This window comes from Narcine bancroftii, chromosome 5 (genome assembly GCF_036971445.1).
Source record: "Narcine bancroftii isolate sNarBan1 chromosome 5, sNarBan1.hap1, whole genome shotgun sequence".
In the NCBI taxonomy this organism is placed as follows: Eukaryota; Metazoa; Chordata; class Chondrichthyes; order Torpediniformes; family Narcinidae; genus Narcine; species Narcine bancroftii.
In genome coordinates, this window is record NC_091473.1 from 216,913,505 (window position 1) to 216,985,593 (window position 72,089).

The following is a 72,089-nucleotide window of genomic DNA, read 5'->3' on the forward strand; positions in this document are numbered from 1 at the left end:
CCTTATCAAGATCATATACATTCCATGGAGCGCCTGGGGTCTGTAATAAAGGAATAAATCATGAATCATTCATGTAAACTTGGTGTAATCACGTAAAGTTGATTTTGGGTTTTTTAAATGAGTCAATAATTTTGTTCATTTTTTTGAGTACTTTTCAAGAATATGTGCAGGAGAGGATGAGGGTAGAAAGGGAGGGAAAGAGAATGGGTTGGGTTAGGTGAGTAAAGTGCCAAAATGGGGTTAAGGGAACATAGAAGCATGAATCAGAAGCGGGACAAGTTACCTGAATTTGGAAAATCAAAATTTATAGTCTCTGGAAAAATATCACCCAGGTAGAATAAAAAGTGTTATTTCTCTAGTTTACGGTGGAAATCACCCTGCCAGTAAAGAAGGCCAAGGGTGGATAGGTCGGTCTGGGAATTGAAATTGCATGCTACTGTGACCTCCCTACTGACTAATGTGGACCGAGCCCAAGGGGTCTTCAAGACGACCTCAAGTCTTCTCCTAGTCTATCTGATGTAGAGGAAGTTACATATTGAGTATCTATTATAGTGGAGGAGGGATACGCGAAACTTTTCCGAACCTAAAAGGGTTGTTTCGTCCCCTGATTGATAGTGAGGGAAGAGGTGTAAGATCAAGCGTTGCTCATTCTGCTGTTGCAAAACAAAGGTCATGGAGAGGCGAGTAGAGATGAGAAGGGGTGTGTAATGTTTGGCTTGTATTGCACCTGGCGGAAAATACGAAGAATGATAAGCTGAACCGGAGGCTGGTGGAATGAAAAATTAGGGTATCCTTATCGCTGTTCTGTTTCGAGCGAGGGATTGAGTGCAGATCTCTGAGAAATGGAGAAAACGTGGGACCTCTGTTTCCTTGAAGTAGGAAGACCTTTCAGATGTCCTGGAATGGAAGCCATCATCTTGAGACTAGATGCGCAGGAGTTAGGGAACATGAGAGAAAGGGGTGGCAAGCTTACAGGAGTCAGGTTGGGACGATGTGCAGCGGAGGTAGCGATGGGAGTAACTTAGTTTGTCGTATCAGCGCAGATGGAGGCAGAGATCACTAGCAAGGATGGAGAACTATCAGAAATTCTGCAAATAAATTTAAGAACGTGTTGAGGTTCATGGCTAGGCTTACAGAATTGAGGAGTTTGCAGGAGTTCAGGAATATTTCGCGACCTTAAAATGACAGTTTTCGTGATAACAGTTGGATAAAGTCGATTCCTGGCATTGCATTATACCGCTATCCTCTGATGGGGAAAGACCGAGAGACAAAATACCAAACCTGTGTGGGCGCAGTGGATAATGAGAGAGAGAGAGAGAGAGAGAGAGAGAGAGAGAAGCATTTAAGACTGGTGAAAGATGAGGCGAATAGGGACAAGAAGTGATTAACTTATTAATATATTAATGTTATAATTAATATATTTCACGGACTTCAAATTAACACAAATCAGAGGGCACAAAGCTCGGTAACAGGGCAGCTGGATATTGGAAACAGGCAGCAGAGTGTGCATGCAATTACTCTTCCTGGAGAATTGTAAGAGTACTGCCCAACGAGGGGTTAGAGACATAGTGGCGCCACAAAGATCGCCACTGACACGCCAAACCAATCCAATGGACCGTTAGGCGGCTTTTTATCAGGGACTTTCGGAATGGTTGGAACGGAGAGAAGCGTGAACGAGATTCGTATTAGAGTTCGGATGTGAAATATTTGGTGATTGGAACTGAAGGGGAAGATTAAGAATTTGAGATTGAAGGCGGCCTCCTGTCTTCCTGGCATTTACCTGGCAATAATGTTAAATGAATAAAGACCATACAATAAATAAAATGGAGGCTCCTCCATCAACCGCGAGAGAGAGAGTACGTGACAAGAACCGTAAAACGGTTAGCAACTGTTCTCAATCACTGTTTGGAGTTCCGAACGTGCTAAAAACAAACATTTGGAAAGGAGGGTAAAGTTAGTAGCAATTGAGTAAATGGATTGCAAATATCACTGTCAGACAAAGAGACTCACCAGGAACGGCGACAAGAGCGAGGATGGGATAATAAATCAGTTTAAAGGTCCGCAGCGCATACAAGATCCGAAGATTAAATGTCAGCCAATCGTCAGCGGCAAAAATGTGTTGGGCCATCCAGAAGACATTCTTTCTCTTGCCACTGACATTCCACTCGACTGTTCGCAGATTCAGATCCGTTACAGGCTCCTCTACCATCTTCAGGTTCCTTTCCCTGCTCTCCCCTTCGAATACAGCTCGGATCTCCAGCGATTACATGGGCGCTCCGCGAATTTAATTGATTAACCATTATTAATAGATTAGAGAATGTCCCTGGTGATGAAATGCAACGCCGTGGAGATTCACATTAATTACACCCAATAACGAAGCTGCTGCCGTTAACCCCTTTATCTCCGAAAAAGAACATGATACATCTGTCGAAGTTTGCCAAATGTCATACCGATCCCAGGAATTTAAATTTGCCTACCCTGTCCACCTCCGATCCCCCCCAATTAATCACTGTTTCGTCTACCTCTGCTTTTCCCTTCCTAAAGTCTACAATTGGCTCCTTGATTTTTTTTTGCATCATTGAGAGTGAGATTGTCGGTGCGCCATCCCGCCAGGTTTTCAATCGCCCTCCTGTACGCTGACTCGTCGCCCCTTCTTTCTACAGCTCACTTCTGCCAAGGGGTCTGATTGATGTTGGTTTATCATCCATTTGTGCTTTTTGCGGAGGGCAGGACAGGGTACCTGGAGGGACATGGCGTCGACAGTGAAATTCTCTTAGATTGACTCCTATTGCTGCGTTCTGCATTGTCTCCCGCCTTATGCGTCCTCTTCATCGTGTGATAAATCACACGCACTAATGTGACCATGTCCTTCCAAGTACATGGCTCGTGTTTATATTCAAGATTTATCTCCACTGTTTTGCCTAAGTTTCATGCTTCTTGCCGCCGTCGTCATTCTAATATTCATAAAGTTGGCCCCGCTTTTGGCCTTTTCTTTCCGTTTCACGTTCATTTTTTTTGGTGTGTGTGGTCATTGTAGTCTTGACTCAGCAAATCACGATCAACATCGAATCTGTGAATTGATTCCTGCAGGCTCATTGGGCGGCACATGCTGAACTCTGGGGTAAAAACAGGCGGCTAATGGATCCAGCATCCTCGGTGTCGGGCTGAGATAAATGAGGATAGATCGCCAGAGTAAAGAGGCAACAGGATAGGGGTGAGACAGACAGCGGCTGGTAGGTATCGGGCAAAACCGGGTGAGGTTTGGGATGGTGGACAGAGGATGACAGTTGAAAGAGAAGATGAGAGTATTCATGGAATCAATTAAGAGAGTGATAATGAGGACGGGGGGCACGGTTGGCGTAGAGGTTAGAGCAAAGCGCCAGCGATCGGGACTCGAGTTTGAATCCCGCGCTGTCTGTAAGGAGTCTGTACGTTCTCCCCTTGCCTGCGTGGGTTTTCCACGGGGGCTCCGGTCTCCTCTCGCCGTTCGAAACGTACCGGGGCTGTAGGTCATTTGGGTGTAAATTGGGCGGCAAGGACTAATGAGCGGAAATGGCCTGTTAGTTACCGTGCTGTAAGTCTAAATTGGCGGTGGGAGGAGGGAGGGCAATGACAGAGGGTGGTCGGTAATCGATGGGAACAGATAAGGGAAAATGATGTAGATGAAAGCGGATTAGAGCAGAGGGAACATGAATCAAATGAGAAACGAAATAGCAAGAAGAGAGGCATATTGGGGAAATCGAACAAGGTAGGGGTGGGTTTCAAACGTTTTCTTTCCACTCACATCTCACTTTGATTCCTGTGCCACCGGTGCTCCGTGATTAGTAAGGGATTGCTTAAGGTGGTATGTGAGAGGGAAGGGAAGGTTGAGAATCCCTGCTCGATACTCGATTGTTGCGGAAATATTTTCCTTGAGACTTACCACTAACACTGATAGGAAGGATAAACTGTATTAATATGAACATCTTCCCAAGGATACAATACCTATTTCAATCATTACCAATTCACCTAACAGAGAAATTCTTCAAGGAGCTAAAGAAAATAATAAGGAAATTCTTATGGAAAGGGGGGGAAACCGAGGATAGCACTAGATAAATTAACAGAATGGTACAAACAAGGAGGTTTACAACTACCAAACTTTAAGAATTATTATAGAGCAGCACAATTAAGACACCTATCAGACTTTTATCAAACAAGGGAAAAACCAGATTAGAACTAGATAAAATAGGGGAGAAGATACATGGACATATACTATACAAGTGGGATGATAAATTGGTGCAACGTAGGAATTCACCAGAATTGCACCATCTCCTCAACATTTGGAAGAAGATTCACGTATAAAGGAATAAAATAAATTATCAACTACCAAAATTAATATTGACACAAAATCAACTAATCCCTTTCACAATAAATAACCTTTCCTTCAGAGAATGGGAGAGAAAAGGGATCGAAAGAATAGAAAATTGTTTTTCGGGAAATAAATTATTATCTTTTGAACAAATGAAGGACAAATATAATATAACTCACGATACAATGTTTGCATACCACCAACTAAAAACCTACTTGAAGGACAAATTGGGAAACAGTCTGAGGTTACCAGAAGGAAGCAATTTTGAATATGTGATTACAGACACAATGATAATTTAAAAATTTATAACAAACATGTACATCAAACTGCAAGAAAAGGAGAACGAGGAAACTAACTGTAAACCTAAACAAAAATGGGAATAAGATCTAAACATAAAGATAAAGAATGAAACATGGGAAAAGCTATGCTCCGGAACTATGAGAAATACAATAAACACGAGTTTACGCATGATACAATATATTTGGTTACTCAGGCTATACATCACACCCCAAAAGTTAAATAAATGGGACCTAACGGTATCAGACAGATGTTTTCGCTGTAAAAAAGGAAGCGGGAACAACAATTCATGCAATTTGGACATGTGAGAAAGTGGAAAAAGTTTGGGAAGATCTAAACCAGATATTAAATAAAATCACAAAAAGCAATATACCAAAAAACCCAGAGATTTTCCTTCTAAGTAATATAAGAAATAAAGAATTTGGACTTGATTTAGATGGAGCACAAAAAAGATTTATTATGATAGCCTTAGCTGTAGCAAAAAAATGTATTATGTCAACCTGGAAATTAGAAGACAACTTGAGAATACAACAATGGTACATAGAAATAAATAAATGTATTCCATTAGAAAAAAATAACATATAATTTAAGAAATAACATCACAATATTCGAACAAATATGGGAACCATACATGAAACACAATAGAGAAATCCTACCATAGACCTCCACCACCTAAAATGACAGAAGGAGAAGACAACAAAATGAACTGACCCAGTATGTAAAAGTAAAAGACAATAATTTCTGTTTATTTTTATTAAGTGACAACATTGTTTAACAGGTTTAATGTATCTTATAGATTGAACTTTAAATAAATGGGAAGGGGGGATGAGGGAGGGAGGGAAGGGAGGAGGGAAAAGGGGGAGAAAATGACACTGTATATATTCAAGAGAAAAAATGTCTGTATGTATTTTGGTCAGTATGGTTTTTAGTGTGAAAAATTAAAAAAAATAATAAAAAAAAAGAAAAAGTGTCATTGGCCCATTTCCTTTGGAGTTATGAAACTGTGCACATAACGAGTCAATGAGGTATGATTAAAGCAGTGGTTTTCAAACTTTTTTTCTTTCCACCCACATATTACCTTAAGCAATCCCTTACTAATCACAGAACACCTATGGTATAGGGAATACTTAAGATGGTAAGTGAGTGGAAAGAAATATTTGGAAACACTAACCTTTCACGAGACAGTGCCACAATAGTCTGCGTTCACTAGCCAAAGGATCAGATACAATTTTCCCCAAATCTCTTTCCCTATCCTTTCATCTAGCTCTCCAGCCACTTCCCTTCTTTCTCCTATCCAAGAACTTACCTCTGCCTTCACCCCGTCACTTCTCAGCTTTTATTTTACCCTCCCACCTTTATCTATTTATTACCTCTTAGCTGGTAGCTTGTGCTCCTCTCTGCCCCTTCCTCCTTTTACCCCACTCCTCCCACCTTTTTATTCAGGCATTTTTTATGTGTTCCTGACCAAGAGACCAGATCCAAAATGTTTGTTACCCTTTACTTCCCGTGGAGGCTGCGTGACCATTGAACACTACAGCCCAGCATCAGGTCCTTTCAGGCCTTCTAGTCTGTGCCCAACCATTTTTATTTTGCCTAGTCCCACTGACCTGCACCCAGTCTACAGCCCTCCATACCACTCCCATCCAAATTCTTAAATGTTAAAATTGAGCTCGCATTCACCACCTCAGCTGGAGCTCATTCCACACTCCCACCAAGCTGAGTGAAAAGGTTTCTCCTCACGTCTCCCCCCACCCCTCAACCCCCAAACTTCTCCCTTTTCACTCTTATCTCAAGTTCTCTGGTTTTTTTTTAATTTCACATATCCTCAGTGCAAAAAAAAAACCATTTATATTTACTCTGCTTTCTCCCTTATAATGTTAAATACCTCTATCAAATCTCCCCTCATTCTTCTACACACCAAGGAATAAAGTCCTAACCTATTTAACCTTTCCCCGTAACTCAGTTTCTGAAGTCCAGGAAAGGTGAAAAGTTAGTGTTTTCAAACGTTTCTTTCCACTCACATACTGACTTAAGTATTTCCTATGCCATAGGTGTTCTGTGATTAGTAAGGGATTGCTTAAGGTAATATGTGTGTGGAAAGAAAAAAAGTTTGAAAACCATTGTTTTAACTGTACCTAATTGACACGATATGTGCACGGTTTCTTAACTCCAAAGGAAATGGGCCAATTACACTTTTTCTCAAGGAAAATCCAAGTACATTTTTTCTGTGCACTTTAAATCTTATTGATAGCTTTCCTGTAGTTAGGTGACCAAAAAATGGCATACAATACTCCAAATTTGGTCTCACTAATGTTTTATACAACTTTACCATAATATGCCAGCTCCTCTATTCAGTACTTTGATTTATGAAAACCAATATGCCAACAGCTTTCTTTACAACCTTATCCATCTGTGATGCCACTTTCAAGGAATTATTCTCAGGTCTCTGTTCTACTGCACTCCTCAGTGCCCTGCCATTTACCATCTACATCCTTTCTTGGTTTGTCCTTTCAAAATGGAACACCCAACACTTGTCTGCATTAAATTCCATGTGCCATTTTCCAGCCCATTTTCCCCAGGTGATCCGGATCCTTCTGCAAGCTTTGAAAACCCTCACTGTCCACAACACCTCCAATCTTAGTGTCATCTGGAAACTTGCTGATCCAATTTACCACATTATCATCCAGATCATTGAAATAGATGACAGACATCAATGGCCCCAACACCAATCCCTGAGGCACACCACTAGTAGACAAGCCCTCTAGTCTATCCTACCTGAGTACAGCAGTGATATTTTTCCTGATGAGCAATGCCACTCCCCCCCCTTTCATCACCCCCCCACCCCCGAATTCTATTGCATTTTAAGCAACAATGAGCTGCCAGTACTGCACCTCCCATAACCAAGTGTCACTAATGGCCACAGAGTCATAATTCCACGTGCCAATCCACACTCTAAGCTTGTCTGCCTTTCCCACAATACTCCTTACATTGAAATAGATGCACCTGAGAACATTTCCACCATATACAACCCGTTGACTTCTAACAATGCATGGAATTTTCACATACTTTTTCTTCCTCTTCCACTCTATCTACTCTGGCTCTTTGGTTCCCATCCCCCTGCAAATCTAGTTTAAATCCACCAAAACAGCACTAGCAACCCTTCCCATAAGGATATTAATGCCCCCATGCAAACCATCCTGTTGGAACAGGTCCCACTTTCCCTAGAAGAGAGACCAATGATGTAGAATCCTGAAGCTCTCTCTCTCTTGCACCATGTCTTCAGCCATGTGCATTAAGCTGTATGGTCCTCCTATTTCTAAACTCACTAGCACGTGGCACAGGTAGCAATCTTGAGATCACAATCTGGAGGACCTATCCTTCAATCTAGTGTGTAACCTCCAAACTTTCCTTCCAGGACCTCTTCATCTTTCCTATAAACGTCATTGGACCCCATCTTGCTGCTCACCCTACCTCCTGAGAATGCTGTGAACTCAATCTGAGAGATCATGGACCCTAGCACCAGGGAGCCAATATACTATTCAGCATACTTGATCTCATCCACAGAACCTCTTATCCATCACCTTAACTGTAGAATCCCCTATCACTACAGCTCATCTCTTCATCCTTCTCTTCTTCTTAGCTACAGAAACATGATCACAATTGCTTGTGCCTGTATTCATAATGGTATACTGTTTATTGAGGGGAACAATCACAGAGTTGCCCTGCACTGCCTGCCTGTTCCCTTTACCTCTTCCTCTCCTGGCTGTCACCTATCTACCATCCACCTGCCTCCTAGATGTGATAGTGTCCCCATAACTCCTGTCCATCTCCCCCTCCAGAATGATCCAGAGTTCATCCAACTCTAGCTCCAATCTCTTTGGTTGTCAGGAACTGCAGCTGGATGCATTTCTGACAGATGAAGTCATCAGCAATACTGCTGGCCTCCCTGACAACCCACATTCTGCCAGAGGGAGCACTTGCCTGCCTTGGCTGCCATTCCCACTGTTTATGTCTAGAGGAACAAAATATATGATACCTAAACCCTGCCCTTACCTTTGCCTACCTGCCAAATCTTACTGCAGCCACTATTTCTCACCTCTTATCTGTTCTCATCAAAGCCTGCTGAGCTAAAGTCTCTGACTCAATCCACTGGACAATGACCTTCTTCCTCCAATCAGCTTCCAGCTGATGCCAAGCCCCTTTTTAAATTCTGCTGAATTTCGGTCGCACATTTGTCATTGCAGTGGAAATTACCATTCACCTTGGCAATCCAGTGAATGGAAATGATCATGGCATATGAGGCGACAAACAGTTTGCACTGCTCCCGCCAGATGTCACTGTTGAGCTGGAAGGCCAGATCACTGCTGGTGCATCTGGCTTGGTTTCCATCCTGAAGATGTTCGCGTTACTCTGAATTATCAGAGCAGATTGTACTCTTTATTGCAGCCCAGGGGCCACTTATCGTTGTGGAGGATTCAGCCTACGTCCTGCCTCTTTTGATTTAAAGATTCCAAGATTTCGAGATTCCTTTATTGTCTTGTAATTATGCATAAAGTATAATATTACATGAAATTTCCTTTTGCCTGCTGTAAGGCAGTGTCACCATTAGTATTTCCCAGTAAGAGAGAAAAAGTAGCAAAAGAAAGTCCTTTCAGAAACACTAAGTTTGTGAATTCGCCTCAAGTGCCTCTGAATCCTGCACAGACCCCCTGCTTGATCCATTGGCAGCCCAAGCTCCAGACCCAAACCTCCGACATGATCAGGAAGCCCGAGGCCCCTTGGGAGCCCTTCCTGTCTTCAGCCCCCTCATGAATCCCGGTTCCGATACCGATATCTGGTTCACATGAGCGATTCTCCAGCAGCCTGCAGCCCGAGTGAATCCATTGACCGCGTTGCTGACTGTTTGGGTCTTTCAACTGCTGAGCCCCTTTGCCGGTCTGCTGCCGTGGTCACCGTCCTATCGGATCGTCTCCTCTGCTTCTCCTTCTCAATGTAAGGGTGCATTTTCCACTACTGGTGCTCTGCACTGGTCCGCTGCTTCCCTGGAATCTGCAACCCCTCGTGTCTGCTGCAATCCTGGCCACAGACCCTGCTGTTGCAGGAATTTAATCAAAACTACCATTGACCCTTAAACAGGCCATTTACATCCTATACTCATCAGAAACTGTAAACAAACTGACTGTGAAAATCCAGTTGTTTAAGTATTCAGCAATAAATAGCGAGCTATGAGTCGTTAAATGGATGTCTGAATGAGTCTATTGTTCAAGTGTCCGATAGTTGAGGGGTAGCAACCATTCCTGAACGTGGTGGTATGAGTCCTGTACCTCCTTCCTGATGGCAGCAGTGAGGACAGACCATGCCCTGGGTGATGCAGATCCTTGATGCTACTCTTTGCTGGCAGCTTTCCATAGAGATATGATGGGGATAGTTTTGCCTGTGATGTGCTGGGCTGAGTCCAGCAGCTTTTGCAAAATATTTCGCTCAGAGGTATTAATGCAGCTGGTCAGTGTACTTTCCACCACAGATCTGTAAACGTTTGCTAAGATTTCCCACAATATATTGGACCTTTGCAGACTTCTAAGGAAGTAGAGATGTTGTTGTGCTATATACAATATGACATTCAGTGCATTCAGATCCTCCGAGATAGTGACACCCAGGAATTTAAAGTTGCTAACCCTCTCCACCTCTGAACCTCTAATGCTTACTGGATCGTAGACCTCTGGTTTTCCATCCCAAAGGCTGTTGTTACTACACCATTTATCCATGTTTTCAATCTCTCTCCTCTAAGCTGACTTGTTACCTCTTTTATACAGGCCACTACTGTGGTGTCATCAGCAAACTTGCTGTTGTTCTTAGCCTCACAATCACAGGTATAAAGTGAGTAGAGCAGGCGGCTAAGTACGTTTTTGCCACTTCACACCGACTGGTTTTTAGAGGTGAGGAAATCTAAGATCCAATAGCACAATGGGGTATTGAGCCCCAGGTCTTACAGATTATAGATTAGTTTTGAGAGGATGGTGATATTCAATGTTGAGCTGTAATCAATAAAGAACATCCTGTTGCATGCTTTTTTACTCTACAGATGCTATGGGGTTCTGTGAAAAACCAATGAGATGCAGCTGCCGTAGACCTGTTACTATGGCATGGAAATCAGAAGCGAGCCATGTCATCATTCAGGCAGGAGATGATATGCATCAACACGAGCCTCTCAAGAGACTTCATCATTGTGCATGTAAGTGACATTGGTATGTGGTCATTTAGACCGGTTACCACACTCTTCTTGGGCGTCGGTATAATTGATGCCTGTGTGAAACAGGTGGGCATCATGCCCTGTTAGTGTGAGGTTGAAGATCTCTGAGAATACACCAGCCAAATGGCCTGCACAGTGCCAGGCCAGGAAATCCATCTGGACCAGATGCTTTCTTGCGTTCATTCTCCTGAAGGCCACCCACCCACCCATTGAAGCCTAATAGCCTGAATATGCATGACATTGTCTGAGCTTGGAAACTAAGCACGCACAGGCCTGGTCAATACTTGGAGGGGAGGTTTCTGTGAAGGGTGCTGGACAAAAGTGGCGACTCTGCCTGCTTTATGGTAGACAAAAGTCAAAGAATATCATGTATGTGAGATATATGTGAGCATGTATAAATGTAGTATTACCTGATATTAATGGAACCTTTACATCTTTTTCAAAAACTGAAAGTAAAGACTCATCAGGAAACATAGTCCACCTACTCTGTGCTGCTCACAGCCTCCAAGACTTTGAGGCTGCAATTTTACTTAATTCTCCAGCTTCGGATTAACCAGGAAATCACATGGATGCACCATCGCCTGATGACTTCTGCACCTCACATCCTGCACTCCTGTTCTACATTCAAAGAATATGATGCCACATTATTCTGCAGTGTTTTGTGTTCAGTAGGCTGGTATGCTCCAATCCATCAACAGCTTCAAGGAAGGAAGGGTTAGATTGATATGAAATTAGTTTACAAAGGCTGGCACAGCATCATGACCAAAGGTCCCATAATATGTTGTACTGTTCTATGTTATATTCATTTGTAACCTAGTAACTGAAACCACTGCCCTCGTGCTGGATTTATTTTTTTTTGTGGTCAGGCTCCTCGCATACTCCCCATGAACCTGTGGCTGGAACTGCACTTTATTCTCCAGCCTTGCACTAACCTCACTAGATAATATGGATATAACCTTGCACTAGATAATATGGATGCACTGTAACCTCCCTGCAGTTATATCCACCTCTTCAACATGACCACTGATCATTACATCCTTTAATACACTCAGCTATTTAATGTGATGTATCACCTTCAATGGATGAAGTGCCATATTGTGGTGAAGTGCTTTGTGTTCAGTTATTTTACTCTGTGACATGACAATTCTACTGTTTAAGGAAGTGTTCCCTTGACAGAGCTATATAATCCTGGGGTATATGAGGAATTTTGTTATTTATTATTCTGTGAGATATCTAGGTCCCATTTGTGGTCTTATACTTTTATGAGATTTACAGATCCAGTTTGCAATATTCTTTTCAAAGTTTACATGAAACTGAGATGCCATGGCATTAGGTGCTGCGACTTGGTTAGATGAGTAAAGAGGTCGAAGGTCACTGCCCAAATGAAATTGAATGTCAGACCCACACACAGCCAACATCATCTTATGGTTGGTTGCCTTAAGTTACCTTAGGATTGGTCAATGGAAGTCCCATCAATCTGACCGTATTCTCCAGCCACTCTCTTTCTCCTTTTTCCTCTTACTGAGGTAACTTCCTGAGCCACCCCTGACTAGGCATGACCAACAGTGCTGGAGAATTAATTGTGAGGTGGGTAGATGGGTCAAGGCTGTTCACATGCATGTCAAAGGGAACTATCCTGGGTTGTCTGATCTAATTTTTAAATAGCTTCTGCAAGTTGAAAACTGTCCTGTTTGGTGGGGGAGGGGCGGAAGATATTGTGTGTTGTAACCATCTGTAATTGTGGATGTGTGTAGTTCACTTGTATTATAGCATAATTAATGTGCATGTGGGTGTGCGTAGAACCACAGGACAATTACAACACAAACACAGGCCACGCCGGCCCCTTTAGTCTAAGCTGAACCATTTTTTACTAATCCCACTAACCTGCACCCTGCTCATACCCTTCCATACCTCTCCCATCCTCCTTTGAAGGACCTCCACTTACCTCACACATCCTTGCCAGAAAACAACCTATCCGAATCTACTCATTGTAGGTCCTTTCTAATTTCCTTGAAATTGGCCTTTCTCTAATTGAGGATCTCAACCTGAGGCCCAGACCTATCTTTTTTTTTTCCATAATTAACTTGAAACTAATGACATTATGATCACTGGACCTAAAATGTTCCCCTACGCATACTTCTGTCACTTGACCTGTCTAGTTCCCTAATAGGAGATCCAGAATTGCACTCTCACTAGTTGGTACCTCTATATATTGATTTAGAAAATGATCCTGAACATATTTGATAAACTCCATGTCCTTCAGTCTTTTTTACAATATGGAAGTCCCAGTCAATATGTGTGAAACTAAAACCTTATGTTTCCTGCAGCTATCTCCATCTCTCTACAGATTTGCTTCTCCAATTCCCGCTGACTATTGGCCCGTCTATAATACAACTCCATGAGTGTGGTCATACTTGTCCCGCTCCTCAGCTCCACCCATACAGCCTCAGTAGACGAGCCCTCTCGTCTGTCCTGCCTGAGCACAGGTGAGATATTTTCTATGTCTAGCAATCCTACTCCTCCCCCTTTCATCCCCCTCCAAGCCACCCGTGTCTAAAGCAACGGACGCGTGTCTTCTGTTTGGTATTTGTCCCCTTTGAAAGTGAAGTTCGCGGTTTAAAACCAGGACGTGTCCTTTGAACCTTGATCTCCACCACATCACTTTGTTCATCTCTCCTCCTCTGTCAGTTGCAACTGCCTTTGAGTCCAGAGAATTAGAATTAGATTGAAGCATTCGCTGTGTCTGAGCCCTTGACTGCAAGACATGCTACATGAGACCGAGGAACGAAATTATGTGCAAATCCACTATAATTATCAGTGCGATCACGAGGCTGAAATGCGATATTTTGAGGTTGAATTGCTATATTAGATTTAGTACTCTGTAAACTGTTATTACAAAGGTCTTTATTTACTTCAGATGCATTACTAAATAGAAATTAGATGAGACCGAAGAGAAGAACATAATTGATGAGTTTCTTTGCTAGATAGCATTGTGATAAGTTTGAACTAACCATTCAAACAGTAACTGCTTGTCTTGAAAGCATCAGGTGTGCGCCCCGATTACGCACAGAAACCGATTGGGTCAGAGTGTACCCAAGCAGTTCGGGAAGTCGACTGTGCCGTGGTGTCCTAGAAGCGTTTTAGAATAAGTGCGAGGGGAGATTTCACCACGTCCTTGAACTGGTCCCGGAACTTGGTCTGGGTGACGGCGTAGAGAGCAGTGTTGGTGCAACAGCTCAGGAGCTGCAGTAGAAAGCACAACTCGCGAATGGATTCGGGTGGAAACACGGACACGTGCACCAAAAACCGCACCCGGTTCCAAATGTAATAGACAGTAAACAACCCCCACAAAAGGATAAAATTCCAGGAGATGACCAGTAATAAAATGAGCGACTTCCTACGACTCGCCATTTCTGGATCGTGGGCACCTTCCCCACTGCTGGGAGCTCGGAGTCTCCTGCGGGCTCGACTCGCCACTAACACGTGTCTGATAGTTAAAGCATTGAGCAGGAGAACCAGGATGAACGGGATTACAGGGGTGAGGATGTAATGGAGAAGCTCAAGCAATCCGCAGACTCGCGATTCCAGAAGTCTGGCTCTCGGCATGCAAAGCCAGCGGGCGTAAGCGAGGGAATATTCCGAGGTGAGCATGAAACACCAAAAAATGTTCTTTAAGCAGCTGAGAGCGGTCACTGTCCCCAGAACCACCAGCGCCGTTCTCTCGGTACAATACCTAGTTTTCAGTTTCTGACAACAAATGGCGACGAATCGATCGAAGGTGAAGGTGACGGTGAACCAGACAGAACAGTCGGTGGCGGTGTACAGCAGGAAGGCGTGGACATCACACACGCGGATGGACCGCACGAAACCAAAGTAATCCCGATATGCAATTGGAATCTTCATCAATATCAGGTCGAGGAAAACGACTATTAGATCTGTCGTGGCCATGGCAACCAGGTAGCGAGTGACACCTTTGGACAGACCGCATTTTCCTCGCGACAGGATCACAATTGTCACGATGTTCACTTTTTAGTTTGCAGGGAATATAAACGAAGACATTACTGATTAGGCTGGGAAAACAGATAACATTCTCCAAATACTGCGTGAAAGTTTACGTTCCTCTATCCGGATACCTCTATTTGGAATTTAACCTCTGTAAACAGGAAATCTAACAATAATTGTGTTAGAGGCGCCAGTGGTCATGTAGAGAACTAATACTCGGGTCATAGGGCTTGTGTGAGTAAACGAGGCCCAAGTTACTATGCCCACTCTTTACCCAGGGACCCCATGCAATGAGGGATGGAATAATGGAATGGAATGGAATAAAGGATGGAATCATGGTTTGCCCCAACTATCAACCCATGTTCATGGGTTAGTGTGGCCGAATAATTTCAGGTTACTACTCCAGATCATACGCCAAAGACACTGACTTGATGTAGAGGAGCAGGTAAGGCTCCTTCTCCTGGCCATGATCTGTTTTTTTTTTCCCCCTGTAACATTCTAATGACCTCAAGACTTATTGAGAAATGGAATGTATGCAGTCAGCGAGCGCACGAACAACTCCTTCGCCCCGCTATGAACATACCGACCATAAAGAACTCGTTTTTCCTAATCCAAACACAAATTTGCTGGAGGAACTCTGGCCAGACTGCAAATGTTGTCGAAATTTGACAGGAAGGGCGTATTATCTAGTAATCCAAATTGCTCTGTAGTATTCTATGCGTGGATAATTAAATTCCCCGTCTTTACATTTCTCAAATGTTATGACGATACATTCCTACCAAGTTTTGGGATGAAATTTCGTCCATAAATCCCTAAACATTGCCTCGAAGTTTTCCCACCTCAGCTGAAATTGTCTTCCATCTTCACTTACCAATATCCGCCATCATTTGTCAACCTTTCCTGATCCCCTGAAACCTCTCCGGTGTGAATGAAAGGTATTCAGTCTCTCATGCGTGAGATGTTCCATTCCGGATAGAATCCTGATTAATCTCGCGTGCATTCTCTCGCTGCGATCACGCCTTTCTTGTAGTGGGCGACCAGAAATGTTGTAAAACACGATAGGGGTGCAGTCGCTGTGATTGTAGAAAATACTCCAAAATGCTGGAGGAAATCAGCTGGTCTTTTCAGGCTAGAACTCCATTCAGTTTTCCAGTCGTAGCTCGATTTATGTTTTACTACTTTGCTCTCATATTAGTAGCCTCGACAAGTGAAGGCAAGCATGCAGCCCCGATGCATTCCTTAACTACCCATGCTTCCATTTTCAGGGTCTCTCCATTGCAAAGTGTTTCCGAGGACAGATCAATACGACATGTTGGTCATCCTTTTAACATCCTCCAAAATTGCACCACATATCCTTTGTAGGGATTAAATTCTAACTGTTGCTCTCCATTGATCAATATTAGCTTGATGCCTCTCAATAAAGCTCTCACTATTTATACCACCACATATTTTGCGTAGTCTGTACTCTTACGAAATATATTTACTTCATTCGTATCCAAATCTGTAATGCATGCACCAAATTGTAAGGGTGCCAGCATCATCCCCAGTGACGTAGCATAACAGAAGCCCTTATAATCAGGAATCATTTTGCCATCAAACATCATCCTCAGAGATATGTAACCAAGTTTACTTATCTTGGTTTCTAACCTTGAGGACCAGCTTACCAATTGGGGTATTATTCAGTTCATGCTGAAGTTCATGAAGGTGCTTGCAAATGTACGGCACTCATCAATACATTTGCTGCCCTCTTTAAACAGTGCAATCGACTTGGTCAGTGGCCTCTTTTAAACTGCATCATCTGGGTAGCCCTCCTGGGACGCGGGTGCAATTATTGGGGGATCTACCCATTAAATCGCCAACCCTGCGATTTCAGGGGGAATCCCGCTCTTGCAATGATGCACTCACCAGAAGTACTGCTGAATGTTTGGATGCTGGCTGCCTGTTGGCGCACGTACACAAGTGCTGACATCACCGGATAAACGGGTTGGCCATTTTCATTTTCAAATCACCTGTGGACACAATCTAGGTAGGTTTAACTGGGATCCCTGACTACCTCTGAAGTAGGTCAGGGACCCGGTTGGATTCCGACGGGGTTGACCATTTCTAACTGCTGCGTAACTGGGGCACTAAGCGAACAAATTATCTGGCTAATCCCATTTTACACGGCAGTTTGAAAGGGCCTAATGACTCCTCACAAGCCATAATGACTCTCTTTGATTAAAACCTTCTTTACAAGGGTTGATTATTTATGAATGTATTTTTTCCAACATCTTACATGCAACTCGCCATAAATTATCTGATTTTATCACTTGAATAAAGCTACTATCCGGCATCAGATCTGTGACCATCAGGTAGCCCTCCTGGGACCCCGGGGAGATTACTGGATAGTGTGTGCCTCTCGTTTCAAATAGCACCCTAACCTTCCTGTGAAATAGCCAACCCAGCAATTTCAGGGTGATCCCGCCCCTGCGATGGTGTGGTGAGCCCCTGTTCCCTGTGTCCTTGTTTAAAGTTCCAGAGTATCAGGATGAGCCATTCCCCCTTTTAAATAGGCGGAGGAGGACTCCCGAGTAAGTTTTACTGTTCCCTGACCACCTCCGAGGAAGGTCTGGGACCCTTGTGGATTTTGACCAGGCTTGCCCGGTTCGGCCTTTTCAAATAGCCCTGCATCTGGGTCTTCAACCTAGTAAATTGCCCGGTGAACCCCATTTTTCAAGGCAATTTGAAAAACCCATGTCGAAGCCCAATGAATCTCACCCCTTGCCTCATATAACCTCTGAGGTACTCCTCATTACATCTTGGAGATACAACAAGATACGATCAAACTCCGTATGGCTGTAGAGGTTGTGGGAGCGCTGCAGGCGAATCCACGGGCACTCAGAAGAGACACACTTGCGCTTCTCTTTCTTGTACTGTGAGGGGCGCCAGACGACACTAACAGCGATTCTTTGTCTGGCTTACGGCGGTCAGAAGGCAATTTCATATAAAATTCCTTGTTCTGTATTATTGCGTCAAGTTTATTATCATCCGATTGTATCAGTACTACCCGAGGAAACCGCGTTATCCGGTCTTCGGTGGGAAAAAAACCCCGCAAACACACACATCCAGACATCACACATTTACAGACAATCGATACTTGACAATAAAGGAATTTTGAATCTTGAGATATGCCTTACCTCACCCTCTTTTAATGATAACAGTCTATTCATTATTTCCAAGTCCCCCCACCCCCCGACTCTCTCTCTCTCTCTCGAAATCGCAAAGTCTAAAACCCTTTTGGTTCGTGAATAGAGAGAATGAATATTCATCCATGTCTATTTGACGGATTCAGGCTGAAAGCACAGAGTCCGTATTGCCCCTCTAATGCATTCTGTTCCCTCCAGCTACCCCTTGCCATTATTTTTTCATATAAAATACTTCGGCTTGTCGGCTCATGATATCCCCTGCTTTCCAACTCTCTTTCAAGTTGGCATCTATACTTTCTGTCTTCCTGCAGGTGATCTGTTTCTCAAACCAATCTTCTGTTTCGTTTTATTTATATATCGGGAAGGATCGATATCTGGCCTGAACTTTCAACGTTCCACTTTCCTATATCTGGACGTCATATTTCTAGCACAAAATGTTTGCAAAATTCAGACCGTTAATTAGTTCGACATCGGAAGAAGCTGGACGGTATTTCATTAGGTAGCAATGAACACAAAGAGAGAACGAGATTAGGATGGAAGTCGATGTCACATGGCGATCCTGCATGAATATTCAGAGAGGATAAAGGTGCTGGACTGTTGCAAATAGAAGGTGGTCTCCGTACTTCCTGGTATAGACATGAAAAGAAAGTCAATGAAATAAAACGTGGGTAACTTGATGTTAAAAATTTTCTATTGTGACAGTTGGAAATTGAGAATAGGCACCGCGTGGGAGACAAAATTACAAAACCTGAAGGACAGTCAACAGCATTTTCACATAACCATTGCGTGGAGTTGCGAACAAGCCGCAAACAACTTGAATAGGAGTGGCAATTAACCGCTAAAGAAGAAATGGATTGCACAATTCATTGCTGGACAAAGAGACTCACCGGGAGCAGAAACGAGGGCGAGGATGGGGTAGTAAATCAGTTTAAAGGCCCGCAGTGCATAATAGATCCGAATGTTTAATGTGAGCCAGTCATCAGGGGCCAAAACATATTGGGCCATCCAGAAGATATTCTTACTCTTGCGGCTCCCACTCCACTCGACTGTTCGTAGATCCATGGCCTCCTCTGCCATCCCCAAAATCCTTCCTCTGCTCTCGTTTACTATTGCCGCACTAATGTCTGCTGAAGACGAAAGTGCCAATCTCCACTGATGGAAAATAAGCATTATTAATAGGAGGGAGAACGTCCCTCGAGTTGAGACCATCTCCATGGAGATTGACGTTAATCATACTCAGTTAAGAAAATGCTTCAGTTAACCCCTTTTTCTCCAGACAGGCGAAATAACCCGGGCACGGAGTGGTCGGGAATGTGGCTCTACATCCAGAGCCTCAAACCTTCTGTGTGGGAAATAATTAGTCGACTCTTGGGAGAACTGCTCAGTCTAGAAACAAAACGGACGTAAACCCGACATTAACAAAAAGAATATAATGAGACTTAATGAAGACGTAATGTGAAATATGGGCTGTTGATATATAATTTGAAACGTTACCGAAACTCCACACACCTTTTTTATTTCTCATCTGATCCATTCTATTAACTTCCAATTTGCAGATTGTCAGCATTCAATTATGCTTTATTTCTAACCGTTGAATGCAGCCATCACGCTGATTGCTTTGCCCATAGTTCTTTGAAAGTTGCTCCGAACGTGTTTAAAAGGTTGAACTTGTATTACTTTCAGAATGCAATATTCCAGGTTAATTATATCAATCCCATTTGTGCTAAAAACCCGCGAGCTATCCGATACTGGAAATTCAAAAATGTCTTCTGATCCTTCCAACTTCATGAGCTCCTTATGTACGGACCTGGCCTCCAAATGCCTCTTTGTTTCCCCTACAGTGGTGAGGTTATCGCACGGCGGATTGTTCACCGCAAATAAAGCGTTAAAATGAGTAACTGGGATTATTTTTCCAGCTGATACACTGTGAGAAAACATCAACATTCGCATTGAGATCCATATTGTATCTTTTATCGGAATTTTGCACAATAGAACCAGAGAATAAACACAACAGAAACGGGCCCTTCGGCCCATCTAGTCTGTGCTGAACTATTATTTTGCCTCGCCCCATTGCCCTCTGAACCCGTCCCATCCATGAACCTAACCATTTTTTTCTTAAATATCAAGATTGAACAGACATTCGCTATTTCAGCTGGCATCTCTCTGCTCTGTCGCCACTCTCTGCGTGAAGAAGTTCTCCCTGGTTTTCCCTTTTCACCTTGCATCCATCCCCTCTTGTTCTTGTTTCACCTAACTTATCAATGTGGGGTCGTGTTTGGTTCAAGTTTAAGTTTATTTTCGGGTGTACCGCGCCACAACGATTGGGTTCGTTTTGCGACCAGGCTAACTAGTCAAACCATTGAGCAAAGTGCCGAGATGGAAAGAGTGGCCAATTAGAAGAGAGCAAAGGTTAACTTATTTTGCTTGTGTGAGATTCATTCGAAAGTCTGGTGATGTTCTGAAATAACTTGCCCTTGAATCTGGTTGATTTTCTCCGATGCCGTTTTGTCAGGGCACGACTACAACCTCGGGCTGACTGACGTCGTTACATCTCATGGTAACAGACCATCCCAGCACACTTCTCGCACTCGTGAATTTACACTCACGGCTGCGCTTTCTCTCACCTTCGCTTCTCTTTCATTGTGGAGTTACGTCTGGTTTTCATGGTGGCCTGAGATGAAAATGTTCACAATCTTGGGCAGAACAAATGCATACCATGCTGTGAAGTTTTTGGACAGGATCCATTTTATTGTACATCTCCAAAAAGCTATATCAAAATAGCCATTGGGACCAAGCCTTATCTCCAAAGGTTTATGAGGAGATTGTTGGGTTTTCTTGGCAGCAGAATAAATGTGGTTGGGCTTGGAACATTAAGTTAAATAAGAAAGTCTGCAGAAAGTAGACAGATGGTAGTTTAATGCACAGAAGTGATGGAAGTGACCTCAGCAGGTTACACAGCGTCCGTTATGGCAAAGATACTTAACCAAAGTTTTGGACCTGAGCCCTTCATCAAGGTGTGAGAAAATGCAGGTCTCAGCAAGGCAGAGGTCAGTGCAGCAGACCACCCTTGTCAGCAGGTTTAGACAACGACTCTAAGATATAAGAGCAGAAATAGGTTATTCAGCCCATTGAGCCCTGCCCTGCCACTCAATCATGAGCGGATCCATTTTCTCTCTCAGTCCCATTCCTGGCCTTCTCCTCATAACCATTGATGTCCTAGATAATCAAGAACCTGTCAGTCTCTGCTTTAAATAATTCCGAACACTTGACCTCCACAACTGCCTGGAGTCACCACCTTCTGGATGAGGATCATGATGTGAGAATTGGTGCAGAGAGAATGGAGGGGGTGAGATTAACTGCGACGAGTAGTGAAGTTGAGATGGTTGATGTTTCAGCAGCAGTTGGAAATATAAAGACCAGAATGAAATGTCCAAGAGGAGAAAGGAGGTTATGACAGGAGAAGGGACAATCCTGGTGGAAGGAGGCCCTGAGATGGAGATGATTGAAGATGCATTCGGCATTGTGGTGCGCATGGAACTTGTTGAGATGTGGATAAAGGGGGACAAAGGTGAGGACTCTACTGAAGACAGAATATTCTGTCTTTGAGAGGAGAAGGTCGGAGGGGGTAGTAAAGAACTAGCAAGGGTTAGAGTTGGGGTCACTGGGGTGGAGAGTGTTGGGGAAAAGAGGGTAGGGGAATTAGGGGGGAGGTTGGGATATCAGGGGTGGGAAGTGGAGTGTTGGGGAAGTCAGAGGAGAGAGGAGGAAGGGTTGGACAGGTCAATGAGGGAAGCTGGAGGAAATCAGAGGGGGTGGAGGGTAAGGGGACAAGGGGGAGTTGGGGGAGATGAAAATACCAGAAGTGTAGTGGTGTAGAGAAAGGGGGATCTCAAATGAGTAGATGAAGGTGAGTATGGAGTAGAGAGAGAATAGAGAAGGGTAAAGATCTAGTGAGATTCAGTAGCAGAGGAATGCAAGGTTACAGCCTTAAGGAGGCTGAGATAGATATAGGGCTTGGAAAATCCCTGGCCATCATGAAAACCAGCCGTAACTCCACTAATTCTGTGTATATCTATCAATGAAAGAGAAGCGAAGGTGAGAGAAAGCGCAGCCGTGAGTGTAAATTCACGAGTGCGAGAAGTGTGCTGGGATGGTCTGTTACCATGAGATGTAACGACGTCAGTCAGCCCGAGGTTGTAGTCGTGCCCTGACAAAACGGCATCGGAGAAAATCAACCAGATTCAAGGGCAAGTTATTTCAGAACATCACCAGACTTTCGAATGAATCTCACACAAGCAAAATAAGTTAACCTTTGCTCTCTTCTAATTGGCCACTCTTTCCATCTCGGCACTTTGACTAGTTAGCCTGGTCGCAAAACGAACCCAATCGTTGTGGTGCGGTACACCCGAAAATAAACTTAAGCTTGAACCAAACACGACCCCACATTGATAAGTTAGGTGAAACAAGAACAAGAGGGGATGGATGCAAGGTGAAAAGGGAAAACCAGGGAGAACTTCTTCATGCAGAGAGTGGCGACAGGGCAGAGAGATGCCAGCTGATATAGCGAATGTCTGTTCAATTTTGAGGCTTTCAACCATCATTCAGGAAGCTAAAGTGTGCTAGACAGGAGTTACAGGAATGTAATCACACTAGGATGTTAGCTGGGTGACAGTCAGGAGAGTGAAAGGGTATAAACAAGCAGGGTCCTTGTGGCCACTCACCTCAGCAACAAGTACTGTATATCCCTTTGGATACTGTTGAGGGGGATGACTTATCGACCAGGCAGCAGCCAAACCAATGGCACTGTGGTCGGCTCTGAACCTCAGAACGGAAGGGTGAAATCGGGTAGAGCGCTAGTGAAATAGTCAGGGGAACAGATAGGAGATTCTGCAGCCACAAAAGAGACTCCAGGATAGTGTGCTGTCTCCCGGGTGCTCAGGACCAGATGTCTATGAGTGGGTGTAGAATATGCTTAAATGGGAGGATGAATAGCCAGAGGCTGTGGTGCATATTGGTTCCAATAACATAAGCAGGAGTTTAGGGAGTTAGGAAAGAGGTTGAAGAGGAGGCTTTCCAAGGAGGTCATCTCTGGATTACTCCCAGTGCCAGGAGCTAGGTAAGGTCAGAGCAGGAAGATAGCGCAGACAAACTTGTGGCTGAGAAGATGTGCAGGGGGCAAGGTTTCAGGTTCGTGGATCATTGGAATGTTTTCTGAGGAAGGGATAACCTGTACAAGTGGAATGGGTTCGCTTGAACTCGAGGGGATCCAATATCCTGGCAGGGAGGTTTGGTAATTTTTTTGCGGGGGGGGGGGTGGGTTGCAGGTATTGAGCTAGATTCATGGCATGGGGGAGGAGGTGGTGGTGAGAACCAAAGTGAAGATGCAGAGGAAGAGGCAGTTGGTGCACATGCAGGGATTTGTGTGAAAGGACAGGCAGATGGGAAAAAATTCCATGACAAAAGGCAAAGGAGGAAAAACCCAACACCCAACCCCAACCAACCAATTTTCCCCTGCAGCCGCTGCAACCGTGTCTGCCTGTCCCGCATCGGACTTGTCAGCCAGAAACGAGCCTGCAGCTGACGTGGACTTTTTACCCCCTCCATAAATCTTCGTCCGCGAAGCCAAGCCAAAGAGAAGAGAGAGAATGCCACAAGGACACAGGCATAGGTAATAAATAAAGGTTTTATTTAAATGCATGCAGCATAAGAAATAAAGTGGACTACAGCTATACATTGGCAGGTATAAAGTTATGGCCATCACGGAGACATTACTAAAGGATGGACGTAATTGAGATCTGAATGTCCAAGGATACGCAGTGTATTGAAAGGATAGGCATGTAAACAGAGGGAGTGTCTTGGCTTTGTTGGCAAGGAATAACAATAAATCATTAGAAAGTAGTAACATGAGATCAGAAGATTTAGAATAATTATGGGTTGAGTTAAGAAATGGCAAGAGTAAAAAGAGTAAAACAGACCTTCAAAGAGGAGCTGGGATGTGGATAACATATTACAACAGTAAATGAAAAGGTGTGTCAGAAAGGCAATGTTTGGTTGTGATTGAGATTTTAATATGCAAGTAAATTAGGAAAACCAGGTTGGGACTGGATCTCAAGAGAGGCAATTTCTAGAAAGCCTATGAGATGGCTTTTTAGAGCAGTTTGTTGATGAGCTCAAGAGGGAATTGCTGTACTGGATTGAGTGTTGTGTAATGCACCCAAGGTGATTAGAGAGATTAAAGGAACCATTAGATTGAGTTCAATTTGAGGTTTAACAAGGAGAAATTGAAGGCAGGTGTGCTGATATTTCAGGGGAGTAAAGGGAATTACACGGACATGTGAGAGAAACTGGCTGAAGCAGACTGGAAGGGGGCACTAGTGGAGAAGACGAGAGAACAGCAATGGATAGAATTTCTGCAAAAAATGAGGAAGGTGATAAATGCATCCCAAAAGAGAGGAAATATTTGAATAGAAAAATGTCACAACTGTGGCTGACGTCAAAGTCAATGTAAAACTTAAAACAAGAAGTAAAAATTATGGGAAGATAGAGGATGGGGAAGTTTTTAAAAACCAGCAGATGGTAACTAGAAAACTCATGAGGGGAAAGGATTAAGTATGAAAGTAGGCTAACAAATAATATCAAATAACTTCTTCAAATATATAAAGAGTTAAAGAGAGGTGAGAGTAGATAGAGGACCATTAGAAAATTATAATTGGAAACAAGGAGATGGCAGAGGAACGAAATAAGTATTTGGTATTAGTCCACATTCTGACCCCTAGGTTTCTAAAACATTCGAACAGACTGCTCCATATCAATACTTATTTCTTAGAATTCTCTCGGCATTTGTTAATCAGGGTCGTATCCCTTATCCAATTTTGGAGGTCATTATCAGCTCTGGCTGATAACAAGAAAGAAAGGAATGAAACTAGCTTCTCTCTTCCAGTCAATATTTTAAAACTTACATTCTCATTCCATCCTTTTATCATTCTGTGATAATTTATAGATAATCTATAACTGAATAATAGTGAGCTCGCAAAAAAGCAAGTTTATTTAAGTAGTACAGAAGTGTTATTGCAAGAAGAAGAGCTCATAAAATAATATTCTTTTTAAAGCCAATGTAATCAATGGGAGCATTTAATTAATGTCCCTAAATAGCATAAACCATGTCTGCACTGAGTCAAAGGGTGATGGGGTATCGTAGTGATTTTACTTTGGTCATTGTATGTACCAGTTCATTGCGTGTGTATATATATTTTGTTCCCATGCTAGTTTCCCCATGTTCATATTAATTATCCACTATTTATTTCCCATGGCTGCTGTAGACTCTGTGTGTGTGTGTGTGTGTGGGTGGGGGGGGGGGGGGGTGGGAGGCGGGGGTTGCTGCATCTGCTACCATTTCCCACATGTGCCTTCTGTAAATAAAATCCTTCCCTACCAAAACTGTATGTCCAGAGTCCTTGCCTTTGAGACCTACCAAAACTCATTCCTCACTTGCAGTAGCAAGGTTGTTGTTTGCTTTGGTGGGAAAGTTCAGGATAAGTGGGCACATCAGGATTGGAGGGTGTCCACTTAGATCAGAGATGCAGAGGAATTTTGTTCAGCCAGAGGGTGGTAAATCTGTGGAATTTGTTTCCACAGGATGTTGTGAAGGCCAGGTCATTGGGTGTATTTAAGGCAGAGATTGATAGATTTTTGATTAGCCCGGGTATCAAATGTTCTGGGGAGAATGCTCGGCAGTGGAATTGAGTGGGAAAATTGATCAGTGCATGATTAAATTGCAGGGCACAATCAGTGGGCTGAATGGCCTATTACTGATCAACGTCTTTAGGTCTTGTGTCTCTTTTGGTTATCTTTCTCTGACTCTAAGGGGTGCCAGGCAATGCTAAAAGTGAACCTTTGTCTGCCTTATGGCAGACTAAAGGTAATTTTGCATAATATTACAGTTCTGTTTTATTCCATGTAACTGATCTGATCTGACCATCTTCAATATTTCGACAATATTTTCTTTCCTGGTGTGACGTAAGGTGATTAGTACTTAAGGAGGTATGGAGTTAAGGAGATGACATTAATTTCGGTGGACAGAGGAACATCAATGTTTATTATGTTGGAAGCCTACCGGGTCCTGCTTGCAATATTATAATCTGCTGGTATCTGCTGGATTTGTAAAATGTTTTCCTTACCTATCTCCTTTCCTCTCCCAGACCTTAAACGGATGTCCTTTAGTGTGTGATATTGCAGAATAACATTCTTTATTTATCCAGATACAGGAATTAAATTGATTCCTATATAAAGTGCATGAGCTGAACTTAATAGCATTGCTCGGATCAGTTTCTGATCATTTACAAACGTGAAGTGATAAGCATCCAAAAAGGTTAAACAAGGAAGTCTGCAGATGCTGTGATTGTAATTTAATAGCACAAAAGTGCTGCAGAAACTCAGCTTTATGTAGCAGAGATATATATCCAATGTTTCAGACCTGAGCCTTTCATAAAGGTACAGTATAAAATAGGCAGGCGCCTGAATAAAATGGTGCAGAAAGGGAAGGGGGAGCACAGGCCCAAATGGGTTGGAGAGCAGATGAGAAAAAAGCTGAGAAATGGCAATGCAGGGGATAGCTCTCTGTATGGAGAGAGTGGTGGTGGGTTAAGATTAGAAGCTGAAGGAAAGGAGGCAGAGACATGGAAAGAGCTTAACATAAAGTGGAGAAGTCAATGTTAATGCCATCTCTTTGGTAAAATCCCAGATTGAATATTATTTCCTATTCCTCCAAATTAAACTGGCCTATCTTTGGCAGTGCATGAGGCCATGCACAGACATGTTGTGGTGAGAATGGGGCACAGAATTGACATGGTTGGCCAGTGGGAGGTCCAGCTATTGCAGCAGACAAAGCGAAGGTGCCCAGTGAAATGATCTCCCAGTCTGTGTCCAGTCTCTCTGAAGTGGAGGAGGCCATGACCAGAGCAGCGGATGCAGTAGATGTCCCCTGCAGATTCACAGCAGAATCATTTGGAAAGGCTGTTTGGAGCCCCAAAGGTGGTGAGGGAGGAGGTGTGGCTGCAAGGGTAGCATTTCCTGCCATCACAGTAGGATCCTTCAAACTGCCTTGTAAAATGGGATCAACCAGGAAATTTGCACGGTTAGTGCCCCAGTTAAGTGGCAATTTGAAAGGGTCCAACCAGGTCTCTGACCTACCTCAAGGGTGGCCAGAGAAACCAATTAAATTTACGTAGGTCCGTCTTTGATTTGAAAGGTGCATCCTGCACCAAGACCCAGTAATCAGACCCGGGTCCCAGGAGGGCGATCCGGGTGCTGCAGTTTGAAAGTGCCTGGTGGTAGGTAGCAAGAGGGTTCTTGATGGGAAGGGATGAGAGGATGAGGGGGTCCTGGAAGGGAGCTGGGTCTGCCGAAGGTGGAGAGGGGAAGATGCATCTGGTGGTGGAATCACATTACAGGTGGCGGAAATGGCGGAGAATAATATATCGGACGCGGAGGCTGGTGCTTGTTTCACTGCGTCCAGAGAGGGGACTAATATTATGGAAGCCCTCATAACGCAGTCATTGAACAGGCCAGAGATAACTCAGGCGGTTTGAGGAGTTGGGCGGGGTAACGGGCATTGCCGCGGATTACTCATTTTACAGCACTGGCTACGTTTGGCAATGATGGTGAAGGGAGATTTCACCACGTCCTTGAACTGGTCCCGGAACTTGGTCTGGGTGACGACGTAGAGAGCAGTGTTGGTGCAACAGCTCAGGAGCTGCAGTAGAAAGCACAACTCGCGAATGGATTCCGGTGGAAACACGGACACCTGCCCCCAGATCCGCATCCGGTTCCACACATAATACATAATAAACAGTGCCCACAAGAGGATAAAATTCCCTGAGATGACCAGCAATAAAATAAGAGATTTTCTACGACTCGCCATTTCTGGATCATGGGCACCTTCCCCACTGCTGGGAGCCCGAAGTCTCCTGCGGGCTCCACTCGCCACTAACACGTGTCTGATGGTCAGAGCATTGAACAGGAGAACCAGGATGAACGGGATTATCGGGGTGAGGATGTAATGGAGAAGCTCAATCGATCCCCAGAATTGCGATTCCAGAAGTCTGGCTCTCGGCATGCAAAACCATCGGGCGTAAGCGAGGGAATATTCCGAGGTGAGCATGAAACACCAAAAAATGTTCTTTAAACAGCTGAGAGCGGTCACTGTCCCCAGAACCACCAGCGCCGTTCTCTCGGTACAATAGTTAGTCTTCAGTTTCTGACAACAGATGGAGACGAATCGATCGAAGGTGAAGGTGACGGTGAACCAGACAGAACAGTCGGTGGCGGTGTACAGCAGGAAGGCGTGGACATCACACACGCGGATGGACCGCACGAAACCAAAGTAATCCCGATATGTAATTGGAATCGTCATCAATATCAGGTCGAGGAAAATGACGATGAGATCCGCCGCTGCCATGGCAACCAGGTAGCGAGTGACACCTTTGGCGAGACCGCACTTTCCCCGGGACAGGATCACAATTGTCACGGCATTCACTGTATTTGTGCGAGAAAAGTATCAAAGACATTACACATTTGGCAGGAAAGAAAGACAACGTCGCCTCAGAGAAAAAGGACAAACTTTTAGTGATTCACTGTTATATCTGAAATACAGTTTACCTGCTATAAACAAGGAAGACCATTCAATAAAATTCCATAGAAATGGTAAATCATGTTATCTGTGAAAGATGCTAGTCTAAGAGATCCGAGAAACCTCGCTGCAAATTGAGCGATTCCTGAAGGATCTGGAAGACTCCGGTAGATATCTATTAATGATCTATATCTTGTTCTATTATTTAATAATTCCCTAAACTATCCACAATTCTTCCAATCCTCATCATCTGTAAACTCACCTGAAGAAACACACAAAGATCAGCGTGTACAGAGCCGTTGTCATACCCACACTCCGGTTCGGCTCCGAATCATGGGTCCTCTACCGGCATCACCTATGGCTCATAGAACGCTTCCATCAGCGCTATCTCCGCTCCATCCTCAACATTCATTGGAATGACTTCATCACCAACATTGAAGTACTTGAGCTGGCTGAGTCCACAAGCATCGAATCCACGCTAGTGAAGACCCAACTGCGCTGTGTGGGTCACCCCAGAATGGAGGACCACAGCCTTCCCAAGATCGTGTTATATGGCGAGCTCTCCACTGTCCACCGAGACAGAGGTGCACCAAAGAAGAGGTACAAGGACAGCTTCAAGAAATCTCTTGGTGCCTGCCACATTGACCACCGCCAGTGGGCGAATATCCCCTCGAACCGTGCATCTTGGCGCCTCACAGTTCAGCGGGCTGCAACCTCCTTTGAAGACCGCAGAGCCCACCTCACTGACAAAAGACAAAGGAGGAAAACCCAACATCCAACCCCAACCAACCAATTTTCCCTTGCAACTGCTGAAACCGTGTCTGCCTGTCCCGCATCGGACTTGTCAGTCACCAACGAGCCTGCAGCAGACGTGGACATTACCCCTCCATAAATCTTGTCCACGAAGCCAAGCCAAAGAAGAAGAACGAAGAAGAGTAATGCATATCCCAAACAACGTGGCACCAACACTGATCACTGCTAAACCCCACTGGTCCGAATAACCCCCTTCCACCACTACCCTCAGCCTATATCAGCCAATCATTGTCCTATCCAAACATCATGGATCCCATGCGCTCGCACCTTCTGAATCAGCTTTCTACGAGGGACCTTGTCAAACGCCTAAGTAAAGCTAATGTGCACAACATCCCTCATGGACGATCTTTGTCACCTCCTCAAGAATCTCAATCACATTGATAATACAAGACCTGCCCCTCCCAAATCCACGTTCACGTCCCTAATCTGCCCATGACTCTACAACTCCGCATAAATAACCATTTCCAATCGTTTCCCGGCCACTGGTGTGAGGCCTGTTAGTTCTTGGATTATACGTTTTACCTTCTTGAACAAATTATCGGCGAATAAAGGTCAGGGTCCGATTCCTGCCCACAAAGCATTGATTTATGTGGAGGTTTTGTCGAGTCTCCTGCTGCCGACCTTGACCTGTTATTTTGGATCTGCCTCGGTGGTAACAGTTCAGTGGCGTTAAAACTCATATTGTCATAGAATGTAACAAAGTAATCGAGTGCACCATCAACCCCCTCATCCCACCATGGAAATATCGATTCGGAAAAAAACCTCCTGAATCCAGTGAGAAAAGATGATACATTCTGGAGTCTTGAGCAAAAGCAAACAAACGCCGAGGAGCACGGGCGTCAGACAGTGTCGGGGGTTGGAGAGGGGGGTGGTATTAGTAAAAAAATGCTACGGATGGAAACCGACACCTAACACAGCGTCGATTGTCTATTTCCCACCATGAATGTTCAGCTCCTTGGAATCTTTGTTTTATGTTAATTCAATTTGTTCTGTACCATTCTGCGGCGTGGGGATTCAAGTTCTCGTCTTGAGATTTATTTAATGTTATGGGGTTACTTCAGCGCGTTCCAGATTCCCATCACAATTTGGGTGAATGGTCAAATCCTCTCTGAACCTCTCACATCTCGCCCGTCTAGTTTTCGACACTCCCCCCCCCCCCCCCATGAAAATGGCTTCCAGGTCATAATTTTACCTCATTGAGAAATACCACCCCCCCCCCCATCTTCTCGGCTTCATTTGATTAATGGAAAACAAACGCACCCTGTCAACTATCCTCACAAGTAAAACGTTCCAACCAGTCTCGTTCGCGCTCTCCCCGCTGCTGTCAGACCAGAGATACATGAGGTATTCCAGTTGTGTTTCAATTTATGTTTACAAAATTGACTGACAGCCTCCATGCTCTCATGTTACTCGCCCAGGCGAATGAATGCAATTCCACGTGCATTCTACAACGACTTGTGTTTCCATTTTCACTGACTATTTGTCTTGTCCGCAGAGCTCTGAGTGCTTCCCATGAATATTTGATTCAATGCCCATATAGTCCTTTAAACATTCCTCCTACATTTCACTACAACTCCCTTATCGGCATTAAATTCCAACTGCCATTGTTCTATCCATATTACATACTGATCAAGATCAATCTTAATTCTCTGACTGAAGTCCTCAGTATCAATAACAATACAGATTTTTTGTTGTCTGCAAACTTAACGTGCCTGCCCATTCATATCCAGATCATTGATGCATATACCAAACTGCACCCATCCCAGGGCTGCACTGCAGCTCTCGGACCGCTATCATACTATCGTCAACCATCATGTTTCGTCTGAAGTAAAGCATGAAAGTCTGCAACCCCGTGGTTGAAGTACAAACATAAATGCTGGAGAAACTCAGCTGGTCAAACAGTGTCCTTGATATAGCAAAGATGAAGATACATAACCAACGTTTTAGCCTGGAGCCCTTCATCATCCTTGGCCTCCTGCAACCAAGCCAATCCTGTTGTAAATTAGACTTAAAATCTCAATTACATTGGTTCTAACCCCCAGGACAGCTTCCCTTGTGGAGCAAAGACAAGGTCATACTGGGGGACATGGAGGGCGGCAGTAACTGTGCCCCGCTAATTATATATTTGCTGTCCTCTTCGAGTAAATCCAACCAAATTGGTCAGACAGCACCTCTCCAAGAATATAATGACTATATTCGATGAAAGGCCATCTTTTCAAGAGTATATTAATTATGAATGCAATTTTTCCAACAGCTTGCGTTCAACTCGCCCGCGAATTTCCGAATTCATCACGATTAAAGATGCTACGTTTACTCTCCTCAATCAAACACCTCGTTTACGACCTGTGAAAATCCCTGTCCATGTCCCAAGAATCTGAATGAAAACTGAGGATACACCTCATCGGGTCCCGCAGGCTTGAATCCGTTAAGAAACCATTGCATCATTTTTAACGATAACATGTGGGCTTCCCGGAATTCTCGAATTACAGAACCCTTTCTGCGAAATTAATTCAGATGATAAATATTCATTTCTGTTCAGTTTAACACATTGTGTAAGTTTTCAAACATGAAAAGTTCCCTTTTTTTATTTCTCCAGCAGAGCGATATATCTATGATCTGAAATTGTGTCGTTCCACTTTCCATCTTCTGAAAGTCATACAGCCAGGACAGGTCCGTGTGTTGGATGGATGTTTCCATAGAAATGGAAAGAAAATTAATGGAATAAATGGAATCAAATAAAAAATCATAATTTCTCATTCCGACATTTGGAAATGTAGTGGCGCTATCACAGGCTAATTTACAAAAAAAAAACTACAGAACTGTTTGAAACAGTTCACACAATTCGTGCTTCGAGTTGCCACCTTAAACTTGGGACAGAGTTGGAATTAATAGCAAGGGCAAAACACAATTAACTGCCGGGCAAAGTGACTCACCAGGAACAGCGACCAGGGCAAGGATGGGATAGAAAATCAGTTTGAAGACACGGAGTGCGTAATAGATCCGAAGGTTTAAGGTCAGCCAATCATCAGGACCAAAGACATATTGGGACAGCCAGAAGACCTCATTCCTCTTGCCTCCCACATTCCACTCGGCGGTTGGTAGATTCAGACCCATTCTCGTTGCAGTCCCCTCCACCATCCCCAAGTTTCTTCCCCCCCTCCCCCACCGCCCCGCTCTCGCTTTCAAGGGTGGTACGGATCTCTGCCGATGACACGGCCGCTCATCTCACAGTTACTGTAAATATGACAGACAATAGCCATATTAACAGAAGGGAGGACGTCCCTGGCGATTAAATCAAACTCCCCGTGGAGATGTGTTAATTATACTCAGCCAAGAAACAGCTGCAGTAAACCCCATGGCATCCAGGCAGATGTATCAAGCAAAAACAAATGGGTGATGGGGGAAATGGCTGGATGGACTCCAGCCATTACATCCGGAGGGCCTCCCTCTTCAAACGTCGGGCCCGAACCCTTCTGCCTGGGAAATAATTGGGCAAGTCTCAGAGAAAAGCACAACCCAGAAACATGTTAACCAAAGCCGACATTAAAACGCCATGAATACAAATAGCCTAAGCCTGAGAAAAAACATGACGAAAACGTTACACGGACTAATCGAACTGTTAAACTATCTCCTATTTCAAAAAGTTTTAAATCATACCTGCAACTCCTGACTTTCCGACACGTGTGATCAATTTTATTTGCTTTCGCTTTGCAAACTACCCTTTTAATATTCAATATTACTCTCACCCTTCATTCGATTGTAATGAGAACACAACAATGCTGGAGAAACTCTGCACCATCCACGCGGCGTGGTAAAGATCTACAGCCAATGTTTCGGGCCTGAGCCCTTCCGCAAACGATTAGCAAAAAAAAAAACTAGACAGGCGTCTGAATAAAATGGTTAGGAAAGGAGAGGAGCACAGGCCATAGTTGGACATGAATAACAGGACGAGAAAGTGAGGTGAGAATTGGTCAGGGGAAAGGGGGCAGAAGGAAAGGGGAAATGAGAGATAAAGAGGCGTGGGGAGGGGCAGACGGTGTGTGCTGGAACCACTGCATTACTGTTTGTATGTGTATGGCTGACCCGCCCACTTGCTGATTGTACCCGTGGCCCCTCCCCTTTGATTTCCCTAATAAAGGTGGCAAACGTCATAACCCCTCCCCCAGATCAAGCTGGGTCTCTGTTCAACAGCATATGTGTCATCAGTTTATGGTAATAAAAGCCTATCAGTCAGATAACCTAGTCTTTGAAGTTATTGATAGCGCATCACAACGAAACCGCATATTCTATCTGTGTTTCTACCAACCAGAAGGTATTAACTTTGACTTCTCCATTGTCCATTCCCACCACCACCACCACCCCCCCACCCCCCCCCCCGCCTTTCTGGGAACAAACAAAGCTAATGGCCAACATGTACAGCCAAGCACACTCGGGGCACAATCCGTCTTTCCTCAGAATGCGACATCATGCACTAATAGGCTTGAAGACAGTTTCTTCCTTGCAGCAACCAGGCATCGGAATGAACCCTATCGCAGTGCTCTCTTACTCCTTGCTTCCTTCTACCTGATTTTTTTCATTGCAACTTTGTGCTCTATGATTTTTACTCTTTCAATTTCACTTTATACATCTGTATGTTAGAATTGACAGTTCTCCGAAGAACTGTTCTCACTGCACCGGAAATAACGTGACGAATAAATATATTTTAACATTGGGCAAAGACACATTGCTAAACAAAATCGTTATTGAGTACAAAGAGATTCAACAATCTTGCACAGTTCTTAATTCTTGGAACATTGAACATTACAGCGCAGTACAGGCCCTTCAGACCACGATGTTGTGCAGATCTATGTAACCTACTCCACAACAATCTAATTCTCCCTCCACAACTCACTATTTTTCTGATGTCCATGTGCATAAGAATCATTGCAATGTCCCTATTCTCCCAGCCTCCACCAACTTAATTGCAGCATCCGACCACTCTGGGCTGTTTTTTTAAAACTTGCCTCTTACATCTTAAGGAGATGTCCTCTGACATTTACTGACTAGATGCACTGTCTGACTCAGTATTTCTCAACCTGGTCTAATGCTAATGCATTTTTAAGTAATTTTTGTTTAATTTTATCTTCGTAATTGTACTATACACGGACGGCATATTGTTGGAAAATACTTAGGTTGTTATAATAAAGGCTTCAAACTCTTATATTTAAAATAAAAAACCTCGGTGTGAGGTCTCATGAACAAGCAGTATGATTTTTTTTTGCATTGCCAATAAATTTGACAAAATGGGGGTCATTTTTTTCCTTAAACAAGTTATCCGAAAATATATATATAATGTTTACCACGTGAACTATAAAAATATCAAAGAGATAGATATTAATAACAGTATATAATACTTTTTATGCAGGAGATCCCTGAGACATGAAAACTATTTCAAGGGTTCCACAAGGGTAAAAAGGTTGAGAAACGCTGGTCTAACAAGATGTCCTGTCGAACAGGATATACTGTTGACACCGGAAAATTCTCCTCTCCCCGCCCGACCCACCCCATCCTTGGCTTGTGGGAGGAGCCCTGAAGAGTAAGAAGTAGGCAGAAAAGGAAAACTACAACAGCGGAACAAGTCAATGGGGCTTGTAGATGCTGGAGAATTAGAGCAATACACACGTGTTGGAGAAATTCAGCGGGCCACGCAACATCCATGCAAAGCCATTTGAGCCATGGGAGAGTCAAGGAGAGAGGAGGAGCTACAGACGTGAGAGAGAGAGAGAGAGAGAGAGAGAGAGTGGCGAGTCAGATATAGTTTTTAGACTGCAGGCATGTAACGGCACAATCAAGGAATTTTGCCGCCACATGGGCAGTCAAAAAAGGAATGTGCAGGAATTTTGAGTCATTCCTGCGCCGTGATTTATCTTGCAGGATCCCGACAACATTTTGGAGGAAGCCTGCAGTGTAAATCATACTGTAAAACTTTGTTGACGTTCATCCACTCTACTGCACGTCCAAACACCGGGACTGTTGCATTCAGGTACGGTACTTGTAGTCTAAAAAGGAACCCAGTGTGAACGACCACACAGGCAGTAATTATGTTAATTTTTTTTCTGCGATTTTCCCGACATTGTAATCTAAATAACCACAATCATTAGTGTTTAAAAATAGTAGAAACAGGACCTCGCGCCATTTGAATCACGGGAGAGTCCGGGAGAGAGGATGAGTGTAATATTATGAACTAATAAAATCTTTTTCATACTAACAAAGGATAGCAATGGCAAATTCACCAATTGTAAATTCAAAATAATTGTTTTTATTAAACTATTAATAACATAACATTTCTAACTGATGTTTAAACTTAATTCTATCTTAATTCCCACTATGCGCAAATGTAGATATGTGTGTGTCAAAAATCCAAACCATTACAGTTTGAGCTTGAGTCTGAAAAGTCTTTAAACTTCATCATTACACATCTTGTGTTGCTTGAAGATTTTGAAATCGCAGCTCAAAAGCAATTATGAAGCACTTTTAAATATCAAGTCCTCAGATTTCTTTAAACTCATTAGTCTTTTGATGAGTTCTCTTTCAGAGAGATATTCTACATACGAGTGATTTCACAAACATCTATCTTGCCTAAGAGTTACGGGGTCTGTTTTCCATGATTATTTCTTTCTTAATCAAGAAAGTGGTCTTACTTTAAAGCCACTTATTTTTAGTATCTCCTATGATAAGGATAATTCAATACAGAACAGCATCCACCCCTCTCTCTCCAGAGACTATTGTTTTACCCCTGTGTCTTTCACAGGATGGTCAATTTCTTCAGTCTGGTTTTAAAATGTATCTCTCTCTACTTTCATTTATGTTTCTCTCCAATCATGTGGTATAACATCACCACTGTTTCAATTTCATTTCTGTCCAAAACACTTCTCAAAGTAGATGACCTTTTGCCTTCCTTCAAATGATCACTTCACATTCACAAAAACATCTGACCTCATCTCTATCCAAGAGGCTTAAGTGGTTTATGTCTCCGTAAAGTCTGAGCACAGGTCACTCAAATAGTACTTGAGTTTTGAAACTACTGTGTCCTGGGTAAATTTGTACCTCTCACTTTATTCATTTTAGATTGGTCACAGTGTTTGAGCTACCAAAAGAAAACAGACACACACACATGCCAAGAGCACTTCAGTTTATACAAGTCTTTATTACTAAATCTAAAGCTGAATTCAAACTACAATATGCAACCCCTTCCCAATTATACTTATCAATGCCTGGACTGGTCCCAACTGCCAAAGCGAGGCAACAACTGCATACTTGTAATAGGTTGTCTGGGCGCCAGTACCAGCTTCTCCACCTTCCCCACTGGGACGTTGGTTGGAATCTAGAAGTTCTTCTTCTTGCTGAGAGATGTTGCCACATTTCGGAGAGTCTTAAACTTCAGCAGTGGGACCATGGCTTATATTACCCAAAGGTTGTTTACTCATAGCATATCTCCTTGAATAAATTATTTAATTATCTTCGAGGTCTGGTCTCCTGAGAGTCTGCGACGACCAACAAAAGAAAACTGGCAACTCTGGGCCTCATGGTGGAATTTAGATGTGACTACTAATTCATATGCATCCCTGGGCCTCATAGTGTAAATTAGATTATGTCTTCCTATTCAACTGTATCCCTGGGCCCCATGGTGGAATTTAAATTATGTTTTCTGATGCAACTGCATCCCTTCTTGCATAAGCTGGTCTAAATCCTCCATTACATTACATTCTTTGGTCGCACTCTGTTACTTACGAGTCCTAACAAGCATTTGAGTACAGAAGGAGCGAAAAAAAGAAATTAAAACTATAATAATCACAAAAATAAGCAATAATGCGAACAACCAACGGAGAATCTTGTGGCCCAATCCCCCAAATGTACCATTTAACCATGAAAAAGGATTCCAATCAAGGCTCAAACTATCCTTGTGGGTCACGATACTCAGCAACTGAATTTCATCAAAAGATTTTGAAACATGCTGAACAAAATCAGATATATTAGTGGATACATCGGGCCTTGTCCCCCACGGCCAACTCTCTCGGAACGTCCTCGACATTACAAATGCAATTGCTGGCACCAAAGCAACTGTTAAGCCAGATCAGCAGGAGCACAAGACGGAGGATCTGGAACAAAGAAACCTGACATATATCACTCACGATGCCATAGGTGTTCAGTATTTAAACAAACTAAACCATCCTGTCCCTCAATAGCTACCCACCGAGTGTTACCCTGGGCAGGTGTCACTATTTCCCCTTTTACAGGAGGGCCACTACCTGTTGGTGCCACCCATACCTTTTGTCTGGCATTCTCTGGCTCGGGAATGGGGGGCAATTACTGTTTTTCCTCTGGAATAGGCTGTAGTTCAGAAGCGTGAAGAAGTCAGTGGAAAGGTGTACCTCCCTTCAAAGGAAAATGATTCAAATTGTCGACTGCCTGCTGAAGCACATGGCCCCACCCCTTCAGGGTCCCCAGTGGTGTTAACAAACGAATTTGTTCCTTCAGTAAACCATTCATTCGTTCAACTAACCCAGCAGTCTGAGGGTAATAAGGAAAATGATGGACCCATAAAATACTGTTGTCAGCTGCCCAATCACAAATTGCCTTCCCGGAGAAGTGCGAGCCATTATCGGACTGAATTTCCTCTGGTACATCATAACAAGAAATTAAATGGTTTAGACCTTGGATAGTGCTAGCTTGGTCAGCCGTCTTGGTGGGAAAAGCAAAAACCAGGCCTGAAAAGGTGTCAACCATTTCCAGGATGTAACGTTTACCCATAGAGTCTGGCATAGGCCCTATGTAATCAATTTGCCAGACCACAGCTGAGCGAGGTCCCCATCTTATTCTGCCATGCGGACCAGGAGGAACGGTGTGGGACTTCACAAGCTGGCATGCTGGGCATGTACGCATGACCATGCGGACATCATGCTGATGAATGGGTAAGGCATGTGTACAGGCCCACATAGCTGATCCCTTCTGCCCCAAATGGCCACTCTATTCGTGTGCCCATCGAGCCAGGGGGACGGTATCGGCATGGCTGATAGTGACAAGCTGATCTGCTACTGCATTATGTTGTGCCATGTTCGTCGTCGCATTGGTATGGGCATCAACGTGATATATGGTTATCTCACAATGTTGGGAAGCATCCCACAACAGCTGACACAACTGTTTGCCCCATACTTGGCGGTCATGTACCAGCCAGTCATTCTTTTGCCAATCAGGCATCCATGCCACTAGTCCATTAGCCACAGCCCAGGAATCAGTAAACAAGCGAAGAGGGTGATCATGGGGGTCTAGTGGTAAAGTGACCACCTTCAACACAGCATATTGACTGGAGCCACCATCCTTCTCCTCCGATAAGTGAGTTCATGACCTGGGATAGTAAACCACCACCTTCCACTTCTGTTTTCCTTGCACCCACCGGCTGCTACCATCAGTAAACCAGGCGTCCTCTTGTTCTGCTGGAGTGAGCGAATCATATGGTTTACCCCACTGTACTGGTGAAGGGGGTAGGAGAGGAGGCAAGGCGGGTTCAACGTCCTCATGATGAGATGGAAGATCAGCCACCTGTTCGTGTATGCGGCCCACCCCTTCAGGCCCTCTGTTCGCATGACTCTGAATATACCATTTCCATTTGACAATAGAAGACAGCTGAGCCCGCCCGATCTTTAGATTAGCGTCATTAGCCAGGAGCCAGTTCATTATTGGAAATGCAGGTCGCAACTGGACATCTGCATCACCTGTCAGTCTCCAGCAGGGCCCAGTAACAGGTTAGTAACTGTTGTTTAAAAGCAGAATAACGAATGGCAGCTTTGGGCATGGTTTGTCACCAGAATCTGAGTGGGACTCGGTGGCCCTTTTGTTTCTGCCAGAGGCTCCAGGAGGCCACATCATCAGTAACGGAGACCTGTAGTTTGTAGGGAGTATCTTGGATGTGGGGAGAAATGGGCAGGGCCTGAAGAATAGCTTGCTTGGCAGACTGGAATGTCCTTTCCTTATCATTACCCCATAAAAAGTCTGTTTTCTTTTGGGTAACCTTATATAAAGGACATAAAAGCAACGCCAAGCGTGGAATATGACGTCGCCAGTATCCCAATAACCCTAGGAAATTCTGGGTCTCCTTTTTACTAGTAGGAGTGGCCAAGACTGCGATCTTATTGCAAACTTTATCGGGAATCACCTGTTCTCCAGCATGCCACTGAATTCTAAGGAAGATAACCGTCTGGGACGGGCCCTGTAACTTGGCGGGGTTAATGGCCCACCCTCTTTGCATCAGTGTATTTTGGACACTCTCCATACCTTCCTGTACCATCTCTTCCGTGGCCCCTTGGATCATCACGTCATCATTATAATGGTGAATTGAGGGAGAAGGCGATACTGTCACTGTCTCCAAATCACGGGCAATTAGACTGTGGCAAATGGTGGGAGAGTGTACATAGCCCTGAGGGAGGCGGGTGAAGGTATACTGGCGCCTTTCCAGGTAAATGCGAACTGATCCTGTGAGACCTCAGCTATAAGAATACTGAAGAAGGCATTAGCGAGATCAATGACAGCATACCATGTTCCTGAGTTCCCAGTAGCAATGTTTTCAATAAGGGTAACAATGTCTGGAACTGCCGAAGCAAGTGGTGGGGCATGTTTGTTCAAAAAACAATAGTCAACTGTCATTCCCCAGGAGCCATGTGGCTTCTGGACCGGCCAAACAGGGCTATTAAAGGGTGACATTGCGAACCTCATAACTCTTCTTCTTGCAAAGCATCGATGGAGGCGATATTGTGGAATACATATTGGTTTCGGGGTGGGGGGGGGGGCAAACGCATCATCACAGGATCCCACTTAGCCCGACACACCACGAGTCTTTTAGTAATAGTCTGAATGCCAAATGCAACCACCTTCGCCAGGGTGATCGCACCTCCCATCCCCTCTATTCGAAATGTCAGTCCAGTTCAGCAGAGATGTAACAGCCCAGAGTGGTGGGATGCTGCAATTAATTGGTGGAGGCTGGGACAATAGGGACATTGCAATGATTCTTATGCACATGGACATCAGAAAATTAGTGAGTTGTGGAGGGAGAATTAGATTGTTGTGGGGTAGGTTACGATGCACAACATCGTGGTCTGAAGGGCCTGTACTGCGCTGTAATGTTCTATGTTCCAAGAATTAAGAACTGTGTAAGATTGTTGAATCTCTTTGTACTCAATAACGATTTTGTTTAGCAATGTATCTTTGCCCAATGTTAAAATTTATTTATTCGTCACGTTATTTCCGGTGCAGTGAGAAGAGTTCTTCGTGTACGGAGTAACAGGTCAATTCTAACATACAGATGTATAAAGTGAAATTGAAAGAGTAAAAATCATAGAGCACAAAGTTGCAATGAACAAAATCATGTAGAAGGAAGCAAGGAGTAAGAGAGCACTGCGATAGGGTTCATTCCGATGCCTGGTTGCTGCAAGGAAGAAACTGTCTTCAAGCCTATTGGTGCATGATGTCGCATTCTCGTTGATGGCAGGAAAGACGGATTGTGCCCCGAGTGTGCTTGGCTGTACATGTTGGCCATTAGCTTTGTTTGTTCCCAGAAAGGCGGGGGGGGGGGGGGTGGTGGTGGTGGTGGGAATGGACAATGGAGAAGTCAAAGTTAATACCTTCTGGTTGGTAGATACACAGATAGAATATGCGGTTTCGTTGTGATGCGCTATCAATAACTTCAAAGACTAGGTTATCTGACTGATAGGCTTTTATTACCATAAACTGATGACACATCTCATGTTGTTGAACAGAGACCCAGCTTGATCTGGGGGAGGGGTTATGACGTTTGCCACCTTTATTAGGGAAATCAAAGGGGAGGGGGCACGGGTACAATCAGCAAGTGGGCGGGTCAGCCATACACATACAAACAGTAATGCAGTGGTTCCAGCACACACCGTCTGCCCCTCCCCACGCCTCTTTATCTCTCATTTCCCCTTTCCTTCTGCCCCCTTTCCCCTGACCAATTCTCACCTCACTTTCTCGTCCTGTTATTCATGTCCAACTATGGCCTGTGCTCCTCTCCTTTCCCAACCATTTTATTCAGACGCCTGTCTAGTTTTTTTTTGCTAATCGTTTGCGGAAGGGCTCAGGCCCGAAGCATTGGCTGTAGATCTTTACCACGCCGCGTGGATGGTGCAGAGTTTCTCCAGCATTGTTGTGTTCTCATTACAATCGAATGAAGGGTGAGAGTAATATTGAATATTAAAAGGGTAGTTTGCAAAGCGAAAGCAAATAAAATTGATCACACGTGTCGGAAAGTCAGGAGTTGCAGGTATGATTTAAAACTTTTTGAAATAGGAGATAGTTTAACAGTTCGATTAGTCCGTGTAACGTTTTCGTCATGTTTTTTCTCAGGCTTAGGCTATTTGTATTCATGGCGTTTTAATGTCGGCTTTGGTTGACATGTTTCTGGGTTGTGCTTTTCTCTGAGACATGCCCAATTATTTCCCAGGCAGAAGGGTTCGGGCCCGACGTTTGAAGAGGGAGGCCCTCCGGATGTAATGGCTGGAGTCCATCCAGCCATTTCCCCCATCACCCATTTGTTTTTGCTTGATACATCTGCCTGGATGCCATGGGGTTTACTGCAGCTGTTTCTTGGCTGAGTATAATTAACACATCTCCACGGGGAGTTTGATTTAATCGCCAGGGACGTCCTCCCTTCTGTTAATATGGCTATTGCCTGTCATATTTACAGTAACTGTGAGATGAGCGGCCGTGTCATCGGCAGAGATCCGTACCACCCTTGAAAGCGAGAGCGGGGCGGTGGGGGAGGGGGGGAAGAAACTTGGGGATGGTGGAGGGGACTGCAACGAGAATGGGTCTGAATCTACCAACCGCCGAGTGGAATGTGGGAGGCAAGAGGAATGAGGTCTTCTGGCTGTCCCAATATGTCTTTGGTCCTGATGATTGGCTGACCTTAAACCTTCGGATCTATTACGCACTCCGTGTCTTCAAACTGATTTTCTATCCCATCCTTGCCCTGGTCGCTGTTCCTGGTGAGTCACTTTGCCCGGCAGTTAATTGTGTTTTGCCCTTGCTATTAATTCCAACTCTGTCCCAAGTTTAAGGTGGAAACTCGAAGCACAAATTGTGTGAACTATTTCAAACAGTTCTGTAGTTTTTTTTTGGCAAATTAGCCTGTGATAGCGCCAGTACATTTCCAAATGTCGGAATGAGAAATTATGATTTTTTATTTGATTCCATTTATTCCATTAATTTTCTTTCCATTTCTATGGAAACATCCATCCAACACAGGGACCTGTCCTGGCTGTATGACTTTCAGAAGATGGAAAGTGGAACGACACAATTTCAGATCATAGATATATCGCTCTGCTGGAGAAATAAAAAAAGGGAACTTGTCATGTTTGAAAACTTACACAATGTGTTAAACTGAACAGAAATGAATATTTATCATCTGAATTAATTTCGCAGAAAGGGTTCTGTAATTCGAGAATTCCGGGAAGCCCACATGTTATCGTTAAAAATGATGCGAGGGTTTCTTAACGGATTCAAGCCTGCGGGACCCGATGAGGTGTATCCTCAGTTTTCATTGAGATTCTTGGGACATGGACAGGGATTTTCACAGGTCGTAAACGAGGTGTTTGATTGAGGAGAGTAAACGTAGCATCTTTAATCGTGATGAATTCGGAAATTCGCGGGCGAGTTGAACGCAAGCTGTTGGAAAAATTGCATTCATAATTAATATACTCTTGAAAAGATGGCCTTTCATCGAATATAGTCATTATATTCTTGGAGAGGTGCTGTCTGACCAATTTGATTGGATTTACTCGAAGAGGACAGCAAATATATAATTAGCGGGGCACAGTTACTGCCGCCCTCCATGTCCCCCAGTATGACCTTGACATTGCTCCACAAGGGAAGCTGTCCTGGGGGTTAGAACCAATGTAATTGAGATTTTAAGTCTAATTTACAACAGGATTGGCTTGGTTGCAGGAGGCCAAGGATGATGAAGGGCTCCAGCCTAAAACGTTGGTTATGTATCTTCATCTTTGCTATATCAAGGACACTGTTTGACCAGCTGAGTTTCTCCAGCATTTATGTTTGTACTTCAACCACGGGGTTGCAGACTTTCATGCTTTACTTCAGACGAAACATGATGGTTGACGATAGTATGATAGCGGTCCGAGAGCTGCAGTGCAGCCCTGGGATGGGTGCAGTTTGGTATATGCATCAATGATCTGGATATGAATGGGCAGGCACGTTAAGTTTGCAGACAACACAAAATCTGTATTGTTATTGATACTGAGGACTTCAGTCAGAGAATTAAGATTGATCTTGATCAGTATGTAATATGGATAGAACAATGGCAGTTGGAATTTAATGCCGATAAGGGAGTTGTAGTGAAATGTAGGAGGAATGTTTAAAGGACTATATGGGCATTGAATCAAATATTCATGGGAAGCACTCAGAGCTCTGCGGACAAGACAAATAGTCAGTGAAAATGGAAACACAAGTCGTTGTAGAATGCACGTGGAATTGCATTCATTCGCCTGGGCGAGTAACATGAGAGCATGGAGGCTGTCAGTCAATTTTGTAAACATAAATTGAAACACAACTGGAATACCTCATGTATCTCTGGTCTGACAGCAGCGGGGAGAGCGCGAACGAGACTGGTTGGAACGTTTTACTTGTGAGGATAGTTGACAGGGTGCGTTTGTTTTCCATTAATCAAATAAAGCCGAGAAGATGGGGGGGGGGGTGGTATTTCTCAATGAGGTAAAATTATGACCTGGAAGCCATTTTCATGGGGGGGGTGGGGGGAGTGTCGAAAACTAGACGGGCGAGATGTGAGAGGTTCAGAGAGGATTTGACCATTCACCCAAATTGTGATGGGAATCTGGAACGCGCTGAAGTAACCCCATAACATTAAATAAATCTCAAGACGAGAACTTGAATCCCCACGCCGCAGAATGGTACAGAACAAATTGAATTAACATAAAACAAAGATTCCAAGGAGCTGAACATTCATGGTGGGAAATAGACAATCGACGCTGTGTTAGGTGTCGGTTTCCATCCGTAGCATTTTTTTACTAATACCACCCCCCTCTCCAACCCCCGACACTGTCTGACGCCCGTGCTCCTCGGCGTTTGTTTGCTTTTGCTCAAGACTCCAGAATGTATCATCTTTTCTCACTGGATTCAGGAGGTTTTTTTCCGGATCGATATTTCCATGGTGGGATGAGGGGGTTGATGGTGCACTCGATTACTTTGTTACATTCTATGACAATATGAGTTTTAACGCCACTGAACTGTTACCACCGAGGCAGATCCAAAATAACAGGTCAAGGTCGGCAGCAGGAGACTCGACAAAACCTCCACATAAATCAATGCTTTGTGGGCAGGAATCGGACCCTGACCTTTATTCGCCGATAATTTGTTCAAGAAGGTAAAACGTATAATCCAAGAACTAACAGGCCTCACACCAGTGGCCGGGAAACGATTGGAAATGGTTATTTATGCGGAGTTGTAGAGTCATGGGCAGATTAGGGACGTGAACGTGGATTTGGGAGGGGCAGGTCTTGTATTATCAATGTGATTGAGATTCTTGAGGAGGTGACAAAGATCGTCCATGAGCGATGTTGTGCACATTAGCTTTACTTAGGCGTTTGACAAGGTCCCTCGTAGAAAGCTGATTCAGAAGGTGCGAGCGCATGGGATCCATGATGTTTGGATAGGACAATGATTGGCTGATATAGGCTGAGGGTAGTGGTGGAAGGGGGTTATTCGGACCAGTGGGGTTTAGCAGTGATCAGTGTTGATGCCACGTTGTTTGGGATATGCATAAGAAACTTTAATGTAAAAGCACACGAGTGGGTTAGTGAGTTTACAGATGATGAGGATTGGAGGAATTGTGGACAGTTTAGGGAATTATTAAATAATAGAACAAAATATAGATCATTAATAGATCCTTCAGGAATCGCTCAATTTGCAGCGAGGTTTATCTTTCACAGATAACATGATTTACCATTTCTATGGACTTTTATTGAATGGTCTTCCTTGTTTATAGCAGGTAAACTGTATTTCAGATATAACAGTGAATCACTAAAAGTTTGTCCTTTTTCTCTGAGGCGACGTTGTCTTTCTTTCCTGCCAAATGTGTAATGTCTTTGATACTTTTCTCGCACAAATACAGTGAATGCCGTGACCATTGTGATCCTGTCCCGGGGAAAGTGCGGTCTCGCCAAAGGTGTCACTCGCTACCTGGTTGCCATGGCAGCGGCGGATCTCATCGTCATTTTCATCGACTTGATATTGAGGAAGATTCCAATTGTATATCGGAATTACTTTGGTTTCGTGCGGTCCATCCGCGTGTGTGATGTCCACGCCTTCCTGCTGTACACCGCCACCGACTGTTCTGTCTGGTTCACCGTCACCTTCACCTTCGATCGATTCGTCTCCATCTGTTGTCAGAAACTGAAGACTAACTATTGTACCGAGAGAACGGCGCTGGTGGTTCTGGGGATAGTGACCGCTCTCAGCTGTTTAAAGAACATTTCCTGGTGTTTCATGCTCACCTCGGAATATTCCCTCGCTTACGCCCGCTGGTTTTGCATGCCGAGAGCCAGACTTCTGGAATCGCAAATCTGGGGATCGATTGAGCTTCTCCATTACATCCTCACCCCGATAATCCCGTTCATCCTGGTTCTCCTGTTCAATGCTCTGACCATCAGACACGTGTTAGTGGCGAGTGGAGCCCGCAGGAGACTTCGGGCTCCCAGCAGTGGGGAAGGTGCCCATGATCCAGAAATGGCGAGTCGTAGAAAATCTCTTATTTTATTGCTGGTCATCTCAGGGAATTTTATCCTCTTGTGGGCACTGTTTATTATGTATTATGTGTGGAACCGGATGCGGATCTGGGGGCAGGTGTCCGTGTTTCCACCGGAATCCATTCGCGAGTTGTGCTTTCTACTGCAGCTCCTGAGCTGTTGCACCAACACTGCTCTCTACGTCGTCACCCAGACCAAGTTCCGGGACCAGTTCAAGGACGTGGTGAAATCTCCCTTCACCATCATTGCCAAACGTAGCCAGTGCTGTAAAATGAGTAATCCGCGGCAATGCCCGTTACCCCGCCCAACTCCTCAAACCGCCTGAGTTATCTCTGGCCTGTTCAATGACTGCGTTATGGGGGCTTCCATAATATTAGTCCCCTCTCTTGACGCAGTGAAACAAGCACCAGCCTCCTCGTCCGATATATTATTCTCCGCCATTTCCGCCACCTGTAACGTGATACATATTAATATGTTGGCCTGTACTGCCCTTAATACTAGCCAAGGGGGATTTGCATTAATACCCAGGATACACTCGTCAGTGGCAGCCACCAGGGCACGTAACCATACTGGGGAAGGGCCATCACCCACCGTGGCGCAGACTTTTATTTCCTTAGCCATGGTGTCCACCAAGGCCAAATATTGGCGGTCATTACCCCCACCCCATGGATTGTTAACGGTATGTAGGCCCAAGGGTCCCCGTGTATCCGCCTTATCTCAATGTAGTAGACATGGGGGCCCTGCCCACATCCTCATTCTTTAGTAGGGTTCGTGGGCTTCCAGCACCACATGCCACTATTATCCATAAGAGCCTTTTTAACCAATTGTTCTATCTCATCACGGGTAACTGGAGCAGGAGAAGCTGGCTCGATAGGAGCAGCAGTGGGAGCAGAAGGCACAGCTGGGCCAGAAGGACTCAACAGCGGGGATAATGTTCCCCTGCCTTCCTCTTATAAAGGATTGCAGTAGGTTTCCCATCAATATCACTTTTAGGCGCAAATCCAAATGGATAGGGGAGATGTGGTTGCCCGACAAGGGATAATGGGCAACTCAGGAAGGGGAGGGGACAATGGGGTTAAAGAAATATTAGGTAGGAGAATAAGGGGAATGTTTGATGTGTTAAAAATGTTGTCTTATAAACTGTTCAAAGAAAGAAAGCAGAAATGGATGAGAAGGAAAGGTGATGATGAGGAAACGGAAGGGAAAGATAAACAAAGTATAAAATGGCTACATTAAACTATATGACTTTAAATATTAATGGAATACATAACCAAATCAAAAGGAAGAAACTGCTAAATTTACTAAAAAAAGGAAAAATTGATATTGCATTTGTCCAAGAAACACACTTAACTGAAGTGGAGCACAAGAAATTAAAGAGAGATTGGATAGGACAAGTAAAGGCAGCGTCATATAACTCAAAAGCTAGAGGAGTGGCTATATTAATCAGTAAAAATGTACCAATTAAAATAGAAGAGGAAATAATAGATCCAGCAGGAAGATATGTAATGATAATATGTCAGATATATTCGGAGTTTTGGAATTTACTTAATATATATTCGCCTAATGAAGAAGATCAAAAATTTATGCAGGATATTTTTCTGAAGATAGCAGATACGCAAGGGAATATATTAATAGGAGGGGATTTCAATCTCAATTTGGATTCAAACATAGATAAAACCGGGAAAAAAATTAACAGAAAGAATCAAGTAACCAAATTTATAATTAAATCGATGCAAGAAATGCAACTTTTGGATATATGGAGGAAACAACACCCAAAGGAAAAGGAATATTCATATTATTCGGATAGACATAAAACATATTCAAGAATAGATTTATTCCTGTTATCAGCTTGTATACAACATAGAGTTAGGAAAACAAAATATAAAGCTAGAATATTATCGGACCATTCACCCTTGATATTGACCATAGAGTTAGAGGATATCCCTCCAAAAATGTATAGATGGAGATTAAACCCCATGCTACTTAAAAGACAGGATTTTAGAGAATTCATAGAAAGACAAATTAAAATGTATTTTGAAATAAATGCGGAATCAGTGAAGGATAAGTTTATATTATGGGATGCAATGAAAGCGTTCATCAGAGGGCAAATAATAAGTTACGTAACTAAGATGAAGAAGGATTACAATCAGGAAACAACAGTTGGAAAAGGAAATAGCAGATATAGAGAAAGAATTAGCAAGGAAGGAAGACACTACTAAAAGAAGGGAATTGGTAGATAAAAAAATAAAATATGAAACATTTCAAACATATAAGGTGGAGAAAAATATAATGAAGACAAAGCAGAAATATTACGAACTAGGAGAAAAAACGCACAAAATTCTAGCATGGCAGCTTAAGACAGAACAAACTAAAAGAATGGTATTGGCATCAAGGAAAAAAGACAAACAAATCACATATAATCCAACGGAAATTAATGAAAATTTCAGAGAATTCTACGAACAATTATACTGAAAACTGAAAACGAAGGGAAAGAAGGCAAAATAGATGAATTCTTAACTAAAATTGAACTACCGAAATTACAAATAGAGGAACAAAATAAATTAATAGAACCATTTGAAATAGTAGAAATACAAGAGACAATAAAAAATCTGCCAAATAATAAAACACCAGGAGAGGATGGTCTCCCAATAGAATTCTATAAAACATTTAAAGATTTATTAATTCCTCCCCTCCTGGAAGTAATCAACCAGATTGATAAAACACAAAGCTTACCAGATTCGTGCAAAACAGCAATAATTACAGTAATACCAAAGGCAGGGAAAGATCCACTTGCACCAGCATAATTTCGACCAATATCTCTACTTAACACAGATTACAAGATAATAGCTAAATTATTAGCAAACAGATTAGCTGATTATGTACCAAAAATAGTCTAGACCAAACTGGATTCATAAAAAAGAGACGAACAACAGATAATATTTGTAAGTTTATTAACTTAATTCATGCAGGAGAAGGAAATAAAACTCCAACAGTAGCGGTTGCTTTAGACGCAGAGAAGGCCTTCGACAGAGTAGAATGGAATTATTTATTCAAGGTACTACAAAAATTTAGTTTACCAGAGAAATATATTAATTGGATTAAAGCATTATATAAGGGGCCATTGGCAAGAGTGACAGTAAATGGATATGTATCAAAACATTTTAACTTAAGCAGATCAACAAGACAGGGATGCCCACTATCACCCTTATTGTTCGCGTTAGCCATAGAACCACTTGCAGAACTGATAAGAACAGAAAATAAAATAAAAGGGATAAAAATAAAAGGCAAGGAATACAAAATCAGTTTATTTGCAGATGATGTTATAGTATACCTAACAGAACCAGAATTATCAATAAAAGAACTACATAAGAAATTGAAGGAGTATGGAGAAGTGTCGGGATACAAGATTAATGCAAATAAAAGTGAAGCAATGCCAATGAATACTGCGGATTTCTCAAAATTCAAGAAAGAATCACTGTTTAGTTGGCAAATGCAAACAATATGATACCTAGGTATACAAATAAATAAAAACCTCAGCCATCTATATAAACTTAATTATTATCCACTAATGAAAAAAATACAGGAAGATTTAGAGCATTGGAAAGACTTACCATTAACACTAATAGGAAGGATAAACTGTATTAAAATGAACATTTTTCCAAGGATACAATACCTATTTCAGGCACTGCCAATACACTTGACAGAAAAATTCTTTAAGGAGTTAAAGAAAATAATAAGGACATTTTTATGGAAAGGGGGGAAACCGAGGATAGCACTAGATAAATTACCAGAATGCTATAGACAAGGAGGCTTACAACTGCCAAATTTTAAAAATTATTATAGAGCCGCACAATTAAGATATCTATCAGATTTTTACCAAACAAAAGAAAAGCCAGATTGGACTAGATTAGAGCTAGACAAAATAGGGGAGAAGATACCTGAACATATATTATATAAATGGGATGAAAAATTGGTAAAACATAGGAATTCTCCAGTATTGCACCATTTGCTTAATATTTGGAAGAAGATTCATATAGAAAGAAATAAAACAAACTACCAATTATCAAAACTAATACTGACGCAAAATCAGCTAATCCCTTTTACGGTAGATAACCTGTCTTTTAGAGAATGGGAGAAAAAAGGGATTAAAAGAATAGAGAATTGTTTTTCGGGGAATAAATTATTATCCTTTGAACAAATGAAGGATAAATATAATATAACTCAAGATACAGTGCTGGCATATTACCAATTGAAATCCTATTTTAAGGATAAATTGGGAAGTAGTCTGAAGTTACCAGAAGGAAGCAATTTTGAATATCTGATTACAGACACAATGATAATTAAAAAATTTATAACAAACATGTATATCAAATTACAAGAAAAGGAGAATGAGAAAATAAATGATAAAACTAAACAAAAGTGGGAACAAGATCTAAACATAAAGATAAAAAAGGAAACATGGGAGAAGTTATGTTCTGGAACGATGAGAAATACAATAAATACGAGATTACGTATGATACAATATAATTGGATACATAGGTTATATATCACTCCTCAAAAGTTAAATAAATGGGATCCAACAGTATCTGACAGATGTTTTCGTTGTAAAAAAGAAATAGGAACAACAATTCATGCAATCTGGACTTGTGAAAAGGTGAAAAAATTTTGGGAAGATCTAAACCAGATATTAAATAAAATTACAGAAAGCAATATACCAAAAAACCCAGAGATCATCCTCCTAAGTAACATAAAAAATAAAGAATTTGGACTTGATTTGGAGGGTGTACAAAAAAGATTTGTTAAGATAGCCCTAGCTGTAGCAAAAAATGTATTATGTCAAACTGGAAATTAGAAGATCATTTGAAAATACAGCAATGGTATATAGAAATGAATAAATGTATTCCATTAGAAAAAATAACAAATAGTTTAAGAAATAATATAACATTATTTGAACAAATATGGGAGCCGTACATGGAATATAATAGAGAAAACCTACCGGGACATCTATCACCTAAAATGACAAAAGGAAAAGAGAATGGAAAGAATTGACTCAGTGGAAGTTTTTGTTCGTTAATGTTGAGTGACAACATTGTTTGATGGGTTTGATGTATCTTGGACTCAGAGTTTTGAATGGATGGAGGGGGAGGTGGGGGGGAGGGGAGGTTGGGGGGAGGGGAGGAGGGAGGGGGGAGAAAATGACACTATATATTTGAATAATGTGATTTATAGTGTGAAAAATAAAAAAAATTAAAAAAAAATATCACTTTTAGGTACTCCTAACTTTAACAAGGTTAGAAAAAGGTCCTTTCTTGTCGGTCCGTTATTACCAGCAGCCCCTCTCTTTTCATCCTCCTTGTATGATTTAACCTGGGTTGTACATGAGTGGATTTTACCTCCCAACTCTAATTCTCGAAGCCCAGATAAGGCGTGCACCGCCTCAGACACAGGGTGCCCAATTAGCAGACTAGTTACGGAACCAGTCCCCGTACAGTGGGTTGGGCAGAACGAACCAATTGGGTATGCATTCTGGCTGTGAATATCACTTCATCAGGGCTCCCCCCCCCCCCCACCATGTACCCACAGCCTCAAAAGCCCTGCATACAAGAGGCCCCAATTGTTCTGCAAATGTAAATCCCAATCTACTGGTGATGGGTATACTCATAGCAGGGCATCCCCGAGAGTGGCAAGTAAGTAATCCACCTCTCTTCCTCTACCCCGCAGCTCAGCAGTGACCCGGATATCAGTAGTCAATGTTCCTAATCCCAACAATTCCTCAGGGGTTGAATATACATTACCCCCTCCTTGCTCCCAAACACACAGGAGCCAGGCTGCCAGAGTTTCTCCTGCCTTTTGCCTAAATCGATTTCCAATGGCAGCCAGCTCTTTTATAGAGAAGTCACAGATCATTGACTGCTCTTGACCTCTGCTCCCACTTTGGCCCACAGGGTCCTTTGCCCAGTGGACGGGACGAGGCCTAGGCCTTCCCGTAAAGGGGGTGGGCCATAGAGCATAAGCAGGGGTTCGGGTATTTTCCCCTGGGTCCTCTTGGGAGATCAGGGTATCTATCCCTTCAATCTCTACCCTTACATCATCCCCCTTTCCGTCTGTTTGGGAAGTCTGCTGCCTTATGGGGTGGGCGTGAACAGCAGGTGGAGAGGGCAGTATGTTAGGCACATGCTGAGGAGTATCTGCATTATTACCATGGTCATCTTTCCAGATATTCCCGTCCCATTCATCAAATACATCAGGATCGCCGCCATTCCTTATCATGGCACGAATACGATGTGGATCGGGTTCTACTCCATGCCTTTCTTTATCTGCACAGAGCTGCTGCCGGAGTTTAATATTACGGCAGATCGTTTGGACATGCTTATCCTCCCATTCTTTGGCTTGGTCCTGACTGGTGTGAACAATCTCGCTCATCATGGAATAGCGTTGTCGCAGGGCTTCTACCTCCTCCTCTAGTTGCTCTCTCTTATGCTGAAATTCTACTTCTCGCTGAACTGATTCTGCTTCACGCTGAACGGAGCAGCGTAAGACTGTGGCCAGCAGCCAAAAACTGTCCATCAGCGTCCCCTTTTTAACAGGAAATTTACTTTCTCGAAGGAGAGTGGCATCCCGCTCTCCCAGAGCCACACTTGATGGATCTAACTTCTCATCCCAACTGAGGGGGGGTCCCAACAAAGACAGGGTATTGGCCAACATGCCAAACCCATTGTCTTTGGAAGTCCATCCCGGAATCAAGAACTTCTCAGGGCTCACCTCTTTCTTTCGGCAAAACATGTCGAGACCAATCCTGCTCGCAGCGCCAATTGTCCTGGGTAAACTTGTACCTCTCACTTTGTTCGTTTTAGATTGGTCACATTGTTTGAGCTACTGAAAGAAAACAGACACACACACCAAGAGCACTTCAGTTTATACATCTTTATTACTAAATCTAAAGCTGAATTCAAACTACAATATGCAAGCCCTTCCCAATTATACTTATCAACGCCTGGACTGGTCCCAACTGCCAAAGCGAGGCAACAACTGCATACTTGTAGTAGGTTGTCTGGGCGCCAGTAGCAGCTTCTCCACCTCCCCCGACCGGGACGTTGGTTGGATTCTAGAAGTTCTTCTTCTTGCTGAGAGATGTTGCCATCTCTCGGAGAGTCTCACACTTCAGCAGTGGGACCATGGCTTATATTACCTAAAAGTTGTTTACTCATAGCTTATCTCCTTGGATAAATGATTTAATTATCTTCAAGGTCTCCTGACAGTCTGCGACCAACAAAAGAAAACTGCATCTCTGGGCCTCATGGTGGAATTTAGATGTGTCTACTAATTCAGATGCATCCCTGGGCCTCATAGTGTAAATTAGATTATGTCTTCCTATTCAACTGCATCCCTGGTCCCTGGAATTTAGATTATGTTTTCTTACGTCTTCTTACATAAGCTGGTCTAAATCGTCCATTCTTTGGCTTGGCTTCGCGGACAAAGATTTATGGAGGGGTAAATGTCCACGTCAGCTGCAGGCTCCTTTGTGGCTGACAAGTCCGATGCGTGACAGGCAGACACGGTTGCAGCGGTTGCAGGGGAAAATTGGTTGGTTGGGGTTGGGTATTGGGTTTTTCCTCCTTTGTCTTTTGTTAGTGAGGTGGGCTCTGCGGTCTTCTGCAAAGGAGGTTGCTGCCCGCCGAACTGTGAGGCGCCAAGATGCACGTTTTGTGGCGATATCTGCCCACTGGCGGTGGTCAATGTGGCCGGCACCAAGAGATTTCTTTAGGCAGTCCTTGTACCTCTTCTTTGGTGCACCTCTGTCACGGTGGCCAGTGGAGAGCTCACCATATATCACAATCTTGGGAAGGCGATGGTCCTCCATTCTGGAGATGTGGCCTACCCAGCGCAGTTGGATACACACTGCCAATATCACGCTGAATGTACACAAAAATGTTTTTAAGCACCACACATAGTACTTGACTTTCCAATTAAGACCACTTCAGTTCTCTTCTATAGCTCTGCTTTTCCAAGACACGTCAACTCTGAAAATGACTTCACCTCTGAGTGTGTTGTAAATGCAATGTGACCTGTATGTGACCCTGTATTCATCCCACAAACTAACTGAACTAAGAAATATATATTTCAGAACTAAACATTAGCACAAATCCATTAAAAGGAGCTACAGAACTTGGAGCATGGATCAGTACGTGGAACTTCAATGTTGTGGCCATTACTGAAACTTGGCTGCAGGAAGAGCAGGATTGGCTGATGCAGGTACTGGGGTTTAGGTGTTGTAAAAAGAATAGAATGGGAGGTAGAAAAGTGGGGAAGTAGCATTTCTGGTCAGGGATAGTATCACGGCTATAGAAAGGGAGGACACTGCAGAGTGAGTGTCCACTGAGTCAGTGTGAATGGGAGTCAGAAATAGGGCGGGAGCTCTCACTGTGCTGGGAGTCGTCTATAGGCCCCCAAATAGCCCTCGAGACACCAAGAATAAGCAAGCAGATTTTGGAATGCTGCAAAAATAATAGGATTGTAATTATAGGTGATTTCAACATCCCTCATATTGATTGGCACCCACAGACTGCAAGAAGGATAAATGGGGATGAATTTGTCAGGTGGGTACAAGGATTCCTGACACAGTATGTGGACTGGAAAATTAGAGGAGAGACCATACTGGATCAGGCTCTGGGGAATGAGCCTGTTCATGTGGCGGACCTCTCGGTGGGGGAGCATTTTGGTGAGAGTGGCCACAACTTCCTTAGTTTCAGCATAGCTATGGAAAAGGATAAAAACAGTCAAAATGGGAAAGTGCTTAACTGGGGAAGAGCTAATTATGAAGGGATAAGGCAGGAATTAGTGAGAATAAATTGGAAATAGATGTTCAAGGGTGAAAGCACAGAAGTAATGTGGAGGAAGTTTAGGGACCACTTGTACTGGGTTCAGGATAGGTTTGACCCACTGGGGCAAGGAAAAAATGGTAGGAATATGGAACTGTGGCTGATGAAACAGGTCAAGCAACAAGTCAAAAGGAAGAAGGAAGCAGACATTAGATATAGGAAGCAGGAAACAGGAAACAGGAAGGGCTCGTGAGAAGTATTTTGGTAACCAGGAAAGAGCTTAATAAAGGATTTAAGAGAGCTTGAAGGGGGGGGGGTGTAGAATTAAGGAGAACCCAAAGGTGTTCTATGTGTATGTGAAGAACAGAACAATGGTGAGAGTGAAGGTGGGGCCACTAAGGATCAAGGAGACAACCTGTACTTGGAGGTAGAGAAGGCTGGATATACTTTTCTTCAGTATTCACAAGAGAAAAGGACCTTGATCACTATGAGGTTGAAATTCAACAGGTCTGAGTGCTGGACAATGTGGAGATTAAGGAAACGAAAGATAATGCAATTTAAAAGCCTGTTCTATTACCTTCATAAATAAAGGAATCAATAAATCCTTAAATTCTTTATAAAACTTCACTGGAAACCCATCTCTTCCTGGAGATTTATTGTTTTGTGAACAATTAAGTGCATTATAAACCTTTTGTTCAGTAATAGGACTAACCAGATCATTTTTATCTTCAGTTATATTTGGTAATACCATTTGTGACAAATACTTATCTATGGCTTCCTCATCATGCAATATAACATTTTTCATAGAATTCCTTAAATACATCATTTATTTTTTGTGGCTGAAATGTCTCTTCATTATTATTCTGTTGTATTGCATTGATTGTTCTGCTTTTAATTGCCAAGCTAAAACTTTATGTGCTTGTTCTCCTAATTCATAATATTTCAGCTTAGACCTTAATATCATTTTCTCTGTTCTGTATGTTAACATTGTATTATACTGTAATTTTTTTATTGTTTAAAGTTCTATATTTATTCTCCAATAATGATTTTTGAATATCTTTTTCCAATTTATCTGTCTTTCATATACTCCTTTTGAAGTTTGAAGTATAACATAATTTGTCCTCTTAAGTAAGCTTTTAACACATTCCAGATAATAAACTTATCTTCCATTGAACTTAAGTTAGTGCTACAAAACAATTATATATGTTGCCATATAAAAAAAATAAAAATCTTCCTTTTTCAATAATGAAGAATTCAATCTCCATCTATAAACTGAATGTTGCTTTTCATAAAATTCCAATTCAATCAACAATGGAGAATGATCAGATAATATCTTTGTTTTATAATCAACATTTAGAACTCTTGATTGATTTTGAGCTAAAAGCAAAAGAAAATCTATTCTAGAATATGTATCAAACTTGTTAGAATAAAAAGAATAGCCCCCATCTTTAGGGTGGCATCCTTCTTCATATATCAATCAAATTAAAATAATCTATTAAAGATAACAAAGATTTTCTGCTTTTGATTTAACTATAGTTTTTGATGATTTGTTCAACAAAGGTTCTAAACAAAAATTAAAATCACCACCTATTAAAACATTTTTGTGTACATCTACTAAATTAAAAAAAAAGTCTTGTATAAACTTCTAATCATCTATGTTTGGTGCATATATATTTAATAAAATACAATCCTCAGAAAATATTTGATAATTTACCATTACATATCTTCCCACTGGATCTGTAATTATGTTTTGAATTTTAACTGGTAGATTTTTCTTAAACAAAATCGGTACTCCTTAGAATTAAATGTGGAAAAGGCTACCTGACCTAACCAATCCCTTTTCAATTTCAAATGTTCATTTTCAGTAAATGGGTCTCTTGTTAAAAGGCAATATCCACTCCTAATTTCTAAATATAAGATAAAAATCTTCTTTCTTTTTATGGGGCCATTGATCCTATTAATATTAAAACTCAATATCTTAACTGCTTTGCTCATCATCTTTATCAATACATTTTTCAAAATTTCTATCAAATGCTCCTATCCATGAAGAACTCCCACACAATACCTTGATCTGAAGTGTCAATGTCTGCAATCCAAAAACATCAAGATTATTCAAAATGAACACATTATCAAAAAATGTTATAAAAAATGAATGAAGGGAAGATAAAGTAAACCCCTCCCCCAAATGCTCAAAATACTAGCATTACTACCCTCCATTTTATGGGTTTTGGTGAAACAACAAAAACACATGCAGTCATTAGAAATTAAACACACACATCCCCTAACCCTGCGGGGAAAAACCTTTCCTGTATCATAACAATAATTCCAAAACAAGTTCTCTTCATCCACCAATAAAAAAAAGAAAATAATAAAAAGAAAGAGGGAATACATCCTCTCTTATACATCAGTGGCTTATTTTGGATGGTCAACCCTTATTGATTAGGTTCCAGACAGATCCTTCACATAATCTTCAGCCTGAAGGTGATTTGTAAAAAACACATTCTTTTCATCTGGCAAAAATATTTTTCAAAGTAGCTGGATAACGAAAACAAATCTATAACCTTTATCATATAAAGCCTTCTTAACCAGGTTAAACTATTTTTTTCTCTCCAAAAGAGTCTGTAATGATAGTGATCATGGTTGCATTTGCTACTAGCAAGGTCTTAAGGATATAGTTCCTGTTTGATTATACTTGGCTGCCAATAGGGGCTGACACAGGAGAAGGGACTGCAATATGAGAGATCTGTAATGGACACATGCAGCCTCATGGGCTGTTTACAACAGTTTTAAAGTAAAAGAACCTTTTCCTTCATTCATGTGTTGTCGAAGAACTCACACATATGAATGCAAGATGAAAAAGAGCCTGACTCAAATCTGGATTAAAGTAAAATCTTATCCCTTCATCGTTCAAAGGTCCATATTCTTTAGGTCTACTTATTGACAAACCAAGTAATTTCTCCCTATCTTAGTAATACAAAATTCTGATCAAGATAGAGCGAGGTCTCTGATTAGGACCCGGTTTTGGTCTAAGAGCTCTATGAGCTCTCTCAATCAAAATCTTCTCTTCAAAATGTTCTTCTCCAAGCATTTTCGATATCCACTCTTGAAAAAAACCTTATCACTTCTTGACCTTCTTTACCTTCAGACATCCCCACAATTTTAAGTTTATTTCTTCTCCTGTAATATTCATTTTCTAAAGCAATTTTTCATTCACAGAAACCAAATGAGTCACAGAATCTTCATTAACATTTGTCCTGTCTTCAACATGTTGTACCTCTTTCATGCACATCTTGGATTTTTTTCTTCCACTTTATCAACTCTTTGTGAGACATTATTTATCAATACAATCATATTAGTTCTAACCTGCTTACAGTTAAAAGCTTTAAATTGCTTTCCAGAGTCTCAGAAATTTTCTCCATTCTCTTATTAAAATTCTTTTTCTTGCCTTTAAATCTTATTTCTTCTGAAGGAAGAGAGAACGTGGGCCTATCTCATCATCAAAGTTGGATCCTGAACTGCCGGTCAGGGCCCTGCCCAAGGACCATCCTCCGGAGTCTTCTCTGTGGTTCCCCCAAAGATGGTGCTGTTGTTAAGTCCAAAACTGCTTTGCTCATGCACGACTCCTTGCGCATGTGAGCTGCAGAAGGCAAAAAATTCAAAAAAAGAAATCGCATATTTTAAAGAGCCATCCTGGTGTCTCCACTTCAGAGCAAGAGGGGGACACATCTAACATGGAAGAAGATTCAGATGAGTCTGGCAGTGCGGAAGAAGGAATACATTCAGGGGACTTTTCACTTTGGAGCATAGAAGGATGAGAGGAGACGATCAAGGTCTACAAGATTATGAGAGGCATAGATAGGGTGGACAGCCAGTGCCTGTTTCCCAGGCCAGGATCAGCAAACAGTATAGGAAATATGTACAAAGTTAAGGGAGGGAAGTTTAGGGGAGACATCAGGGGTAAGTCTTTGTTAACACAGAGAGTTGTGGGGCCTGGAATGCCTTGGCGGGGATGGTGGTGGAAGCTGAAACATTGGGGGCATTTAAGAAACTTTTGGACACATGGATGAAGAAAAATAGAGGGTTATGGGTAGGGAGGATTTAATACATTTTTAGGGAGGGTTGGCACAACATTGAGGGCTGAAGGGCCTGTGCTATGCTATGTTCCATGTTCAAAGCATAGGTAGATGGTGTTTTGAGCTATGCTATTCATCAGGAATGTCAGAATCTGAGCATTCCTCTGAAAAAGAAGATGGGGGTGGTGTGGGGGGAAAGGAGAGGAGCACAGGCATCCAAGTGATAGGAGGATACAGCTGGGAGTGGGGGGTGGGGGAAGAAGATAAAGAAGGTGAAATGTGATGAGGAAAGTAAAGCAGAAGGCTCATTAAAAAAAAATCTAAATGCCAGTACTTGCATCAGCCAGTCCTGTCTTCTGCTAGCCAAGTCTCTGTAATGGCCACGACATTGTAATTCCATGTATTAAGTAATTCCATGCTGTATGTTCATCTCCTTTATTCCTAATACTCCTTCTATTGAAATTGACAGATTTCAAATCCTCCAATGGACTGCATTTTTGCTCCCTCCCTTGCCTGTCCCTTCCTCACAAACCCATAACACATTGCATCATCCTTTCCACCATCTGCACTCACATTCTGGTTTCCAACCCCCTGCCAAACTAGTTTAAACCCTCTCCATACAATACTTCTTTCAATCGTCACCAATTCCCTTAACAGAGAAATTCTTTAATGAACTAAAGAGAATAATAAGGAAATTTTTATGGAAAGGGGGGAAACCGAGGGGAACGTTAGATAAATTAACAGAGAGGTATAACCAAGGTGGTTTGCAGTTACCAAACTTTTAAAATTATTATAGAGCCGCACAATTAAGGTATTTATCAGATTTTTATCAGACAAGGGAAAACCCAGATTGGACTAAGATAGAGCTAGATAAAATAGGGGAGAAGGTACTGGAACATATACTTTATAAGTGGGATGAAAAGCTGATGCAATATAAAAGCTCACCAGTACTGCCGTGAACTACTCTTTGCAGACGATGCCGCTTTAGTTGCCCATTCAGAGCCAGCTCTTCAGCGCTTGACGTCCTGCTTTGCGGAAACTGCCAAAATGTTTGGCCTGGAAGTCAGCCTGAAGAAAACTGAGGTCCTCCATCAGCCAGCTCCCCACCATGATTACCAGCCCCCCCACATCTCCATCGGGCACACAAAACTCAAAACGGTCAACCAGTTTACCTATCTCGGCTGCACCATTTCATCAGATGCAAAGATCGACAATGAGATAGACAACAGACTCGCCAAGGCAAATAGCGCCTTTGGAAGACTACACAAAAGAGTCTGGAAAAACAACCAACTGAAAAACCTCACAAAGATAAGCGTATACAGAGCCGTTGTCATACCCACACTCCTGTTCGGCTCCGAATCATGGGTCCTCTACCGGCACCACCTACGGCTCCTAGAACGCTTCCACCAGCGTTGTCTCCGCTCCATCCTCAACATCCATTGGAGCGCTTACATCCCTAACGTCGAAGTACTCGAGATGGCAGAGGTCGACAGCATCGAGTCCACGCTGCTGAAGATCCAGCTGCGCTGGATGGGTCACGTCTCCAGAATGGAGGACCATCGCCTTCCCAAGATCGTGTTATATGGCGAGCTCTCCACTGGCCACCGTGACAGAGGTGCACCAAAGAAAAGGTACAAGGACTGCCTAAAGAAATCTCTTGGTGCCTGCCACATTGACCACCGCCAGTGGGCTGATATCGCCTCAAACCGTGCATCTTGGCGCCTCACAGTTTGGCGGGCAGCAACCTCCTTTGAAGAAGACCGCAGAGCCTACCTCACTGACAAAAGGCAAAGGAGGAAAAACCCAACACCCATCCCCAACCAACCAATTTTCCCCTGCAACCGCTGCAATCGTGTCTGCCTGTCCCGCATCGGACTTGTCAGCCACAAACGAGTCTGCAGCTGACGTGGACTTTTTACCCCCTCCATAAATCTTCGTCCGCGAAGCCAAGCCAAAGAGAAAAAAAGAGGAAGAAGATTCACTTAGAATGAAAAAAAAAACAAATTACCAAAGAACAAAATCATTATTGATGCAAAATCAGTTAATCCCTTTTACAATAGATAATCTTTCCTTTAGAGAATGGGAGAGAAAAGGAATTAAAATAATAGAAAATTGTTTTTGTGGAAATAATTTATTAACATTTGAACAGTTGAAGTACAAATATGGAATAACTCATGGTACAATACTTGCATACCATCAACTGAAAACCTACTTAAAGGACAAATTGGGAAGCAGACTGAGATTACCAGAAGGAAGCAGCTTTGAATATGTGATTACAGACACAATGATAATTAAAAGATTTATAACAAACATGTACATCAATCTGCAAGAGAAGGAAAATGAGGAAATAAGCTATAAACCCAAACAAAAGTGGGAAAAAGATTTAAACATAAAGATAAAAAATGAAACTTTTTTATCAGATTCTTCTAATTTCTTTTTTAAGTCATCTACTTCCATTTCTATGGCTGTTTCTCATTCTTCCACCTTGTCTACTCTTTTTCCTATATCTGTCATGATCATCTCCAATCTATTCACTTTTTCTTCTGTACCTTTTATTCTTCTTTTATTTCACTGAATTCTTGTGTCAGCCATTCTTTTAATGTTTCCATATATTCTTTAATTATCCATGAACTGTCCCTTCCCTTCATCTTCCATTTCTCTGTGTAGAGCTTGATGTTCTCCCTCCTCTTCTTCTGAGTCCACTCCAGGATCTGTGTCCTTTACCTCTGTCTCTTCTGCTTTTCTTGTTGGGTTGTTTATTTTATTTTGTTGGGTATTTTTGTTTTTATTATTTTTATTAAAGGTGTCTTGATGTTGGTCGTCTTCCTCTGGGTTGGTCATCTGTTGTTTCTCTGATTTCCTTTTTTTATTCTCTTCCTTCTTATTCCCGTTATTTTCTATGTTTTCCTGTTGAGAGTCTTGCTGTTGTGTCTGTTTAAGCTGTGGAGATTTACTCCTCAGCTGGTCCCCCCTCCTGTCGGTGTTGTTTTTGTCTTTAGCATCGCGCATGCGCAAATCCTCGCGCATGTGCGGTTGCGCACTTTGGTTTGGCTCCGTGAGCCATCTTTGTAATTCTGCATTCGGGGTTTCCTCTGACCTCAGGGAGCGGGCTTCTCTCTCCATGGCCGGCCTCCTCGTACAGGAAAGGCCTTCACCTTTCTCTTCCAACGTCTTTCCTTCTTCTTTTCATCACGTTGTTTTTGGTTTTTCTTTCTTTGCTGCCATTTTCTCCACACTTTTATTTTTACTTTGTTATGGTTTCTGTGTTTGTGACTTTGCTTTTTATTTACTTTTTTTTAACTTATCTGGAGAGGACTGGTATTTTCTTACCGGTCACTACTCCATCATGAAACACAGGAGATGTTAGCTCAGAAGATAGATATAATGGAAAACTATAATAGGAGAAACAATATAAAGATAGTGGGCCTAAAGGAAGATGAAGAAGGCAAAAATATGAAAGAATTTATAAAAGAAATGATCCCCAGGTTCCTAGGAAGACCAGAATTACAGGAAGGAATGGAAATAGAAAGGACACACAGAACATTAGCTCCTAAACCACAGCCACAAAAAAAAACAAAATCCATTCTAGTAAAATTCCCAAGATATACAACAAGAGAAAATATATTGGAGAAGGCAATGAAAAAAATAAGAGAAGACAAAAAAAACCACTGGAATTCGAAGGTCAAAAAAATTTTTTCTACCCAGACACAAGTTTTGAACTCCTGAAGAAGAGGAAGGAATTTAATGCAGCAAAATCGACCCTATGGAAAAAGGGTTATAAATTTATGTTAAAATATCCAGCGGTGCTTAAAATAGTTATCCCGAGGCAGCAAAGCAAACTGTTCTCGGATCCAGAAAAAGCACAAAAATTTGCAGAACACCGACAAAACAGACAGAGAGATGAAGAGATGTAACAAGAACAAAAATGACAACAAACTATATATAAAGAAGAAGAATAAAGTATAAGTAAGAACTAAGAAGGGAACGAAAGGGAAGAAAGGAAGTAAGGAAGGAATTAAGAGAGTGAGCTTTGTTATATATGAAGATTAAAATATTTTCTGGGGGGGCTGGGTGGGGAAGAATAACAGTCACTGCAAAATCAGTTAATGCTTGCGAGCGGGTTTGAAATCCAAATGGAGAGGGGAGATGTGGTTGCCCGACAAGGGACAAAGGGCAACTCAGAGAGGGGAGGGACTACTGAGGTTAAAGGAATTTTAGATATGGAAATAGTGGAAATATTTTATGTTTTAGAAATGTTGTCTTACAATGTGTTCGAAAAAAGAAAACAGAAATGGATAAGAAGGGAAGGTGGTGATGAGGAAACGGAAAGGAAAGATAAACAAAGTATTAAATGGCCATGTTGAACTATATGACTTTAAATATTAATGGAATACATAACCAAATCAAAAGGAAGAAGCGGCTAAATTTACTGAAGAAAGAAAAAATTGATATAGCATTTGTGCAAGAAACACATCTAACTGAAGTGGATCACAAGAAATTAAAGAGAGATTGGATAGGACATGTAACAGCAGCATCATATAATTCAAAAGCTAGAGGTGTAGCTATATTAATCAATAAGAATGTATCAATCAAAATAGAAGAGGAAATAATAGATCCAGCAGGGAGGTATGTAATGATAAAATGTCAGATATATTCAAAATTTTGGAATTTACTCAATGTTTACGCACCTAATGAAGAAGATCAAAAATTTATGCAAGATGTCTTTTTGAAGATCGCAGATACACAAGGGAATATACTAATAGGAGGGGATTTTAACCTTAATTTGGACTCAAACATGGATAAAACTGGAAAAAAAAGACTAACAGAAAGAACAAAGTAACCAAATTTATAATTAAATCGATGCAGGAAATGCAACTTTTGGATATATGGAGGAAACAACACCCAAAGGTGTTATAATATATTCATATTATTCAGGTAGACATAAAACATACTCAAGGATAGACCTATTCCTGTTATCAGCCCACATTCAATGAAGAGTTAAGAAAATGGAATATAAAGCTAGATTGTTATCGGATCACTCACCCCTGCTATTGGCAATAGAGCTGGAAGACATCCCACCGGGAACGTATAGATGGAGATTAAACTCCATGCTACTTAAAAGACAGGATTTTAGAGAATTCATTGAGCGACAAATTAAAATGTACTTTGAAATAAATACGGAATCACTGAAAGATAAGTTTACACTATGGGACGCAATGAAAGCATTCATCAGAGGACAGATAATAGGTTATGTAACTAAGATGAAGAAGGACTACAATCGAGAAATAAAACAGTTGGAAAGGGAAATAACAAATACAGAAAAAGAATTAGCAATAAAGGAAGATACAACTAAAAGAAGAGTATTGACAGACATAAACATAAAATATGAAACACTACAAACATATAAGGTGGAGAAGAACATAATGAAGACAAAACAGAAGTATTATGAGCTAGGAGAAAAAGTGCACAAAATACTACCTTGGCAGCTTAAGACAGAACAAACTAAAAGAACGGTATTGGCATCAAGTAAAAAGGACAAATAAATTACATATAACCCAACGGAAATCAACAAAAACTTCAGGGAATTCTACAAACAACTACATCAAACTGAAAATGAAGGGAACAAAGACAAAATAGATGAATTTCTATCTACAATTGAACTACCAAAATTGCAAACAGAGGAGCAAAATAAATTAATAAAACCATTTGAAATAGAAGAAATACAGGAGATATTAAAATAAAACTACCAAACAATAAAACTCCGGGAGAGGATGGACTCCCAATAGAATTCTATAAAACATTTAAAGACTTATTAATTCCTCCTCTCCTTGAAGTAATGAACCAGATTGAAAAAACACAAAACATACCAGATTCATGCAAAACAGCAATAATTACAGTAATACCAAAGATGGAGAAAGATCCACTAACACCAACATCGTATAGACCAATATCTCTACTTAACACAGATTATAAGATAATAGCTAAATTATTAGCAAACAGATTGGCCGACTGTGTACCAAAAATAGTAAAACTAGATCAAACTAGATTTATTTAAAAAAGACGAACAATGGACAATATCTGTAAATTCATTAACTTATTCCATGCAGTACAAGGAAATAAGATACCAACAGTGGCTGTTGCTTTAGATGCAGAGAAAGACTTTGACAGAGTAGAATGAAATTATTTATTCAAAGTACTACAAAAATTCAACCTACTGGAGAAATATATTAATTAGATTAAAGCATTATATAAGGGGCCATTGGCGAAAGTGACAGTAAATGGATATATATCAAACGAATTTAAATTAAGCAGATCAACAAGGCAGGGATGTCCACTATCTCCCTCACTGTTCGCGTTAGCTATAGAACCACTAGCAGAACTGATAAGAACAGAAAATAAAATACGAGGGATAAAAATAGAAGAGTAGGAATATAAAATCAATCTATTTGCAGAAGATGTTATAATATACTTAACAGAACCAGAAATATCAATAAAAGAATTACAAAGAAATTGAAGGAATATGGAGAAGTATCGGGGTACAAGATCAACACAAATAAAAGTGAAGCAATGCCAATGAATAATGCGGATTTCACAAAGTTCAAGAAAGAATCACAATTTAGATGGCAAACACAAGCAATTCAATATCTAGGTACACAACTAAATAATAATCTCAGCCATCTATATAAACTAAATTATCAGCTATTAATGAAAAAAATTACAAGACTACTTAGAGCACTGGAAAGACTTACCACTAACACTAATAGGAAGGATAAACTGTATTAAAATGAACATCTTCCCAAGGATACAATACCTATTTCAATCATTACCAATTCACCTAACAGAGAAATTCTTCAAGGTGCTAAAGAAAATAATAAGGAAATTCTTATGGAAAGGGGGGAAACCGAGGATAGCACTAGATAAATTAACAGAATGGTACAAACAAGGAGGCTTACAGCTATCAAACTTTAAGGATTATTATAGAGCAGAACAATTAAGATACCTATCAGACTTTTATCAAACAAGGGAAAAACCAGATTGGACCAGATTAGAGCTAGATAAAATAGGGGAGAAGATACCTGAACATATACTATATAAGTAGGATGAAAAATTGGTGCAACATAGGAATTCACCAGTATTGCACCCTCTGCTCAACATTTGGAAGAAGATTCACGTAAAAAGGAATAAAATAAATTATCAACTACCAAAATTAATATTGACACAAAATCAGCTAATCCCTTTCACAATAAATAACCTTTCCTTCAGAGAATGGGAGAGAAAAGGGATCAAAAGAATAGAAAATTGTTTTTCGGGAAATTAATTATTATTTTTTGAACAAATCAAGGACAAATATAATATAACTCACGATACAATGTTTGCATACCACCAACTGAAAACCTACTTGAAGGACAAATTGGGAAACAGTCTGAGGTTACCAGAAGGAAGAAATTTTGAATATGTGATTACAGACACAATGATAATTAAAAAAATTATTACAAACATGTACATCAAGCTGCAAGAAAAGGAGAATGAGGAAGCAAGCTGTAAACCTAAACAAAAATGGGAACAAGATCTAAACATAAAGATAAAGAATGAAACATGGGAAAAGCTATGCTCCGGAACTATGAGAAATACAATAAACACGAGGTTACGCATGATACAGTATAATTGGTTACACAGGCTATACATCACACCCCAAAAGTTAAATAAATGGGACCCAACAGTATCAGACAGATGTTTTCACTGTAAGAAGGAAACGGGAACAACAGGACATAAAATTTGGGCATGTGAGAAAGTGAGAAAGTTTTGGGAAGATCTAAATCAGGTATTAAATAAAATCACAAAAAACAACAGACCAAAAAATCCAGAGATTTTTCTTCTAAGTAATATAAGAAGTAAAGAATTAGGCTTCAAACTGGATGAAGCGCAAAAAAGATTTATTATGATAGTCTTAGCAATAGCAAAAAAATGCATAATGTCAACTTGGAAATCAGAAGAGAGCCTGAGAATACAGCAATGGTACATGGAAATTAATAAATTTATTCCATTGGAAAAAAATAACATAATTTAAAAAATAAAGTCACAATGTTTGAACAAATTTGGGAACCATACATGGAACATAACAGAGAGGGCTTGCCTCAGACCTCCACCCTCTAAAATAATAAAAAAACAAAATGACTTGATCCAGTGTGTAAAAGTAGACGACACATTTTTCTTGTTTATTTTTCATTGTGTGATGACATTGTTTCATGGTTTCTTTGTATTGTATATGTTGAATGTTTAATGGGTTTGGAGGGGTGTGGGAAGGAGGGAGGGAAGGTAGGGGGGAAAAAGGGGAGAAAATGCCACTGTGTATATTTAAGAGAAAAATGTTTGTATGTATTTTGATTGATATGGTTCACAGTGTGAAAAATAAAAAAATAAAATAAAAAAAAACCCCTCCCCTCTAACAAACCTGCCCACCAGGATATAGGTCTCTCTACAGTTCAGGTGCAGTCCATCCTTTTTACAGTTCAGGTGCAGTCCATCCCTCTTCAGGTCCTCATCCCTACTTCTCTCTATGTCATTGCTCATCCTCCCACTTCAGAATGTTGTGGGCTCGAACAGAGATGTCCCTGACCCTGGCAACTGGGAAGCAACATACCATCCGGGAATCTTAATCTCATTCACAGAACCTCCTATCTTTTCGCCTAACTCTCAAATCCCCAAACACGATCACTCTTCTCTTTTCCCCCTTCCCTTCTTAGCTGAGAGGCCAGAATCTGTGCCAGAGTCTTGGCCACTTGGCCTTGTCCCTAGTAGATTGTCTCCCCAATAGTATCCAAATGCTCTGCTCTCTCATTTCTTCTGTCTGTTCTCCATATTCTATTTCCCACTGAGGGCTCTCTACAAATCATGCCTTGCAGTCTTCTCCTCCCTCTTCTCTCCGTGCTGTCTGCTCTCCACCCAGCTGCTTCTGCCCCACTGTCCACCCTCTGCTTTCTGCTGTTTGCTCCGTATGCCCCCTCCCAGCCCCTGCCTGATCGCTCTCCATTAGCTACCATCTGCCTTCTGTTCCACTTTCTGTGTCGACCACTCTCTGCCAGCTGCTACAAAGAAAAAAACAAATGAAGATATTGAGACCAGGAATGGGTCATTCCACCCTCTCAAACCTGCACTATTATTTAATAAGGTCATGGCTGATCAACTCTGTATTCCCAAGGACACCCAATGCTTCTGAAAGGACCTTCATTTGCTTCTCTTTCTTGGTAGTTGCACTGGACCAGTGGTGCCTCTTTGTGTGCCTTGACAAGGCAAACAACAGTTAAAATACTTTGTTTATTTGCATACATAACAATAAAAGAATCTTGAACCTTAGAACTGGAGGGGACAGATTTAAAGTGAAAAGGGAAAGATGTCAACGGGACCCGAGGGGCACTTTCTTAACCCAGAGGGTAGGTGGTGTATGAATTGAAATGCCAGCAGAAGTGCTATAAGTGGGGACAATTGCAGCATTTAAAAGGCATTTAGAGATGGATTGGAAAGGTTCAGAGGGATACGGAGCAAACACAGGAAAATGATGTAAAAGTTAAAACGTGTTTTTGATTTTTTTAAATTTTGTGCCTATCCTTTTAAGAAAAATTGTTGTTTGTAGCGTTATAGTTACTATGATGTCATATGTCATAATATCTGAGTGGACTGAGAGTTTGTATCTCATTCTTCGAAGAATCATGACAGATGTGAGCTCGAGAAACTTTTCTTTGAATTCATCTTATTTCATCTTCATTCACCTTATTTTGTTTATTTCTTCTATATCTGTTTAAAGTTGAATCCCATTATCATTATACAGTATGCTTTGTTTATTCATCGATACGAAAATCTCAGTGTACAGTTAGGCAAAATATTTATTCTCTTTATCAATGAATCACAGCTATTTACAGCATCATCTACGAAGTTTGATTTATTAATTAATAAGATAGTAATTTGGAATATCGTCACTTACGTTTCTTTGAAGAATTTCAAATTGGGAAATACTAGAACTTGGAAAGTGTCATCTATAAATGGGTCTAGTTTGGCATGAACGAGCTGGGGTGAGAGGCTATTTCTGAGCTATGAAACTCTCACATATCTACCCACATTAACTTCTGGGAATCAATGTCCCTCTGCCTAAAAAAAATTCAGAGGAAGTGAATTCTAAGACCCACAATCCCCCAAAATAAAATATTTCACCTCATCCCTGATTTAAATAGTTAAGCCCTTATTTTTTTTACCCGTAATAGAAGCAGAAACATTCCCTCACAGCCAAGCTGTCAAGATCTGACAGGATCTTTTATGTCAAGTCTTTGTTCCCTCTTGTAAACTCCAGCTAGGTCAAGTCAAGCCTGTTTAATCTTGCCTCTTCCCTTCTTTCCGCCATTTTTTCTCCTCTCTCTACTCCATCCATCCTACATGATCCACTCTCAGCTGTCTGTTTTCCATTCCACTCTGTCTGCTCTTCACTCCCTGTCTATGCTCCCAATTTTACATTTCTCCCTGTCTGCTCGCCGTTGCACTGTCTAATCCGCACTCTCTCCATTCACTGTCGCCTGATCTCCCCTCCTCACTGCCTGTCGTCTGCCCTCCTGGTAGCCTGCTCTCTGTGTTGCCTGCTCTCTGTTGCATTCCAAGTGTTTTCTATTCCCTTCACTCCCTGCTGTTTCCCCCCATTCTCTCCACCTTGCAATTTGCTCTGCTCTCTGCTCGACTCCATCTTTACTGTCCGATCCCCACTCTCAACTCTGCTGCCTGCATTTCCCTCCTCTACGCTACCCATACTTGGAAAAAAGAGATACATAAATGATGAAACAGAGATTGCATTTTAATTGAGCTTTTAGTCAGATTTTACAGAAGCAGTCAGCACCACACAGTAGAAACAATGAGCAAGCCAAGGACTAACAATGGTTATGAACAAGTAGCACACGAGCAACTCCCTGGGAGGATTGGTGCTCTGCGTTGAGATCTCACGTTTTTTTCTTACAGACCCTTCACCACTTGAAATGCTCTTCAGCATCAGCTGCCTTCAGCTTCTTTGGACTTGCTGGAGAGGTCGAGGAACTGTTCTGATCCATTGGCTTCCTCTTGGATTGACTAGTATGAAGCAGGCTGCGAACCCCATCTCTCTGCTGTGCATTGTGGACACCCTTTATTGCGCTGTTGAGCCACATCAGACGCTTGAGCTCCTCCACCACCTTTCCTTTGTCATGAAGGAGCTGGTGTTCTGTGACCATCCGCTTGCTGAAAGATAAATCAGGCAACTCAGGGTGAATGGACCAGTGATGGCTTGTTGTATACCAAGAGGCTTCATCTTGCAATCTCCCAATTTAAGTGCCCCTCCCAACTATCCCATTGGTTTGTCACTCAACATGTCCATCCAGAGGGAGGTCCAATTGGGTAATTTGTGGCAGTGATTTACACATCTCTTTTTCCAAAGAGTTAATGTTTTCGTAAGAAGTAAAGAAAAGCATGCACTGGAAACAAAGAAGTTTCCAGCATGATTTCCACCTGGTGTCAATGCACGACAAGATATGGGGGTTGGCCTCTATTCCATGCAGCCAGAAGTTTCGAGATATTGAGTGAGCCTTTGATCGCCTGGGTATGTTCAAGTGACTGGTAGTCATGTTGCACTTAAATTCTCTCATTTCAGCTGCTAGGTAAAATGTTAGAGTTTAAGCCGACACAACCTGTCTCACTTTATTGAGCTTGTTCTCCACAATGGCTCTGTTCAAAGCTCTCTTGCCTCTGAGTCAACTGATTATTGGTTCAAGTTTTAAGCCAAGCATTCACATTGATACTTGTGTGGTTTTCCAAAGAATGAGATGTTTGTCCTCTGAGATGGGTGTAAAATATCATTTCAGAGAACAGCTGGGGATTTATTCCTGATGCCTGGGTCAAAACCTATCCCTCAGCCGGTGCCATCAAAACAGAAGACTGTGGAAGTAAGAAATCTGCCTGGTGTCGGCTGATCATTGTTAATGAATGTGCCTTGCTGCTCTGTGAAAGAATGCTGTGGGGGTTGTAAATACTTTTAAGAGAAGTGAGGGACTCCATGATGTGTGTTACTGGGCAGCCCCAGCTGAGCTTATAAATTTCCACCAGGTTGGAGTTCCCCAGATCAGGTGACTTGCAAGAACAATGCCTGAGGAAAGGGGAAATGCAGGAAACACACTGCTGACTTGATACCAAGCAAGATCCCACTAAGCCATCACACAATTGGTTCACAACATTTTTCAGATTTCAGCTTTATTGTCAGAGTACATACGTGACATCACATAGAACCCTGAGATTCTTTTTCTTGTGGGTGAAGCAGAATTACCATTTATTGGTAATGCAAAAAAAACTGTACACAACTAGCACATGTAAGCAAATGAAGAAATGTAAATAAACTGTGCAATACAGAGAGAATTTTTAAAAAATCAATAAAGTGCAAAAGTGCCACAATTTGCAGATGAATTAATGCTGAGAGGGTAATGCTTGTTACATGGGATAAAACTATTTTGTGATTGGTTAAGTCAGATTTCAGCAGGGTTTACAAACCCATGCTTGGAGAGATCCTTGATCCTCATCTGGGGTGATGGACCTCTCACCCAGAACGTGTGTGTAAAAAAGGAGTTCCAGGAATCAGAGTGTCTGAGTTCTGCATTCCCGATGGTACGTTAGCTGAAGAAAGGATCACCACCTTGGACCTGGATGAAGGGGGTCGCAAAGCAGCCCTCCCCAAGATCTGGTTCATAGGATCTTGCTCTGTACAAGTCAGCAGGGTGTTTTCTAAATTTCAACAGTGGGTACATTTCAGAGTACTTCACTTAAAGTTCTGTGGGATATCCTGAAATTGGT

At 42.1% G+C, this 72,089-nt stretch overlaps 4 protein-coding genes across 6 annotated transcripts in view; 1 reads left to right on the forward strand and 3 right to left on the reverse strand.

The window, feature by feature from the left end:
• Positions 1–13,782: 13,782 nt before the first annotated feature.
• On the reverse strand, positions 13,783–19,117 carry LOC138762917 (probable G-protein coupled receptor 139). 2 transcript variants are annotated; one of them, XM_069936428.1, is made up of 2 exons: positions 18,970–19,117; positions 13,783–14,920 (listed from the first exon to the last, which is right to left on the reverse strand). In XM_069936428.1, the coding sequence occupies exons 1-2, from the start codon at positions 19,085–19,087 to the stop codon at positions 14,025–14,027; spliced, it is 1,014 nt and encodes a 337-aa protein (XP_069792529.1). In that variant the 5' UTR covers positions 19,088–19,117; the 3' UTR covers positions 13,783–14,024. The 2 variants fall into 2 exon arrangements, with proteins under 2 accessions (XP_069792529.1, XP_069792528.1); XM_069936427.1 differs by lacking the exon at positions 18,970–19,117 and adding an exon at positions 15,769–16,296.
• Positions 19,118–25,274: 6,157 nt separating this feature from the next.
• Positions 25,275–33,628, reverse strand: LOC138764850 (prolactin-releasing peptide receptor-like). The gene is made up of 2 exons (XM_069941204.1): positions 33,180–33,628; positions 25,275–28,615 (listed from the first exon to the last, which is right to left on the reverse strand). The coding sequence occupies exon 2, from the start codon at positions 28,536–28,538 to the stop codon at positions 27,657–27,659; it is 882 nt and encodes a 293-aa protein (XP_069797305.1). The 5' UTR covers positions 28,539–28,615; positions 33,180–33,628; the 3' UTR covers positions 25,275–27,656.
• Positions 33,629–41,385: 7,757 nt separating this feature from the next.
• Positions 41,386–46,955, forward strand: LOC138762918 (prolactin-releasing peptide receptor-like). Of its 2 annotated transcripts, none has more exons than XR_011357237.1 (2): positions 41,386–41,832; positions 42,816–42,905. XR_011357237.1 is itself a non-coding variant. In XM_069936429.1 (2 exons), exon 2 carries the CDS (start codon positions 45,792–45,794, stop codon positions 46,671–46,673), a length of 882 nt encoding a protein of 293 aa, XP_069792530.1. In that variant the 5' UTR covers positions 41,386–41,832; positions 45,715–45,791; the 3' UTR covers positions 46,674–46,955. The 2 variants fall into 2 exon arrangements, 1 of the variants encoding a protein (XP_069792530.1); XM_069936429.1 differs by lacking the exon at positions 42,816–42,905 and adding an exon at positions 45,715–46,955.
• A 23,285-nt stretch (positions 46,956–70,240) lies between these two features.
• The window catches only part of LOC138765524 (parathyroid hormone-like), a 10,160-nt gene continuing 8,311 nt past the window's right edge, over positions 70,241–72,089 (reverse strand). The window contains exon 3 of the mRNA XM_069942554.1: positions 70,241–70,490. Within this exon, the coding sequence (XP_069798655.1) occupies positions 70,241–70,490 (250 nt within the window). The remainder of the gene's footprint in view (positions 70,491–72,089) is intronic.

Bases quoted from the DNA above. Each gene is read 5' to 3' on its own strand.
- LOC138762917 (XM_069936428.1), bottom strand. From the start codon at position 19,087: ATGGCCCAATATGTTTTGGCCCCTGATGACTGGCTCACATTAAACATT. The intron at 14,921-18,969 runs GTGAGTCTCTTT...CAAACTAAAAAG, and splicing joins CGCCCTCGTTTCTGCTCCCG to TGAACATCGTGACAATTGTG.
- LOC138764850 (XM_069941204.1), bottom strand. From the start codon at position 28,538: ATGGCAGCGGCGGATCTCATCGTCATTTTCCTCGACCTGATATTGATG.
- LOC138762918 (XM_069936429.1), top strand. From the start codon at position 45,792: ATGGCAGCGGCGGATCTCATCGTCATTTTCATCGACTTGATATTGAGG.